This window comes from Aegilops tauschii, chromosome 2, assembly GCF_002575655.3.
Source record: "Aegilops tauschii subsp. strangulata cultivar AL8/78 chromosome 2, Aet v6.0, whole genome shotgun sequence".
Lineage (NCBI taxonomy): Eukaryota > Viridiplantae > Streptophyta > Magnoliopsida > Poales > Poaceae > Aegilops > Aegilops tauschii.
In genome coordinates this window covers 619,689,409-619,761,497 of record NC_053036.3, presented here as the reverse complement: position 1 = coordinate 619,761,497, position 72,089 = coordinate 619,689,409, and the positions used below count along the sequence as shown (strand labels likewise).

Genomic DNA, 72,089 nt, shown 5'->3' with positions numbered 1-72,089 from the left:
CTTGAGATTCTCGCGAATAATGCGGACTTGTTCTTCGGCATCTTGGATAATATCCGGACCGAAGAGTGGACGTTCCCCAGTTTCTGACCAGTTCAGAGGGGTTCGGCACTTTCGTCCATATAACACTTCGAAGGGGGCCATCTTCAGACTAGCTTGATAGCTATTATTATAAGAGAACTCAGCATACAGGAGAGATTCCTCCCATTTCTTGCCGAAGGAAATAACGCAAGCTCGAAGCATGTCTTCGAGAACTTGATTGACGCGTTCAACTTGTCCTTGCGATTGAGGATGAAACGCAGTACTGAATGACAGATGAGTTCCCATAGCTTCTTGGAAACTTGCCCAGAATCTTGAAGTGAATAAGCTGCCACGGTCTGAGCTGATAACCAATGAATACCGTGGAGTGAAACAATCCTGGACATATAGAGCGTTGCCAACTGGCTAGCAGTGATCGTTTCTTTGACTGCCAGAAAATGTGCAACTTTGGAAAGCCGGTCAATGACGACAAGAATAGCATCATTACCTTTCTGTGATTTGGGAAATCCAGTGACGAAGTCCATCTCAACATGGTCCCATTTCCATTCAGGAATAGAGATAGGTTGCAGAGTTCCAGCAGGCCTTTGATGTTCTGCTTTGATACGACGGCAAACGTCACACTCAGCAACATAACGAGCAATGTCTTGCTTCATATTAGACCACCAGAATCTCTGACGGATGTCTTGGTACATCTTTGTACTACCAGGATGGATACATAGAGGCGTATCATGAGCTTCTTTCATAACTTCCTGTGTCATATCCAGGTTTTTCTCTGTACATGGTACCACTAGGCGGCCCTTGAAGTATAGGGTGCCATCTTCAGCAATGGTGAAGAATGAGGGCTTTCCTTCTGCGAGGTAGCGCTTAATCTTGTGGGCTTCAGAGTCATACTTCTGTAGCCTTTTGATGCTGTCCTCGAGATCGGGTTTAGCAACTAGGGTATTAAGGGAACCCTGGGTAACAACGTGGAGGTTCACCTTGCCAAACTCCTTAGGAGGGGGAGCGAGTGCACCCGGAGGAACAATATGGAGGTTCAGCTTCCTGAATTCTTCAACAAGCGAGGGCTGAACTTTGTGAACCTGGAGGTGGTTGCAGTAAGACTTGCGGCTCAAGGCATCAGCCATTACATTAGCCTTGCCTGGCGTATAGGAAATACCCAAGTCAAAGTCTGCAACAAGCTCCATCCATCTCTGTTGACGGAGGTTCAGATCTGGCTGAGTAAACAGATACTTCAGACTTTGGTGGTCAGTGAAGATCTCGCATCGATTACCGAGAAGGTAATGTTGCCACTGCTTCAGCGCATGAATGACAGCAGCAAGTTCGAGGTCATGAACTGGGTAGTTCTCTTCGTGAGGGCGCAATTGTCGAGAGGCATAAGCAATCACTTTGCGGTCTTGCATTAGGACACAGCCTAATCCTTGACGGGAAGCGTCGCAGTAAATGACGAAGTCCTTCTTAGTATCAGGTGGAGCTAGAACTGGAGCAGAAGTCAACTTGTCTTTGAGTGCCTGGAAACTTTCCTGACATTTGTCTGTCCATTGGAACTTGACACCCTTGTGCAACAGGTTAGTCAGAGGCCTGGCGATCTTAGAGAAGTTCTCGACGAATCGGCGGCAATAGCTGGCGAGACCGAGAAAACTTCTGACTTGCTTAACGTTCTTGGGAGGAGTCCAATCAAGAATAGCCTGAACTCGCTCGGGGTTGACGGCAATACCATCCTTAGAGAGGACATGCCCAAGATAGGTTACTTCCGGTAGCTAGAATTCACATTTGGAGAACTTGGCATATAGTTGATGTTCTCGTAGCTTTTCCAGCACAAGTCGAAGATGTTCAGCATGTTCTTCTTCGTTTTTGGAAAATACCAGGATATCATCCAGATAAACCACGACGAACTTGTCGAGGTAATCCATGAATATATAGTTCATCAGACGAGAGAAGGTGGCTGGAGCATTGGTTAAACCGAAAGACATGACGGTGTACTCGTATGAACCATAGCGAGTCACGAAGGCGGTCTTTGGGATATCCTCTTCGCGAACATGGATCTGGTGGTAGCCCAACCTCAAGTCAAGCTTAGAGAACACTGACGAACCCGCCAGTTGATCATACAGATCATTGATCCGAGGAAGAGGGTATTTATTCTGAATGGTAGCTTGGTTTATAGGACGGTAGTCTTGAACTAACCGGTTTGTCCCATCCTTCTTCTTGACAAAGAGAGAAGGTGCTCCCCAAGGAGAGCAACTTGGGCGAATGAATCCTTTGCAAAGAGATTTGTCGATTTCCTCCTTAAGCTCAAGGAGTTCATGCGGCGGCATTTTGTAGGGTCGCTTGGCTATAGGAGTGGTGCCTGGTTTCAAGTCGATGATGAATTCGACAGCTCTAGCAGGGGGAATCCCTGGAAGTTCTTCAGGAAACACGTCGAGGAATTCACGCACGACGGGAATGTTTTCAATGCCCTCGAGTGGTGCAGCGTTCAATGCATTCAATGCATAGAGCCTTGCCTCGGCATTTTGCACCAGATTAGCTTGGTAAGCAACTATTTCATCTGAAGGGTGTAGCAGATGAACGGTTTTAGTGGCACAAACTATAGAAGCAGTATGCGCCTTCAACCAATCCATACCCAAAATGAGGTCGATGTTAGACGACTTCAGGATAATGGGAGAGGCATAGAATTCCAGCCCTTCGATTTCCACGGGGACATCGATGCCAACCAAGGAGGTTTGACACTGTCCCACGGGGGTTTTGACCAGTACCGAAGTGTTCATCTCCTCACATTTAACGTCGTGCTTGTATGCAAAATCTTCTGACATGAATGAATGCGATGCACCTGTATCAAATAAAACGGATGCTGGTACTGAATTTACGAGGAGTGTACCCATCACAGTAGCGGGCTGGTCTTGAGCTTCGTTGAGATCAACGTGGTTGGCATGAGCACGACCATAAGACTTAGCATTGTTGTTGCGGGGCTGGTTGTTACCAAGGCCAGTTGCTGGAAGGGCCAGTTGATTCTGGTTCTGGTTGCATTCTCTAGCACGGTGTCCTGGTTGACCACACCTGAAGCATAAGCCATTATTCGGAGTGGGAACAGGAGCTTGGGCTGGTGGAGCTGGAAGTCTTGACTGCCTAGATGGTGGTGGAGGCAGACGAGGTGCAGCATAGGTCTGCCTTGGGGCAGATGCATTTGGACGGTACATGCTGTTCGGGATCCATATCTTACGCTTCTGTGAGGGCGGGCCCGAAGATGAGCCCGTGTCACGGTTGCGCCTGTGAGAGCTCTGGTATTCCTGCAGACCAGTTTCGACATTGATGGCCTTGTTCACCAAGGTGGCGAAATCAGCAAAGTCATGCACTAGAAGTGCGAGCTTGATGTCAGCTTGAAGGCCATCACGGAACTTCTCCTGTCTGCGTGCATCAGTCGCAATGTCTTCTTCAGCATAGCGGGACAAGTCCAGAAACTCCCGCTGATAAGCTTCGACGGTTTTGTTGCCTTGGGTGAGGTTGCAGAACTCACGCTTCTTCCGGTCCATGACTCCTTGAGGAATGAAGCGGGCACGGAAAGCTGCTTGGAAGTCTGGCCATGTGATGATTGTTCCAGCTGGCAGAGTACGCCTGTGGCTGTCCCACCATTGAGCTACGGGTCCCTTCAAGAAGAAGGAAGCAAAGGTGACATAGTTGGCAGGGGCTACATCAGCAGACTCCATCTCATAGGTGATGTCACGGAGCCAGTCATCAGCATCCAGAGGCTGAGTTGAGCTGCGGTAGATTGTTGGGTTGAGGCATATGAAATCTTGAAGAGTCACTTGGGCTGGTTGCTGGTTCATATTGGGGCGAGGAAACTGAGCCATCATATTTTCCATGAACTGGCGGTTCAGTTCAAACTGTTGGATCATACCAGCCATGTACTCAGGTGGTGGTGGGGCATCGCCACCACGGCCACGACCACCTGGTCTAACCATCCTGCTAATATATAACAGGGGTAGTTCAGCATTGAGATATTTACAATGACAAGAATCATTCATGATGAAACATGCATAATGAAAGGAGCACGATAGCTACTACATAGTAGTCGGCATAACTTACAAAAGGGGGTCATGCATAGAGTTCAGTACATAGAGTTCAGTACATAGACTAAAACATCATAGGCGGCACACAGGCTCGCGGCGAATGCATCTAACACTACAAGCAAGCCTACATCAGTCCCAAGAGGTACTGTGGAGGTAATCGTAGCCCGACAGCTGGTAGTGAGGCAACGGATAGCCCTCCACGTCAGCAGACTGGGGGCCGCGGATACTCAGGTGTAGAGCCCGACGCTCAGGTGGCAGAAGAGGACCAAGTGCGGGAGAGTAGCCTCCCACCTCTGGCCAACCGACACCGTGGGGCATCACGGTCCTGGCTGGGTAGATCGCAGTACGCGGTACCTGTCCAGATCGGACAAAGGGGTGCAGCAGCGTCAGAGCACGGTAAAGGTGCTGACGGGTGGTGTACATCTCGTGGCGAAGAGCTCGGTTAGCTCGATCCAGCCCATCAGCATGCAGAACCAGGTGCTGATGGTAGAAGGGCTCTCGGGTGACAGTGGAGTAGGCAGCAGTATAGTATTCCTCCGCACCAACATCAGATGCGATAGCAATGTGCCTGAAAGGGGAGGTGTCCAACTCCTGATACTCTCCACGAAGACGTGTCAGAGCAGCATAGGCAGCATCGTGGACAGCCATATCGATGGTCACACCAACACCATGTGCGGTGTGCAGCACAGTAGTGGAGTCGTACTCCCGAGAGTAGAGGTGGACGATGGCACGGTACTGCTCCTGGTTAAAATCCTGGTACTCCTCGTAGACGGTGTACTCAGGGTGCCAGCGATAACCCAGATAGGTCATCATCTCAGCTAGCACCGCAGGTGATCCCGAGGCACCAATGGCCGTCGTGTGGCGAACGACCTGCCTCGTGGATTCCATCTGAAAGCAAAGACGTTTCAAAGGAGTCAAATGACAGTGTGTGAATTGTTCAATATACTATTCTAAGAAACAACTATGGCTTATCCAACTTTGGGGTGAACGCGGTCACGGGATCCTAGTGTTAAAGTTAGTAAATTCGTTTAACCCGAGTAGAAGAGAGTTCAGAGTCCCAGAGTAAAGGTCGAGGAGTAAAAGATCCTACTACCACCCAATGGCGACGTGGGCCCGTAAGACACACAGCCATGTTAGTAAAAGTTTTGTAACGTCTACACTCGACTTCGGCCAAGGAGTGTGGAAAGGGGGATTCCTACAGGCAGTCGGCTCTGATACCAACTTGTGACGCCCCCGATTTGACCGTACACTAATCATGCACGCAAATGTGTACGATCAAGATCAGGGACTCACGGGAAGATATCACAACACAACTCTAAAACATAAATAAGTCATACAAGCATCATAATACAAGCCAGGGGCCTCGAGGGCTCGAATACAAGTGCTCGATCACAGACGAGTCAGCGGAAGCAACAATATCTGAGTACAGACATAAGTTAAACAAGTTTGCCTTAAGAAGGCTAGCACAAACTGGGATACAGATCGAACGAGGCGGAGGCCTCCTGCCTGGGATCCTCCTAACTACTCCTGGTCGTCGTCAGCGGGCTGCACGTAGTAGTAGGCACCTCCAGTGTCGTAGGTGTCGTTGTCGATGACGGCGTCTGGCTCCTGGGCTCCAACATCTGGTTGCGACAACCAGATAGAAAGGAAAGGGGGAAAAGAGGGAGAGAAGCAACCGTGAGTACTCATCCAAAGTACTCGCAAGCAAGGAGCTACACTACATATGCATGGGTATATGTGTAAAGGGGCATATCAGTGGAATGAATTGCAGAATGCCAGAATAAGAGGGGGATAGCTAGTCCTGTCGAAGACTACGCTTCTGGACATCTCCATCTTGCAGCATGTAGAAGAGGGTAGATTGAAGTCCTCCAAGTAACATCGCATAGCATAATCCTACCCGGCGATCCCCTCCTCGTCGCCCTGTTAGAGAGCGATCACCGGGTTGTATCTGGCACTTGGAAGGGTGTATTTTATTCAGTATCCAGTTCTAGTTGTCATAAGGTCAAGGTACAACTCCGGGTCGTCCTTTTACCGAGGGACACGGCTATTCGAATAGATAAACTTCCCTGCAGGGGTGCACCACATAACCCAACACGCTCGATCCCATTTGGCCGGACACACTTTTCTGGGTCATGCCCGGCCTCGGAAGATCAACACGTCGCAGCCCCACCTAAGCACAACAGAGAGGTCAGCACGCCGGTCTAACCCTATGCGCGCAAGGGTCTGGGCCCATCGCCCTATGCACACCTGCACGTTGCGTACGCGGCCGGAAGCAGACCTAGCCTAGTGGCGTTCCAGTCCAATCCGGCGCGCGCCACTCAGTCGCTGACATCACAAAGGCTTCGGCTGATACCACGACGCCGGGATACCCATAACTACTCCCGCGTAGATGGCTAGTGCGTATAGACCAAATGGCCAGACTCAGATCAAATACCAAGATCTCGTTAAGCGTGTTAAGTATCCGCGAACGCCGACCAGGGCCAGGCCCACCTCTTACCTAGGCGGTCTCAACCTGCCCTGTCGCTCCGCCACAAAGATCCACTTGCGGGTACTCCTACGAGCCGACCCAACTTTAGTCATCACATGTGTCATGTATATAATATATAAGTATATACCCGTGATCACCGCCCAGGTGATCACGGCCCGATAGTGTAGCACAGCAGACGGACAAGAATGTAGGGCCACTGATGGAAATCTAGCATCCTATACTAAGCATGTAGGATTGCAGGTAAAGGTATCAACAGTAGTAGCAAGGATAGGCTATGCATCAGGATAGGATATCGAAAAGCAGTAACATGCTACACTACTCTAATGCAAGCAGTATAGAGAAGAGTAGGCGATATCTGGTGATCAAGGGGGGGGGGCTTGCCTGGTTGCTCTGGCAAGTAGGAGGGGTCGTCAACTCCATAGTCGAACTGGGCAGCAGCAGTGTCGGTCTCGTAGTCTACCGGAGAGAAGAGGGGGAAGAAACAGTAAATACAATGCAAACATAAGCATGACGATGCGTGACATGACAATGAACGGTGCTAGGTGTGTCCTAACGCGACAGTAGGTGGTACCGGTGAAGGGGGGGGAACATCCGGGAGGTATTCCCGATGTTTCGCATTTTCGGACAGACGGACCGGAGGGGGAAAGTTGCTAGTTCGATAGGTTAGGGAGGTGTGGTGGACGAACGGACTGCGTATTCGGATTCGTCTCGTCGTTCTGAGCAACTTTCATATAGAAAACATTTTCATCCGAGTTACGGTTTAAAAGATATGAATTTTCAAAGTTTATTTGAATTTCTGGAATTATTTATATTAAGCAAAAATGAAATATGACGTCAGCATGAGGCAATGCTGACGTCAGCAGGTCAACAGGTCGGCTGACCAGTCAAACCAGATAGGTGGGTCCAGTGGGACCCACATGTCAGCCTTTGTTAGTTTAATACTTATTTAAACTAATCTAACAGTCTAATTAGAGGGGTTGGGCCCCATATGTCAGTGAGTGATTAGTTAAACTAATTATTTTTATTTATAAAACATTTTTCTTTTTCTTTTTTTTCTTTTTTTTTTAATTTTGCGGCGGGGCCCGCATGTCAGTGGCTGGGCCTGCCCAGTCAGCACGTTGACTGGGTTGACCCAGTCAACGGGGCCCACGAGGCCCACTGGCAGTGGCACTGGGGGTGGCCCCAGGCCAGCCACTTCGGCGGCCGGCGCCGGAGCGGCTCCGGCGAGCCAAACGCGGCGGCGCGGCTCGGGAGGGACGCGGGTTTCACGTACAGGGGGTTTGCGGGGTCGTGGCTGGGCGCGTTCGACGCGGCTCGGCGTCGCGCGTCCAACGGTGGTGGCCGGAGGGGCTGGAACGGGCGGGGGCGAGTGCTACGAGCTCGCCGGCGGCGAGGTGCTACGGGCTGGGGTGGGTGCGGCGTTAGAGCGCGCGAGCGGCCGAACTAACTAGCTAGGCGGGTGCGGCACAACGCGGTCGAGCTAGCGGGCCTACGCCCGTGACCATTTGGTCACCGGAGACCCGCCGGCGGCGAGCTCCGCGGCGCGGCGTTCGGGCGCGCGTGGGGAAGCAGCTAGGGAACGGGGGCGAGCTAACGGAGAGGGGGACGAGAAGCGGGAGCTCACAGCGGAGCCGTAGGGAGTGGCAGTGAGCTCGGGGAGGGCGCGGGGTAGCCGGAATCGGCGACGAACGCCGGCGACCCGAAGGTTGAAGACGAGCCCGTGGAGGGCGGTGCAGAGGCGCTCGGCTCGTTCCCGATGGCGTAGTCGACGTAGTCGACGGCGGGGAGCCGTTCGGGCACGTCGTCGGGGCAATCGGGGCACGGTGGCCGCGAGTACGACGGTGAACGGCGGCGAGCACGCGCGGGCAGTGGGGATCGAAGGGGAGAGGGAGGTGGATCTGACGGGGGGGAGGCGCAGAGGCCGAGAGGGAGCGGGGGGTGAGTGGGAGAGAGGCCCGAGGAGGCGGGGGGTGCTGGCGCCCTTATCCTCCCCGTCGCCAGCGAGGGGGTGCGGCGGGGACGGCCCCTATTCCGACCCCGGTCGGGGGAACGGGGAAGGGGACGCGGGGGAGAGGTGGGCTGGGCCGGGGGGGTCGGGGGTGGCGGCCCAGTTTGGGCCACGGGTCCATGGGGGGGGGGAGGGCCTTCTCTTTTTTTCTTTCTTTTTGTCTGTTCTGTTTTCTGTTGTATTTTCTTTTTATTTATTTACTTTCTTTTCTGTTTTACTTTATTTAAAAGTATTTAGGTATTTTATAAAAATGTGTTTTCTCCACCATAATTACCAGTGTAATATTTGGCACCCACCGAACATTTTTGTTCAATTTTTTTTTGAAAACTTTTATTTTCCACTTTAATTTTTAAATTGGAGTTTGAATTAGGAGTTTGAAAAGAAATGTGTTTCAAATGTGATCAAGCCCTATTTAGCAACATGATTAGCTTAATCACAGAGAGTTACTGTAGCATGATCCTCAGGGTGTTACAGTGATGGACAAGACGCATTCGTTAGCTTAGCACTATGATCGTTTAGTTTATTGCTATTGCTTTCTTCATGACTTATACATGTCCCTATGACTATGAGATTATGCAACTCCCGAATACCGGAGGAACACTTAGTGCGCTATCAAATGTCATAACGTAACATGGTGATTATAAAGATGCTCTGCAGGTGTCTCCTATGGTGTTTGTTGAGTTGGCATAGATCAAGATTAGGATTTGTCACTCCGTGTTTCGGAGAGGTATTTCTGGGCCCTCTCGTTAATGCACATCACTATATGCCTTGCAAGCAATGTGACTAATGAGTTAGTTGTGGGATGATGCATTACGGAACGAGTAAAGAGACTTGCTGGTAACGAGATTGAACTAGGTATGAGATACCGACGATCGAATCTCGGGCAAGTAACATACCGATGACAAAGGGAACAACGTATGCTGTTATGCGGTTTGACCGATAAAGATCTTCGTAGAATATGTAGGAGCCAATATGAGCATTCAGGTTCCGCTATTGGTTATTCACCGGAGATGTGTCTCGGTCATGTCTACATAGTTCTCGAACCCGTAGGGTCCGCACGCTTAATGTTCGATGACGATTTGTATTATGAGTTATGTGATTTAATGACCGAAGTTTGTTCGGAGTCCTGGATGAGATCACGGACATGACGAGGAGTCTCGAAATGGTCGAGAGGTGAAAATCGATATATTGGAAGGCTATATTCGGACATCGGAAAGATTCCGAGTGATTCGGGTATTTTTCGGAGTACCGGAGAGTTACGGGAATTCGTGGGGGGGAAGTAGTGGGCCTTAATGGGCCATAGGGTAAAGGAGAGAAGGGGCTCAAGGGTTGGCCGCCCCCCCAATGACAGGTCCGAATTGGACTAGGGAGGGGGCGGCGCCCCTCTCTTTCCTTCTCCCTCTCCTACTGCTTCCCTCTCTCCCCTCCTGGAAAAGGAAGGGGACTCCAACTAGGATTGGGAATCCTTGTTGGACTCCCCCTATAGGCGCGCCCCTCCTAGGCCGGCCTCCTCCTCCTCCCTCCTTTATATACGTGGCCAAGGGGGCACCCCAGAGGACAACAGACAATCTCTTAGCCGTGTGCGGTGCCCGCCTCCACAGTTACACACCTCGGTCATATTGTCGTAGTGCTTAGGCGAAGCCCTGCGCCGGTAACTTCATCATCACCGTCACCACGCCGTTGTGCAGACGAAACTCTCCCTCGGCCTCAGATGGATCTAGAGTTCATGGAGGTGTCGTGCGTTCGGTACTTGATCGGTTGGATCGCGAAGACGTTCGACTACATCAACCACGTTACTTAACGCTTCCGCTTTCGGTCTACGAGGGTACATGAACACACTCTCCCCGCTCGTTGCTATGCTTCTCCTAGATAGATCTTGCGTGAACGTAGGAATTTTTTTGAAATTACGGCGTTCCCCAAGACTGAAGGAAATATGCCCTAGAGGCAATAATAAAGTTGTTATTTATATTTCCTTATATCATGATAAATGTTTATTATTCATGCTAGAATTGTATTAACCGGAAACTTAGTACACGTGTGAATACATAGACAAACAGAGTGTCACTAGTATGCCTCTACTTGACTAGCTCGTTGATCAAAGATGGTTAAGTTTCCTAGCCATTGACATGAGTTGTCATTTGATGAACGGGATCACATCATTAGAGAATGATGTGATTGACATGACCCATCCGTTAGCTTGGCACTATGGTCGTTTAGTTTGTTGCTATTGCTTTCTTCATAACTTATACATGTTCCTATGACTATGAGATTATGCAACTCCCGAATACCGGAGGAACACTTAGTGTGCTATCAAACATCACAACGTAACTGGGTGATTATAAAGATGCTCTACAGGTGTTTCCAATGGTGTTTGTTTGGTTGGCATAGATCACGATTAGGATTTGTCACTCCGTGTTTCGGAGAGAAGTATCTCTGGGCCCTCTCGGTAATGCACATCACTATAAGCCTTGCAAGCAATGTGACTAATGAGTTAGTTGCGGGATGATGCATTACGGAACGAGTAAAGAGACTTGCCGGTAACGAGATTGAACTACGTATTGAGATACCGACGATCGAATCTCGGGCAAGTAACATACCGATGACAAAGGGAACAACATATGTTGTTATGCGGTTTGACCGATAAAGATCTTCGTAGAATATGTAGGAACCAATATGAGCATCCAAGTTCCGCTATTGGTTATTGACTGGAGATGAGTCTCGGTCATGTCTACATAGTTCTCGAACCCGTAGGGTCCGCACGCTTAACGTTCGATGACGATCGGTATTATGAGTTTATGTGTTTTAATGTACCGAAGGTTGTTCGGAGTCCCGGATGTGATCACGGACATGACGAGGAGTCTTGAAATGGTCGAGACATAAAGATTGATATATTGGAAGGCTATGTTTGGACACCGGAAAGGTTTCGAGTGGTTCGAGCATTTTTCCGGAGTACCGGGAGGTTACCGGAACCCCCCGGGGAGTTTATTGGCCTTAATAGGCCATGGTGGAAGAGAGGAGGAGGCGGCCAAGGTGGGGGCGGCCCCCCAAGCCCAATCCAAATTGGGAAGGGGGCCGGCCCCCCTTTCCTTCTCTCCCTCTCCCTCTTCCTTCTTCTCCTACTCCAACTAGGGAAGGAAGGAAACCTACTCCTACTAGGAGTAGGAATCCCCCCCTTGGGCGTGCCATAGAGAGGGCCGGCCCTCCCCTCCTCCACTCCTTTATATACGGAGGAGGGGGGCACCCGATAGACACACAAGTTGATTGTTTAGCCGTGTGCGGTGCCCCCCTCCACAGATTTCCACCTCGGTCATATCGTTGTAGTGCTTAGGCGAAGCCCTGCGTCGGTAACTTCATCATCACCGTCATCACGCCGTCGTGCTGACGAAACTCTCCCTCGACCTCAGCTGGATCTAGAGTTCGTGGGACATCACCGAGCTGAACGTGTGCAGATCGCGAAGGTGCCATATCTTCGGTGCTAGGATCGGGCGGATCATGAAGACGTACGACTACATCAACCGCGTTGTCATAACGCTTCCGCTTTCGGTCTACGAGGGTACGTAGACAACACTCTCCCCTGATGTTGCTATGCATCACCTAGATAGATCTTGCGTGTTCATAGGATTTTTTTTTGAAATTACTGCATTCCCCAACAGTGGTATCAGAGACAGGTCTATGTGTAGATGTTATATGCACGAGTAGAACACAAAGAGTTGTGGGCGGTAATAGTCATACTGCTTACCAGCATGTCATACTTTGATTCGGCGGTATTGTTGGATGAAGCGGCCCAGACCGACATTACGCGTACGCTTACGCGAGACTGGTTCTACCGACGTGCTTCGCACACAGGTGGCTAGTGGGTGTCTGTTTATCCAACTTTAGTTGAATCAAGTGTGGCTACGCCCGGTCCTTGTTGAAGGTTAAAACAACACACTTGATGAAAAATCGTTGTGGTTTTTGATGCGTAGGTAAGAACGGTTCTTGCTAAGCCTGTAGCAGCCACATAAACTTGCAACAACAAAGTAGAGGACGTCTAACTTCTTTTTGCAGGGCATGTTGTGATGTGATATGGTCAAGACATGATGCTATATTTTATTGTATGAGATGATCATGTTTTCTAACAAAGTTATCGGCAACTGGCAGGAGCCATATGGTTGTCGCTTTAGTGTATTAAATGCAATCGCCATGTAATTGCTTTACTTTATCACTAAGCGGTAGCGATAGTCATAGAAGCAATAGTTGGCTAGACGACAACGATGCTAAGATGGAGATCAAGGTGTCGCGCCGGTGATGATGGTGATCATGACGGTGCCAAAGGCACAAGATGATGATGGCCATATCGTATCACTTATATTGATTGCATGTGATGTTTATCCTTTATGCATCTTATTTTGCTTAGTTCGGCGGTAGCATTATAAGATGATCTCTCACTAAATTTCAAGGTATAAGTGTTCTCCCTGAGTATGCACCATTACGACAGTTCGTCGTGCCGAGACACCACGTGATGATCGGGTGTGATAAGCTCTACATTCACATACAATGGGTGCAAGCCAGTTTTGCACACGCAGAATATTCGGGTTAAACTTGACGAGCCTAACATATGCAGATATGGCCTCGGAACACTGAGACCGAAAGGTCGAGCGTGAATCATATAGTAGATATGATCAACATAGTGATGTTCACCATTGAAAACTACTCCATCTCACGTGATGATCAGACATGGTTTGGTTGATATGGATCACGTGATCACTTAGATGATTAGAGGGATGTCTATCTAAGTGGGAGTTCTTAAGTAATATGATTAATTGAACTTTAATTTATGATGAACTTAGTACCTGATAGTATTTTGCATGTCTATGTTGTTGTAGATAAATGGCCCGTGCTACTGTTCCGTTGAATTTTAATGCGTTCCTAGAGAAAGCTAAGTTGAAAGATGATGGTAGAAACTACACGGACTGGGTCCGTAACTTGAGGATTATCCTCATTGCTGCACAGAAGAATTACGTCCTGGAAGCACTGCTGGGTGCTAGGCCTGCTGCAGATGCTACTGATGACGTTAAGAACGTTTGGCAGAGCAAAGCTGATGACTACTCGATAGTTCAGTGTGCCATGCTTTATGGCTTAGAACCGGGACTTCAACGACGTTTTGAACGTCATGGAGCATATGAGATGTTCCAGGAGTTGAAGTTAATATTTCAAGCAAATGCCCGGATTGAGAGATATGAAGTCTCCAATAAGTTCTATAGCTGCAAGATGGAGGACAATAGTTCTGTCAGTGAACATATACTTAGAATGTCTGGGTACCACAACCACTTGACTCAACTGGGAGTTAATCTTCCTGATGATAGTGTCATTGACAGAGTTCTTCAATCACTGTCACCAAGCTACAAAAGCTTCGTGATGAACTATAATATGCAAGGGATGAATAAGACAATTCTCGAGCTCTTCGCGATGCTAAAAGCTGCGGAGGTAGAAATCAAGAAGGAGCATCAAGTGTTAATGGTCAACAAGACCACCAGTTTCAAGAAGAAGGGCAAAGGGAAGAAGGGGAACTTCAAGAAGAATGGCAAGCAAGTTGCTGCTCAACTGAAGAAACCCAAGTCTGGACCTAAGCCTGAGACTGAGTGCTTCTACTGCAAAGAGACAGGTCACTGGAAGCGGAACTGCCCCAAGTATTTGGCGGATAAGAAGGATGGCAAAGTGAAAGGTATATTTGATATACATGTTATTGATGTGTACTTAACTAATGCTCGCAGTAGTGCCTGGGTATTTGATACTGGTTCTGTTGCTCATATTTGCAACTTGAAACAGGGGCTACGGATTAAGCAAAGATTGGCTAAGGACGAGGTGACGATGCGCGTGCGAAATGGTTCCAAAGTCGATGTGATCGTGGTTGGCACGCTACCTCTACATCTACCTTCGGGATTAGTTTTAGACCTGAATAATTGTTATTTGGTGCCAGCGTTGAGCATGAACATTATATCTGGATCTTGTTTGATGCGAGACGATTATTCATTTAAATCAGAGAATAATGGTTGTTCTATTTATATGAGTAATATCTTTTATGGTCATGCACCCTTGATGAGTGGTCTATTTTTGTTGAATCTCGATAGTAGTGATACACATATTCATAGTATTGAAGCGAAAAGATATAAGTTCAATAATGATAGTGCAACTTATTTGTGGCACTGCTGTTTAGGTCATATTGGTGTAAAGCGCATGAAGAAACTCCATGCTGATGGTCTTTTGGAATCACTTGATTATGAATCACTTGATACTTGCGAACCATGCCTCATGGGCAAGATGACTAAGACTCCATTCTCCGGAACTATGGAGCGAGCAACAGACTTGTTGGAAATAATACATACTGATGTATGCGGTCCAATGAGTGTTGATTCTCACGGCGGGTTTCGTTATTTTCTAACGTTCACAGATGATTTCAGAAAATATGGGTATATCTACTTAATGAAACATAAGTCTGAAACATTTGAAAAGGTCAAAGAATTTCAAAGTGAAGTGGAAAATCATCGTAACAAGAAAATAAAGTTTCTACGATCTGACCGTGGAGGAGAATATTTGAATTACGAGTTTGGTCTTCATTTGTAACAATGTGGAATAGTTTCACAACTCACGCCACCTGGAACACCACAGCGTAATGGTGTGTCCGAACGTCCTAACCACACTTTATTAGATATGGTGCGATCTATGATGTCTCTTATTGATTTACCGCTATCGTTTTGGGGTTATGCTTTAGAGACGGCTGCAATCACGTTAAATAGGGCACCATCTAAATCCGTTGAGACGACACCTTATGAAATGTGGTTTGGCAAGAAACCCAAGTTGTCATTTCTGAAAGTTTGGGGCTGCGATGCTTATGTGAAAAAGCTTCAACCTGATAAGCTCGAACCCAAATCAGAGAAATGTGTCTTCATAGGATACCCAAAGGAGACTGTTGGGTACACCTTCTGTTACAGATCCGAAGGCAAGATATTCGTTGCTAAGAATGGATCCTGTCTAGAGAAGGAGTTTCGCTCGAAAGAAGTGAGTGGGAGGAAAGTAGAACTTGATGAGGTAATTGTACCTGCTCCTGAATCGGAAAGTAGTTCATCACAGAAATCAGTTCCAGTGATTCCTACACCAATTAGTGAGGAAGCTAATGGTAGTGATCATGAAACTTCAGATCAAGTTACTGCTGAACCTCGTAGGTCTACCAGAGTAAGATCCACACCAGAGTGGTACGGTAATCCTGTTCTGGACGTCATGTTACTAGACCATGACGAACCTACGAACTATGAGGAAGCGATGATGAGCCCAGATTACGCGAAATGGCTTGAGGCCATGAAATCTGAGATGGGATCCATGTTCGAGGACAAAGTGTGGACTTTGGTTGACTTGCCCGATGATCGGCAAGCCATCGAGAATAAATGGATCTTCAAGAAGAAGACTGACGCTGACGGTAATGTTACTGGCTACAAAGCTCGACTTGTTGCGAAAGGTTTTTGACAAGTTCAAGAAGTTGACTACGATGAGACTTTCTCACCCGTAGCGATGCTTAAGTCTGTCCGAATCATGTTAGCAATTACCGCATTTTATAATTATGAAATTTGGCAAATGGATGTCAAAACTGCATTCCTGAATGGATTTCTGGAAGAAGAGTTGTATATGATGCAACCAGAAGGTTTTGTTGATCCAAAGGATGCTAACAATGTGTGCAAGCTCCAACGATCCATCTATGGACTGGTGCAAGCATCTCGGAGTTGGAATAAACGTTTTGATAGTGTGATCAAAGCATATGGTTTTATACAGACTTTTGGAGAAGCCTGTATTTACAAGAAAGTGAGTGGGAGGTCTGTAGCATTTCTAATATTATATGTGGATGACATATTGTTGATTGGAAATGATATAGAATTTCTGGATAGCATAAAAGGATACCTGAATAAAAGTTTTTCAATGAAGGACCTCGGTGAAGCTGCTTATATATTGGGCATCAAAAGCACATACCTTGATAAGATTTTGAAGAAGTTCAAAATGTACGAGTCGAAGAAAGGTTTCTTGCCTATGTTACAAGGTGTGAAGTTGAGTGAGACTCAATGCCCAACCACTGCAGAAGATAGTGAGAAAATGAAAGTCATTCCCTATGCTTCAGCTATAGGTTCTATCATGTATGCAATGTTGTGTACCAGACCTGATGTGTGCCTTGCTATAATTATTGTAGGGAGGTACCAAAGTAATCCAGGAGTGGATCACTGGACAGCGGTCAAGAACATCCTGAAATACCTGAAAAGGACTAAGGATATGTTTCTCGTTTATGGAGGTGACAAAGAGCTCGTCGTAAATGGTTACGTCGATGCAAGCTTTGACACTGATCCGGATGACTCTAAGTCACAAACCGGATATGTGTTTATATTGAACGGTGAAGCTGTTAGAGCAACTCTAGCAGACCCCGCAAAACGCTGGCCCGCAAAACGCGTTTGCAGTTCACGCAAAACCGCTTTTGTGGGCCGGCCAGGGCTAGCACAGATGCAGACCCCCCAAATGGACCCGTAAAAAAGTATATTCACGGAATATGCTTTTTTATGGGTCGGCTATGCGGGTTTTGCTGGGCAACAGCGCAACGACCCGCAAACAGAAAAACTGCAAATCTGAAATTTGTCATAGGGTTTAACAAACAAGTTCAAATTTAAATGACATAAACATTTTGCGCGCGAATAAAAGCGAAGTTCATTACACAAAAGAGGGCATGCAAAGGTATGCGCCCATGTCCGGCATCATCTTGGGGGTCGATCTTCACTCGGCGCCATGGAGTCCATCTTGAAGTTCATTGGCGCCACCATAGCCACCTCCGTCGCTTGTTCCAACTCCCGCACCGAAATCATCCACATTGCCACCGTATGGAGCAGAAAAAACATCACCGAAACTGGCAGACGGACCGGCCGAGGCGACCATTCTCCTCTTCAAGATCTCTCTCCTTGCCATATCATGCCATGCTTTGGTGACGTCGTCCATGTCATTGCGGTTCATTGACATGATCTTGTTCTCTTCGGCGAGCAACAATGACAGTGATTTGTTTTCAGAGGCGCGTACTTTTCTCTCCTCAATGGCAGCTCTGCGCAGCCCCACTTCCTTGAGCATTTGCCATTTTTCTTGCTTCTATTTTGCCTTCTTTTCGGCCAACTCTTTCTTGATCTCCAACGACTTCAACAACATTAACTCGTTTGATTGCACCATGGCATCAATCTTCTCCCTCAAGCTTGATGCTTCTTGCTCTCTCTTTATCTTCTCTCTAGTCTTCTTGTCGCCATCGGGCTTGTTCAAATTTCTTGGGCCATCATCATCCTCATCTTCATCCATGTTTGTAAGTGAGCCTCTCTTTGGTGGGGACTCTTTTGAAGGAAATATGCCCTAGAGGCAATAATAAAGTTATTATTTATTTCCTTATATCATGATAAATGTTTATTATTCATGCTAGAATTGTATTAACCGGAAACATAATACATGTGTGAATACATAGACAAACAGAGTGTCACTAGTATGCCTCTACTTGACTAGCTCGTTGATCAAAGATGGTTATGTTTCCTAGCCATAAACATGAGTTGTTATTTGATTAACGGGCTCACATCATTAGGAGAATGATGTGATTGACTTGACCCATTCCGTTAGCTTAGCACTCGATCGTTTAGTATGTTGCTATTACTTTATTCATGACTTATACATGTTCCTATGACTATGAGATTATGCAACTCCCGTTTACCGGAGGAACACTTTGTGTGCTACCAAACGTCACAACGTAACTGGGTGATCATAAAGGTGCTCTACAGGTGTCTCCAAAGCTACTTGTTGGGTTGGCGTATTTCGAGATTAGGATTTGTCACTCCGATTGTCGGAGAGGTATCTGTGAGCCCACTCAGTAATACACAACACTATAAGCCTTGCAAGCATTGTGACTAATGAGTTAGTTGCGGGACGATGTATTACGGAACGAGTAAAGAGACTTGCCGGTAACGAGATTGAACTAGGTATCGAGATACCGACGATCGAATCTCGGGCAAGTGACATACCGATGACAAAGGGAACAACGTATGTTGTTATGCGGTCTGACCGATAAAGATCTTCATAGAATATGTAGGAACCAATATGAGCATCCAGGTTTCGCTATTGGTTATTGACCGGAGAGGTGTCTCGGTCATGTCTACATAGTTCTCGAACCCGTACGGTCTGCCCGCTTAACGTTACGATGACAGTTATATTATGAGTTTATATGTTTTGATGTACCGAAGGTTGTTCGGAGTCCTGGATGTGACCACGGAGATGACGAGGAGTCTCGAAATGGTAGAGACATAAAGATTGATATATTGGAAGCCTATGTTTGGACATCGGAAGTGTTCCGGATGAAATCGGGATTTTTCCGGAGTACCGGGAGGTTACCGGAACCCCCTGGTAACTTAATGGGCCTTAGTAGGCCTAGGTGGAAGAGAGGAGAGGAGGCCAGGGCAGGGCCGCGCGCCCCTCCCCCCCCCCAATCCGAATAGGACAAGGAGAGGGGGTCGGCGCCCGCCCTTCCTTCCTCCCCTCCACCTTTCCCCCCTTTCTCTCCTAGTCCAACATGGAAAAGGGGGGGAGTCCTACTCCCGGTAGGAGTAGGACTCCTCCTGGCGCGCCTCTCCCTTAGGCCGGCCGAACCCCCCCCCCCCTTGCTCCTTTATATACGGGGCAGGGGGGCACCTCTAGACACACAATTGATCAACGATCTTTTAGCCGTGTGCGGTGCCCCCCTCCACCATATTACACCTCGATAATATCGTAGCGGTGCTTAGGCGAAGCCCTGCGTTGGTAGAACATCATCATCGTCACCACGCCGTCGTGCTGACGAAACTCTCCCTCAACACTCGGCTGGATCGGAGTTCGAGGGACGTCATCGAGCTGAACGTGTGCTAAACTCGGAGGTGCCGTGCGTTCGGTACTTGATCGGTCGGATCGTGAAGACGTACGACTACATCAACCGCGTTGTGTTAACGATTCCGCTTTCGGTCTACGAGGGTACGTGGACAACACTCTCCCCTCTCGTTGCTATGCATCACCATGATCTTGCGTGTGCGTAGGAATTTTTTTGAAATTACTACGTTCCCCAACAGTGGTATTAGAGCCAGGTTTTATGCGTTGATGTTATATGCACGAGTAGAACACAAGTGAGTTGTGGGCGATATAAGTCATACTGCTTACCAGCATGTCATATTTTGGTTCAGCGGTATTGTGAGATGAAGCGGCCCGAACCGACATTACGCGTACGCTTACGCGAGACTGGTTTCACCGTTGCGAGCACTCGTTGCTTAAAGGTGACTGGCGGGTGTCTGTCTCTCTCACTTTAGTTGAACCGAGTGTGGCTACGCCCGGTCCTTGCGAAGGTTAAACAACACCAACTTGACAAACTATCGTTGTGGTTTTGATGCGTAGGTAAGAACGGTTCTTGCTAAGCCCGTAGCAGCCACGTAAAACTTGCAACAACAAAGTAGAGGACGTCTAACTTGTTTTTGCAGGGCATGTTGTGATGTGATATGGTCAAGACATGATGCTATATTTTATTGTATGAGATGATCATGTTTTGTAACCAAGTTATTGGCAACTGGCAGGAGCCATATGGTTGTCGCTTTATTGTATGCAATGCAATCGCCATGTAATTGTTTTACTTATCACTAAGCGGTAGCAATAGTCGTAAAAGCAATAGTTGGCGAGACGACAACGGTGCTACGATGGAGATCAAGGTGTCGCGCCGGTGACGATGGTGATCATGACGGTGCTTCAGAGATGGAGATCACAAGCACAAGATGATGATGGCCATATGATATCACTTATATTGATTGCATGTGATGTTTATCTTTTATGCATCTTATCTTGCTTTGATTGACGGTAGCATTATAAGATGATCTCTCACTAAAATTTCAAGATAAAAGTGGTCTCCCTGAGTATGCACCGTTGCGAAAGTTCTTCGTGCTGAGACACCACGTGATGATCGGGTGTGATAGGCTCTACGTTCAAATACAACGGGTGCAAAACAGTTGCACCCGCGGAATACTCAGGTTAAACTTGACGAGCCTAGCATATGCAGATATGGCCTCGGAACACTAAGACCGAAAGGTCGAGCGTGAATCATATAGTAGATATGATCAACATAGTGATGTTCACCATTGAAAACTACTCCATTTCACGTGATGATCGGTTATGGTTTAGTTGATTTGGATCACGTAATCACTTAGATGATTAGAGAGATGTCTATCTAAGTGGGAGTTCTTAAGTAATATGATTAATAGAACTTAAATTTATCATGAACTTAGTACCTGATAGTATCTTGCTTGTCTATGTTAATTGTAGATAGATGGCCCGTGCTGTTGTTCCGTTGAATTTTAATGCGTTCCTTGAGAAAGCAAAGTTGAAAGATGATGGTAGCAATTACACGGACTGGGTCCGTAACTTGAGGATTATCCTCATTGTTGCACAGAAGAATTACGTCCTGGAAGCACCGCTGGGTGCCAGGCCTGCTGCAAGAGCAACACCAGAAGTTATGAACGTCTGGCAGAGCAAAGCTGATGACTACTCGATAGTTCAGTGTGCCATGCTTTACGGCTTAGAACCGGGTCTTCAACGACGTTTTGAACGTCATGGAGCATATGAGATGTTCCAGGAGTTGAAGTTAATATTTCAAGCAAATGCCCGGATTGAGAGATATGAAGTCTCCAATAAGTTCTACAGCTGCAAGATGGAAGAGAATAGTTCTGTCAGTGAGCATATACTCAAAATGTCTGGGTATAATAATCACTTGATTCAACTGGGAGTTAATCTTCCGGATGATAGCGTCACTGACAGAATTCTTCTATCACTGCCACCAAGCTACAAGAGCTTCGTGATGAACTATAACATGCAAGGGATGAATAAGACAATTCCCGAGCTCTTCGCAATGCTAAAGGCAGCGGAGGTAGAAATCAAAAAGGAGCATCAAGTGTTGATGGTCAATAAGACCAATAGTTTCAAGAAAAAGGGCAAAGGGAAGAAGAAGGGGAACTTCAACAAGAACAGCAAGCAAGTTGTTGTTCAGGAGAAGAAACCCAAGTCTGGACCTAAGCCTGAGACTGAGTGCTTCTACTGCAAGCAGACTGGTCACTGGAAGCGGAACTGCCCCAAGTATTTGGCGGATAAGAAAGATGGCAAGGTGAACAAAGGTATATGTGATATACATGTTATTGATGTGTACCTTACTAATGCTCGCAGTAGCACCTGGGTATTTGATACTGGTTCTGTTGCTAATATTTGCAACTCGAAACAGGGCTACGGATTAAGCGAAGATTGGCTAAGGACGAGGTGACGATACGCGTGGGAAATGGTTCCAAAGTCGATGTGATCGCCGTCGGCACGCTACCTCTACATCTACCTTCGGGATTAGTATTAGACCTAAATAATTGTTATTTGGTGCCAGCGTTGAGCATGAACATTATATCTGGATCTTGTTTGATGCGAGACGGCTATTCATTTAAATCAGAGAATAATGGTTGTTCTATTTATATGAGTAATATCTTTTATGGTCATGCACCCTTGAAGAGTGGTCTATTTTTAATGAATCTCGGTAGTAGTGACACACATATTCATAATGTCGAAGCCAAAAGATGCAGAGTTGATAATGATAGTGCAACTTATTTGTGGCACTGCCGTTTAGGTCATATCGGTGTAAAGCGCATGAAGAAACTCCATAACGATGGACTTTTGGAATCACTTGGTACTTGCGAACCGTGTCTCATGGGCAAGATGACTAAAACACCGTTCTCCGGTACTATGGAGAGAGCAACTAATTTGTTGGAAATCATACATACAGATGTATGTGGTCCGATGAATATTGAGGCTCGTGGCGGATATCGTTATTTACTCACCTTCACAGATGATTTGAGCAGATATGGGTATATCTACTTAATGAAACATAAGTCTGAAACATTTGAAAAGTTCAAAGAATTTCAGAGCGAAGTTGAAAATCATCGTAACAAGAAAATAAAGTTTCTACGATCAGATCGTGGAGGAGAATATTTGAGTTACGAGTTTGGCCTACATTTGAAACAATGCGGAATAGTTTCGCAACTCACGCCACCCGGAACACCACAACGTAATGGTGTGTCCGAACGTCGTAATCGTACTTTACTAGATATGATGCGATCTATGATGTCTCTTACCGATTTACCGCTATCGTTTTGGGGTTATGCTTTAGAGACGACTGCATTCACTCTAAATAGGGCACCATCAAAATCCGTTGAAACGACACCTTATGAACTATGGTTTGGCAAGAAACCAAAGTTGTCGTATCTTAAAGTTTGGGGTTGCGATGCTTATGTGAAGAAACTTCAACCTGATAAGCTCGAACCTAAATCGGAGAAATGTGTCTTCATAGGATACCCAAAGGAGACTGTTGGGTACACCTTCTATCACAGATCCGAAGGCAAGACATTCGTTGCTAAGAATGGATCCTTTCTAGAGAAGGAGTTTCTCTCGAAAGAAGTGAGTGGGAGGAAAGTAGAAATTGATGAGGTAATTGTACCTGCTCCCTTATTGGAAAGAAGATCATCACAGAAATCAGTTTCTGCGACACCTACACCAATTAGTGAGGAAGTTAATGATAATGATCATGAAACTTCAGATCAAGTTATTACTGAACCTCGTAGGTCAACCAGATTAAGATCCGCACCAGAGTGGTACGGTAATCCTGTTCTGGAGGTTATGTTACTAGACCATGACGAACCTACAAACTATGAAGAAGCGATGGTGAGCCTAGATTCCGCAAAATGGCTTGAGGCCATGAAATCCGAGATGGGATCCATGTATGAGAACAAAGTATGGACTTTGGTTGACTTGCCCGATGATCGGCAAGCCATTGAAAATAAATGGATCTTCAAGAAGAAGACTGACGCTGACGGTAATATTACTGTCTATAAAGCTCGACTTGTTGCGAAAGGTTTTCGACAAGTTCAAGGGATTGACTACGATGAGACCTTCTCACCCGTAGCGATGCTTAAGTCTGTCCGAATCATGTTAGCAATTGCCGCATTTTATGATTATGAAATTTGGCAAATGGATGTCAAAACTGCATTCCTGAATGGATTTCTGGAAGAAGAGTTGTATACGATGCAACCGGAAGGTTTTGTCTATCCAAAGAGAGCTAACAAAGTGTGCAAGCTCCAGCGATCCATTTATGGACTGGTGCAAGCCTCTCGGAGTTGGAATAAACGCTTTGATAGTGTGATCAAAGCATTTGGTTTTATACAGACTTTTGGGGAAGCCTGTATTTACAAGAAAGTGAGTGGGAGCTCAGTAGCATTTCTGATATTATATGTGGATGACATATTTCTAATTGGAAATGATATAGAATTTCTGGATAGCATAAAGGGATACTTGAATAAGAGTTTTTCAATGAAAAACCTCGGTGAAGCTGCATATATATTAGGCATCAAGATCTATAGAGATAGATCAAGACGCTTAATTGGACTTTCACAAAGCACATACCTTGACAAAGTTTTGAAGAAGTTCAAAATGGATCAAGCAAAGAAAGGGTTCTTGCCTGTACTACAAGGTGTGAGATTGAGTAAGACTCAATGCCCGACCACTGCAGAAGATAGAGAGAAGATGAAAGATGTTCCCTATGCTTCAGCCATAGGCTCTATCATGTATGCAATGTTGTGTACCAGACCTGATGTGTGCCTTGCTATAAGTTTAGCAGGGAGGTACCAAAGTAATCCAGGAGTGGATCACTGGACAGCGGTCAAGAACATCCTGAAATACCTGAAAAGGACTAAGGATATGTTTCTCGTTTATGGAGGCGACAAAGAGCTCATCGTAAATGGTTACGTTGATGCAAGCTTTGACACTGATCCGGACGATTCTAAATCGCAAACCGGATACGTGTTTACATTGAACGGTGGAGCTGTCAGTTGGTGCAGTTCTAAGCAAAGTGTCATGGCGGGATCTACGTGTGAAGCGGACTGCTTCGGAAGCAGCAAATGAAGGAGTCTGGATGAAGGAGTTCATATCCGATCTAGGTGTCATACCTGGTGCATCGGGACCAATAAAAATCTTTTGTGACAATACTGGTGCAATTGCCTTAGCAAAGGAATCCAGATTTCACAAGAGAACCAAGCACATCAAAAGACGCTTCAATTCCATCCGGGATTTAGTCCAGGTGGGAGACATAGAAATTTGCAAGATACATACGGATCTGAATGTTGCAGACCCATTGACTAAGCCTCTTCCACGAGCAAAACATGATCAGCACCAAGACTCCATGGGTGTAAGAATCATTACTGTGTAATCTAGATTATTGACTCTAGTGCAAGTGGGAGACTGAAGGAAATATGCCCTAGAGGCAATAATAAAGTTATTATTTATTTCCTTATATCATGATAAATGTTTATTATTCATGCTAGAATTGTATTAACCGGAAACATAATACATGTGTGAATACATAGACAAACAGAGTGTCCCTAGTATGCCTCTACTTGACTAGCTCGTTGATCAAAGATGGTCATGTTTCCTAGCCATAGACATGAGTTGTTATTTGATTAACGGGATCACATCATTAGGAGAATGATGTGATTGACTTGACCCATTCCGTTAGCTTAGCACTCGATCGTTTAGTATGTTGCTATTGCTTTCTTCATGACTTATACATGTTCCTATGACTATGAGATTATGCAACTCCCGTTTACCGGAGGAACACTTTGTGTGCTACCAAACGTCACAACGTAACTGGGTGATTATAAAGGTGCTCTACAGGTGTCTCCAAAGGTACTTGTTGGGTTGGCGTATTTCGAGATTAGGATTTGGCACTCCGATTGTCGGAGAGGTATCTCTGGGCCCACTCAGTAATACACATCACTATAAGCCTTGCAAGCATTGTGACTAATGAGTTAGTTGCGGGATGATGTATTACGGAACGAGTAAAGAGACTTGCCGGTAACGAGATTGAACAAGGTATCGAGATACCGACGATCGAATCTCGGGCAAGTAACATACCGATGATAAAGGGAACGACGTATGTTGTTATGCGGTCTGACCGATAAAGATCTTCGTAGAATATGTAGGAACCAATATGAGCATCCAGGTGCTGCTATTGGTTATTGACAGGAGAGGTGTCTCGGTCATGTCTACATAGTTCTCGAACCCGCAGGGTTCGCACGCTTAACGTTACGATGACAGTTATATTATGAGTTTATATGTTTTGATGTACCGAAGGTTGTTCGGAGTCCCGGATGTGATCACGGACATGACGAGGAGTCTCGAAATGGTCGAGACATAAAGATTGATATATTGGAAGCCTATGTTTGGACATCGGAAGTGTTCCGGGTGAAATCGGGATTTTTCTGGAGTACCGGGAGGTTACCGGAACCCCCGGTAACTTAATGGGCCTTAGTAGGCCTAGGTGGAAGAGAGGAGAGGAGGCCAGGGCAGGGCCGCGCGCCCCTCCCCCCCAATCCGAATAGGACAAGGAGAGGGGGGCGGTGCCCCCCCTTCCTTCCTCCCCTCCACCTTTTCCCCCTTTCTCTCCTAGTCCAACATGGAAAAGGGGGGGAGTCCTACTCCCGGTAGGAGTAGGACTCCTCCTGGCGCACCTCTCCCTTAGGCCGGCCGAACCCCCCTTGCTCCTTTATATACGGGGGCAGGGGGGCACCTCTAGACACACAATTGATCAACGATCTTTTAGCCGTGTGCGGTGCCCCCCTCCACCATATTACACCTCGATAATATCGTAGCGGTGCTTAGGCGAAGCCCTGCGTCGGTAGAACATCATCATCGTCACCACGCCGTCGTGCTGACGAAACTCTCCCTCAACACTCGGCTGGATCGGAGTTCGAGGGACGTCATCGAGCTGAACGTGTGCTAAACTCGGAGGTGCCGTGCGTTCGGTACTTGATCGGTCGGATCGTGAAGACGTACGACTACATCAACCGCGTTGTGTTATTGCTTCCGCTTTCGGTCTACGAGGGTACGTGGACAACACTCTCCTTTTTTTGAAATTACTACGTTCCCCAACATCTTTGTCTATCAACTTCCACTTGTCGCACTTTTGGAGCAACTCCCAACAATGCTCTAATTTGAAGAATCTTCCTTCTGAAGCTTCCATGTCCTTGTATCTATGTTGAGCAATCTTGTCCTACACAATGCGAACAAGGTGATGCAATCATTTTTCATGATATATTGTGATGATGCACAACTTGAACAAAGGCAAAGCAAACTCACATAGTCGGACTCCACGGTACCACTTGGAGGTGCATTGCGTACTTGCTCCAAGCAAGCTGCCCAACGGCTGCACATAGGCTTGATGTTCTCCCAACGACCTTGAAGCGACCGAAATGTGCGTGGAGTCTTGTGGGGGTAGTTTTTCATAATGCGGAAGTATTGATCTTCGATCCTTTGCCAATATCTCTTGGCAGTTTGATTAGTACCCGTGCATCAAGAGACACTGCACTCCATGCTTTGATCTTCCAAGATGGTGTAGTTCTTCGATCTTTGGCTTTTCCCAGCTTTTGCTTGTGAATTCTCAAACGCTTCCGCTTCGATCTCCGCCAAGTCGTCCGCACAACCATGATGGTCCACGCCGCCCTCCGTTTCATTGTAGTCGAAAGGTTCGAAAGGGGCTTGATCAATGTCAACCGCGTTGGTGTCCAACAAGTTCACGAGCTCGGTTGTTGCATTGTTCGAACCACCGCTATACCGAACGATAACAAGTCACGAGCTATCGAAAACCAATGGCGAAAATGAAAAAGAATCACCAAAGTCCGAAGAGATATACCTTCCGGCCATTTCGTTGAACACCTCGCTCGCGGTGGGAGCGGCACCGTTGAACGGCATCGCCGGAGCACCTCCTTGTGGGGGGATGGAGTGAGAGGTTGAAGAAGATTTTTTCCTTGAAGTCGGAACCTTCTTCCGCTTTGCGCCCGCAGCCTTGCCGGCCTTCTCCTCCGCCGGCCAGGATCGCACAGCGGCATTGGCGCCCGGAGAGCGAGCCATCGCGGCGGGGGCAGCCGGATTCCCGCCCTGCACAAGCACGTTGCCCTGCCGCTTGCGGGAAGGTGTGGCATGTGCTTGGGCGACTCCGGCGGGGCCTACATGGCCGACGACGAGATCCGCCCGAGGGGAAGGGTCGTGCGCGACCTCGACGGTGACGGGGGGCAGCCTGGGGTCGTCCACGGCGGCGAGGGATGGCCGGGGAGGAGCGGTCGGAGCTTTCGGAGGGGGGCAATGGTGGTGGAGGGTGCGGGGAGCGGGAAAGGGGGCGCGGAAATGTCCCTCTCGCCAAATCTCGCGCCGGATGGGGGTTGAGCTCGGGTCGGCCTCCCAGCCCGTGAAGATAGAGGTTGGGGGAGAAGATTTGCCGCGCCCCGCAAAATTTTTTGCGGGCCGGGGCGTTTTCCGGGGTCTGCTCGTGTAGATTTTTTGGCCCTGACCCGCAATTTGGCGGTTATTTTGCGGGTCGAGGCGTTTTGCGGGGTCTGCTAGAGTTGCTCTTAATTGGTGCAGTTCTAAGCAGAGCGTCGTGGTGGGGTCTATGTGTGAAGCGGTATACATAGCTGCTTCGGAAGCAGCAATGAAGGAGTCTGGATGAAGGAGTTCATATCCGATCTAGGTGTCATACCTAGTGAATCGGGTCCAATGAAAATCTTTTGTGACAATACTGGAGCAATTGCCTTGGCGAAGGAATCCAGATTTCACAAGAGAATCAAGCACATCAAGAGATGCTTCAATTCCATCCGTCATCAAGTGTCGGAAGGGGGCATAGAGATTTGCAAGATACATACGGATCTGAATGTTGCAGACTCGTTGACTAAGCCTCTGTCACGAGCAAAACATGATCAGCACCAAGACTCCATGGGTGTTAGAATCATTACAATGTAATCGAGATTATTGACTCTAGTGCAAGTGGGAGACTGAAGGAAATATGCCCTAGAGGCAATAATAAAGTTGTTATTTATATTTCCTTATATCATGATAAATGTTTATTGTTCATGCTAGAATTATATTAACAAGAAACTTAGTACATGTGTGAATACATAGACAAACAGAGTGACTAGTATGCCTCTACTTGACTAGCTCGTTGATCAAAGATGGTTAAGTTTCCTAGCCATTGACATGAGTTGTCATTTGATGAATGGGGTCACATCATTAGAGAATGATGTGATTGACATGACCCATCCGTTAGCTTAGCACTATAGTCATTTAGTTTGTTGCTATTGCTTTCTTCATAACTTATACATGTTCCTATGACTATGAGATTATGCAACTCCCGAATGCCGGAGGAACACTTAGTGTGCTATCAAACGTCACAACGTAACTGGGTGATTATAAAGATGCTCTACAGGTGTTTCCGATGGTGTTTGTTGGGTTGGCATAGATCGAGATTATAATTTGTCACTCCGTGTTTCGGAGAGGAATCTCTGGCCCTCTCGGTAATGCACATTACTATAAGCCTTGCAAGCAATGTGACTAATGAGTTAGTTGCGGGATGATGCATTATGGAACGAGTAAAGAGACTTGCCGGTAATGAGATTGAACTAGGTATTGAGATACCGACGATCGAATCTCGGGCAAGTAACATACCGATGACAAAGGGAACAACATATGTTGTTATGCGGTTTGACCGATAAAGGTCTTCGTAGAATATGTAGGAACCGATATGAGCATCCAGGTTCCGCTATTGGTTATTGACTGGAGATGAGTCTCGGTCATGTCTACATAGTTCTCGAACCCGTAGTGTCCGCACGCTTAATGTTCGATGACGATCAGTATTACGAGTTTATGTGTTTTGATGTACCGAAGGTTGTTCGGAGTCCCGGATGTGATCAAGGACATGACGAGGAGTCTCAAAATGGTCGAGACATAAAGATTGATATATTGGAAGGCTATGTTTGGACACCGGAAAGGTTCCGAGTGGTTCGGGCATTTTTCCGGAGTACTGGGAGATTACCGAAACCCCCCGGTGAGTTAATGGGCCTTAATGGGCCATGGTGGAATAGAGGAGGAGGCAGCCAAGTTGGGGGCGCCCCCAAGCCCAATCCGAATTGGGAAGGGGGCCGGCCCCCCTTTCCTTCTCTCCCTCTCCCTCTTCCTTCTTCTCCTACTTCAACTAGGGAAGGGGGGAAACCTACTCCTACTTGGAGTAGGACTCCCCCCTTGGGCGCGCCATAGAGAGGGCCGGCCCTCCCCTCCTCCACTCCTTTATATACGGGGGAGGGGGCACCCCATAGACACACAAGTTGATTGTTTAGCCGTGTGCGGTGCCCTCCTCCACAGATTTCCACCTCGGTCATATCATTGTAGTGCTTAGGCGAAGCCCTGCGTCGGTAACTTCATCATCACCGTCATCACGCCGTCGTGCTGACGAAACTCTCCTTCGACCTCAGCTAGATCTAGAGTTTGTGGGACGTCACCGAGCTGAATGTGTGCAGATCGCGGAGGTGCCGTATCTTCGGTGCTAGGATCGGTCGGATCGTGAAGACGTATGACTACATCAACCGCGTTGTCATAATGCTTGCGCTTTCGGTCTACGAGGGTCCGTAGAAAACACTCTCCCTTCTCGTTGCTATGCATCACCTAGATAGATCTTGCGTGTTCGTAGGAATTTTTTTGAAATTACTGTGTTCCCCTACAGTGTTAGTGTCAAACATAGACCTAGCTAGCTCGACGCTTCTACGGTTTGGGGTGGCCTCGACAACGCTTCTAGGGTTTGGTCGGGCGAGAGGGGGTTGATTGACGTCCCCCTCATGTTGAAGAGTTACTGGAGTTCTCTCATGAATGTCCGACGTCCGGACCGCCTCTCCCATGAATGTCAAACAAGAGATTTAACAAAATGGTGCCATTCTGGATGTGCATAAAATGGTCCCTATTTTTTCTGATCTCATCTACTCATCTATACGTCACGTTTGTCAGTGTCAAAGGATTCAAGAAAACCAGGGCTTCATCATTAGGTGAAAGTAATAGGCGCATGATGGTACGAAGCTCTCCAAAGTTATTTTGGAACGGAGTCCCACATAGGATAATTCGCTTTTTGTTATGAAGTTCAGCGAGAGCCTTCCGAATATCGCTATTTGGAAGGCATTTGCTGAACTTCGTAGCAAAAATCGGATTATCCTATCCGGGACTCCGTTCCAAAATAACTTTGGAGAGCTTCGTACCATCATGCCCCGGTTACTTCCGGCTAATGATGAAGCCATGGATTTCTTCAATACTTTGACACAAGGCAACCTGACATATAGAACGTTACATAGATGAGATAAGAAAAAAAATGGATCAACTTGTGCACATACATAATGGGGGCATTCTTGATAAATCTCTTATAAATCTTTATCCCCCTCGTGTCGAAGTTATCGGGGAGGGGGTATATCGACCCCCCCTCATGTCGAAGTTATCGGGGAGGGGGTATATCGACAACGACGACATACATATATGGGAAAAAATGTTATCGGGGAAGGAAAAGGAGAAGAAAAAGGAATAGAGGAGAAGAAGAAAAAATAGAATAATAAAAATAGAATAATATATTATTCTATTTTTTCTTCTTCTCCTCTATTCCTTCTTCTTCTCCTCTTTTTTTTTCTTCTTTTTCATCTTCTTATTTATTTCTCCTCTTCTTCCTCTCCTCTTCTTCTCCTTCTTCCTCTTCTTATTTTTTTCCTTTTTCTTCTCCTTCTTTTTCTTCTTTTTCCTTTTACCTTCTTCCTAAATAAAACTGTTCTAAAAATGTAACTTCTGCATATATAAAAGTTTTTCTTCTTCTTCCTCCTTCCTTCTTCCTAGCTAGATATATAAAACTTTTCTACAAATTTAACTTTTGCAGATATAAAACTTTTTCTTCTTCTTCCTTCTTCCTTCTCTTCCTTCTTCCTAAATATATAAAACTTTTCTAAAAATGAAACTAACCTAAAATGCACAGAACATACATAGATAAAACTTATCTAAAAATCCAACTTTTTCATGTAAAACTTATCTATACACAGAGAACGTACATACATATATACATTTTATAAAAATGCAAAAAAAAATCATCATATATATGAACAAAAAATCTGAAAAAAAGGACATATAATCATATATACACACATACATATAATCTGAAAAAAAACATCATATATATTAAAAAAACAGAGAGGAAGGCCGGCCGGACCGAACATGGCGGCGGCGTGTGGTCGGGGCAGGCCGTGGTTGGGGCAGGCCGGGAGCGTGGGACGGCGTCGGGGCAGGGGCATGGGCCGGGGCGCCGCGTCGGGGCAGGGGTGCATAGGCCGGGGCGGCGCGTCGGGGCAGGGCACGGGCCGAGGAGGCGCGTTGGGGAAGGGGACAAGGGCGCGGGGCGACGGCGGCGAGGAGCGGGCGAAGACGGCGACCGCGACGGCGAGCACGGGCAGCCTAGCGGCGTCGATGAGCTCGGCGTTGTCGGGGCGGGGCAAATGGTCGATGAAACTGAAAAATTTACAAGTCCTTCTTATATACAAAGAGCATTGGTCCCGGTTTGTGGTACAAACCGGGACGAAAGCCCACCTTTGATCCCGGTTCGTGCCACCAACCGGGACCAAAGGTCTCTTTTCAGCAGCCCAAAGGGTGGGAAGCAGAGGCCTTTGGCCCCGGTTGGTAACACCAACCGGGACTAAAGGGGGCATTGGTCCCGGTTGGTGCCACGAACCGGAACCAAATGTGAGCATTGGTGCCGGTTCATGGCACCAACCGGGACCAAAGGCCTGCACCTGCCAAAGCCGCGGTGCGGTTGGATGTTTAGTCCCACCTAGCTAGCTGAGGAGCGGCCGCACCTGTTTATAAGCGCTGCCCCGCCTTCTCTCTCGAACTCAGTAGATGGCATTTTTTTCTTCTGTTTTTTGTTTTCTTTTTTGCTTTTTTTACTTTATCTTTTTTGCAGTTTTCCAGAGATTCTTTTTGCTGTTAGGTCACAAAAATTATAGACTTTGTGTTAGTGCCATTAATTTTCAAATTTGAATAGTTTAAATTTGAATTCTTTTAAATTTGTGTGAATCACTAGTTTGTGCATAACTTTACTATAAAAATAGATTTTTGACTGATTCTTTTTCCTACTATATAATATTATTGTGTTTTTATCATTATATTAAATTTGGTAATTTTTAGGTTATTTTAATTGTCTGTTTTAATCAAAAACAGATTTTGTTATTTTAGTTTGCTATTAAAGTTTCTAGCAAAAAATTTCTTTATGAATTTTTTTTGCCATTAATGTTTTGAACAGAAAATACTTTGATAATTTTAGTTGCATAAATTTTATATAACTTTAGTTTGGAAAATACTAGAGGTTTATAAAAGCTTTTTAGTTGATTCCCTTCTGCTATTGGAGTTTTATAAAGGCTTTTTAGCTGATTCTTTTGCTATTGAAGAATATTATAGTTTTGTTTTAGTTGATTATACCCAGCGCTAAATGACCCTGAAATTGAAAAGCACTACAAATGAACTCTGAAAAGGTTGGCATGGTATCATCATTTCACCCACATAGCATGTGTTACAAAGTAGAGATGGTTACGGCAAAAACTGGATACACTTCGTGTACAAAACGGACAATCTCTTTCGAACTATCAGGGTTTCAAACAAAAACTCATCTGTTACAAAGGGATTTATTTTTTTTGAAATTATTTGAACTCCAGACTTTTTGTGTGTTCAAAATACACGATTCAAAGCCACATCATCAATTTTCAACCCTTTCTGACTTCATTTGTTATTTTTCATGCATTTATTGATTTTTTTTGAGCTATATGACCCTGAAATTGAAAAGCACTACAAATGTACTCTGAAAAGGTTGAGTTGGCATGGTATCATCATTTCACCCACATAGCATGTGATAAAAAGTTGAGAGGGTTACGGCAAAAACTGGATGCACTTCGTGTACAAAACGGACAATCTCTTTCGAGGTATCAGGGTTTCATACGGAAACTCGTCTGTTACAAAGGGATTTCATTTTTTTGAACTTATTAGAACTCTAGACTTTTTGTGTGTTCGAAATGCGCCACTCAAGGCCACATCATTAATTTTCAACCCTTTCTAACTTCATTTGTTATTTTTCATGCATTTACTGTTTTTTGAGCTATATGACCCTGAAATTGAAAAGCACTACAAATGAACTTTGAAAAGGTTGAAAGTTGGCATGGTATCATCATTTCACCCACATAACATGTGCTTAAAAGTTGAGAGCGTTACAGTAAATACTGGTTGCACTTCGTGTACAAAACGGACAATCTCTTTTGAAGTATCAGGGTTTCATACGGAAACTCGTCTGTTACAAAGGGATTTCATTTCTTCACATGTAACTGTAGTGATATTCTAGATCAAAGGCATCATCATAATAGTTGTGGAGAGAAAGTCTTCACTTTTTCTTTGCTTATGTCCTTTGCTTTATTGCGCTATAACCATGGATATTCTTCATCGCTTAACAGGGTGTTTGGGTCATCCTTGACTTTGAACGGAGGAATTTCATGAAACTTTTCATAATCTTTAGACATGACTGTGTTGCCCTCCAATCCCACGATGTCTCTTTTTCCTGATAGAAGTATGTGGCGCTTTGGCTCATCGTATGATGTATTCGCTTTCTTATCTTTTCTTTTTCTCGGTTTGGTAGACATGTCCTTCACATAGAAAACCTGCGCCACATCATTGGCTAGGACGAATGGTTCGTCTGTGTACCCAAGATTGTTCAGATCCACTGTTGTCATTCCGTACGGTGGGTCTACCTGTACGACGCCTCCTGACAGATTGAACCATTTGCACTGAAACAAAGGGACCTTAAAATCATGTCTGTAGTCAAGATGTAACCATAATATGTGTCCTTTCCATTCTTGGTTGCTGCATCAAAGCGGACACCGCTGTTTTGGTTGGTGCTCTTTTGATCTTGGGCGATCGTGTAAAATGTATTCTCATTTATCTCGTATCCTTTGTAAGTCAATACAGTTGAAGATGGTCCCCTGGACAACGAGTACAGCTCATCAGAAACAGTGGTGTCACTTCTGTGACGTGTTTCCAACCAACTGCCGCAAGTCCTGATGTGTTCACATCTAATCCAGTCGTCACACTGCTCCGGGTGTTTGGAGTGCACAATGTTCTTGTGTTCATCGACATACGCGGTCACCAAGGTAGAATTTTGTAGAACTGTGTGGTGTGCTTAAGACCAAGAATGCATGTCCCTACATATTATAGAATCCCCTCCTAGCGTGCTTGTCGGGGTAATTGACCACGGGTACCCCGAAGACGACAAGACAATATTTCAAGACATCGGGGCTAGCAAAGCCCCTTAGTCCGACTGCTCAGGCCGCCCAGGCGGCCCCCTGTCCGACTGCCCGAACCGACTCGCCACTCAGCCTGCTCCCCGTCCGGCTGCTCCTGCCAGCCGGCTGCCGACTGCGCCAACGGCCGGCTGCCCGAAGTCAACCGCCGACACCGATGAGACGGCCGTACCCGGCACTGTGCACGCATCACCTTGAGCCATCATGTACAGTGTCCCTTGTCCCTGGGCATTATTTATGAAGTGACCCAGGAGACAAGCATGACACCCCCACCATGCCACTAGCTAGCTAGCTACCAAGCCTACCTAGCTTACATCCTAAGCTAGCTCCCACTATATAAAGCTAGCCATCCATCCATCCACACTCATGCTCTCACGCATGGAGAGCTCACACTCACGCATGCATACATGCTCACAGGCACAAACCCATTCGGCCACTAGAGCTTGCATGCTCATCCGGCTACCCTCATGCATATACGAAACCATATGCTTGTGGCACTGCTTTCGACATAGCTCCAAGAGCAACTCTGTACCAGATATACCACATATATACTCAGATATGCATGCAGGAGTAGGGGTATTATCTCTCTGGAGAGCCTTGAACCAGGATAAACTAGCGCGTGCTACTCGCATACCCGTCCCCGGATATTCTGGCCGCGGTCTTTCCCTCACACTAAGCCACCCTCTGGCATCTGTCGCCTCACAACCACCCCGTGAGAATACCACGACAGTTGGCGCCCACCATGGGGCAAGCTGCTGCTGGAATCACAGTCCGGGCGGGACCATCTTCGTCATCTCCGCCGCGGCGTCGTGCCGTCTCTCCGGTAGCGCTCGGGGGCTCGACATCACCACGGCCCCGGAGAGCCCGCGAGGGGCTGCGCGTCCTCGCTGCAGACCTCTTCGTCACCACCGGTGCGACGCCGGTGATCTGTCCGCGCGCGCCGCGCCACCTCGTTTCGGTCATCCGTGTCCATCCACGCGTCGTTCGCGTCTGCTCCCCTCCGCGTTGCGCCTTGCTTCCGGCCGGAATGCGCGTTCGCTCCTTCATATATCATCTAGACAAACTAGCTAGAGCAAGTCAAACAATGGTCAAACTATAGCCATACATTGCCCATACACTTCTCAGATGCAGGTCGGACACAACCTGTACACTTCCCAGATGGTGCACTAAGCTCGCATTCGCTGTTCTACGCGGGCGCGTACGTGCGTCCGTCCCCGGTCTCCCCTGCGGCTCAGCTCGGCTGTGCGGCCTCTGCGTCCGCTCGCCGCCGTCATACAAGCCTGTGAGCGACCCCTGCTCGGGCACCGCTGCTGCCTCCGCCTGCTGCTGCCGCCGTTTCCTCCACCGCTGGCTCGCGTCGTCCCCGCACTCCCCCGCGCCGCGCGAGCTGTGTCGCCCCCGCGCGCGCTGGCGCTGGTCCTGCCTGCCTCATGCTCGGTCGCATAGCTCTGCACCTGCTACACGCACGTCGCCTCCTACGGATCTCGTCCGTGGCCGCCCCAACCTACACGCGCGTCGCCACCTGCTCCACCCTGCGTGAGTCGCTCGCCCAACGTCACGCCCCTGCACTGCTCCGCCCCGTGGCCGTTGGCTTCCCAATGGCTGGCTCCGCCCCACGCCCGCCGGCTTCGCCCTGCTGGCCCGCCTCCGTGCCCCTGGCCACCTGCAAAGCTTTCGCCACCTCGCGCCCCACGCGTCAAGCTGCCGGCTCCGCGCGACTCGGCTCCCCTGTGGCCGTCCAACCGCTCCCGCGCCGGGTGCTCCACCCCTCGCGCGTCGGCCCCACCGTTCGCTGCCTCCGACTGGCCGCTAGCCGGGTCCGCCTCCGGCCGACAGCCGCTCCAGGCCGGCTGCCCGCGACCTGGCTCCCTCATGCCGCCCCCCGCCTGGCCAGGTCCGGCCTCCTCTACCATCCGGCCTCCAGCACGCTCGCTGGCCGAGTCGCCGCCCCGCGCGCTGGCTTGCCCGCTCGCCTCCGCGTGTTGGCCTAGCCGCCTCGCGCTGCTTCGCCCCTGGCCGGCTCCGCCTCGCAGGGCCGCCTGGCCCCCACACCCGGATGCCGACTCCCGGCCTCCCGCAAGCCGGACCAGCGCCGCTGCTCTGTCTGCGCCCGCGCCGGCTACTGTTGCGTCCGCATCCCGGCCGCCCTGCCGGTCCTCTGCGTCCCCGCCGCCAGCTGGGCACGCCAGCTGGCCCTCTGCGCCCAGGCCGCCGGCTTGCCCCACCCGTCGGCTCGCAGCCGGCTGCTCATGTGGCCGGGATCCAAAGAAGAAGAAGAAGAAGAAAGATGGACCGGCTACCCCAGTGGCCGGCTCGAAAGAAGTGGGCGGATGCCCAGCCGGCTGACTGAAAAAAATAAGATTCTTGCTGGTGGAGAAATGTCAGGCCTGGTGCCCATCCGGCTGACCAAAAAAAGGAAAATAAGGGGGGAGATAAATGCGAGCCGGCTACTCGTTTCCAGACAGCCGGCTGCCCAGGCGGATGAAAGACAAGGAGAGAAAAAAGCATCAACTTCAACAAAGAAAACAAAGTAGTCGCCGGGAGATCCGGCCCGACTGCTCAGCGGTCGGCCTGAATCTCGGGGGCTACACCGAGCGGGTGCGCTGACGCGCCCCCGAGAAGGAAGAAGACAAAGTAGTTAGCGGGAGATCCGACCCGACTGCTCAGCAGTCAGTCCGAATCTCGGGGGCTACACTCAGCGGGTGCGCTGACGCGCCCCCGCGAGAAAGAAGACAAAGTAGTTGCTGAGAGATCCGGCCCGACTACTGAGGGCTACACCCAGTGGGTGCGCTGGCGCGCCCCCACGGAAGATTGCAAGAAACAAAAACAAGAGACAAGAGAAAAGTTTTGTCCGGCTGCTAGTAGCCGGTAGAAGAGAAGAAAGAAGAAAAAGGGCATTGCCAGACGCCTCGCTGCCTGGCCGGCTGTGCCATGCCGGCTCGGCCGCGTCCCGCTCACCCCCTGACCGGTCAAGCCCGACTGGCTGGACCGTCCTCGAGCACCCTGAGGCTCGAGGGCTACACGCAGCGGGTGCGCCGGCACGCTCCGCGAGTGCCGAGCCGCGCCGGCTGTCTTCGGCAAACTCCGCCTCGCCTACACGAAAATCAATGTGAGCTCCTCATCCGCATATTTTTGCACCATGAAAGTACGGATAACCTCGAGCGATGCTCGGGGGGCTATCTCCACATTTTATTAAAGTTGCATCATTGTTTGCCCCGGTGCCAGCCAGAGTTGGCCCGGAGGCTGGCCGCTTGGCCTGAGACGTTAGTTTCCGCAGACGGCTTAGTAGCGTGCGCGGTACCAAAGGCCCACTCTTAGTCACAGACCGCAGAGCGGCTGTTCGGCTAGCAAGAGTGAACGTTGGTGGCCACCCACGCGAAAAACGTCCGGGAAGAAAAATGGTTCGGGCGACCTGGCCGTTTCCTTTACGAGTATCTGCTCGGTCGAATCTGCTCCCAGAGTCTGAGTACAGTACACTCCACTTCGCGGCCCACTCTCAGCCACAGACCGCAGAGCGGCTGTCCGGCAAGCAAGAGCACAAGCCAAAAACCGGAGGGAACACGAAAAAGATTAAGGGGGCTCGGACGAAACCGAGTCGGCACCCTCCACATAAAACTTGCAATGCTAAAAGCAAACATTTGATAAATCTGCGTGGACTAACTTTGTCATTTGCATGATCATTTCCGTGGGGAACCCCCCCTCCTCGCTCGGAGGCTCGGAGGCTACACCCAGCGAGTGCGCTTCCGCGACCCCGCCGGAAGCAAGCCGCGCCGAGTGCGGTCCGCGGCCGGCCGTCATCGACATCTTCTACATCAACACCCGCTAAAAAACCTCCGCCCAACTTCGCCAAGTTGCCCGGAGGCTCGGGGGCTACTGTCGGGGTAATTGACCACGGGTACCCCGAAGACGGCAAGACGATATTTCAAAACATCGGGGCTAGCAAAGCCCCTCAGTCCGACTACTCAGGCCGCCCAGGCGGCCCCCTGTCCGACTGCCCGAACCGACTCGCCACCCGGCCTGCTCCCCGTCCGGCTGCTCCTGCCAGCCAGCTGCCGACTGCGCCAACGACTAGCTGCCAGAAGTCAACCGTCGACACCGACGAGACGGCCGTACCCGGCACTATGCATGCATCACCTCAAGCCATCATGTACAGTGTCCCTTGTCCCTGGGCACTATTTATGAAGCGACCCAGGAGACAAGCATGACACCCCCACCATTCTACTAGCTAGCTAGCTACCATGCCAACCTAGCTTACGTCCTAAGCTAGCTCCCACTATATAAAGCTAGCCATCCATCCATCCACACTCATGCTCTCACGCATGGAGAGCTCACACTCACGCATGCATACATGCTCACAGGCACAAACCCATTCGGCCACTAGAGCTTGCATGCTCATCCGGCTACCCTCATGCATATACGAAACCAGATGCCTGTGGCACTGCTTTCGGACACAGCTCCAGGAGCAACTCTGTACCAGATATACCACATATATACTCAGATATGCAGGAGTAGGGGTATTATCTCTCCGGAGAGCCCCGAACCAGGGTAAACTAGCGCGTGCTACTCGCATACCCGTCCCCGGATATTCCGGCCGCGGTCTTGCCCTCACACAAAGCCACCCTGTGGCATCTGTCGCCTCGCAACCACCCCGTGAGAATACCACAACAGTGCCTTTTCCAGTCAGTCTCCCCTCATACCGCGATTGAGGGAGACCAATCTTCTTAAGGCCAGGAATTAAGTCAACACAAAACCCAAGGACATCCTCTGTTTGATGGCCCATGGAGATGCTTCCTTCTGGCCTTGCGCGGTTACGGACATATTTCTTTAGGACTCCCATGAACCTCTCAAAGGGGAACATATTGTGTAGAAATACGGGGCCCAGAATGACAATCTCGTCAACTAGATGAACTAGGACGTGCTTCATGATATTGAAGAAGGATGGTGGGCACACCAGCTCGAAACTGACAAGACATTGCACCACATCACTCCTTAGCCTTGGTAGGATTTCTGGATCAATCACCTTCTAAGAGATTGCATTGAGGAATACACATAGCTTCACAATGGCTAATCAAACGTTTTCCGGTAGAAGCCCCCTCAATGCACCGGAAGCAGTTGCGTCATAATCACCTGGCAGTGATGAGACTTTAGGTTATGAAACTTTTTCTTGACCATAGTTATTATTTCCTTTATATTTGACGAGAAGCCAGACAGGACCTTCATACTGAGCAGGCATTCAAAGAAGATTTCCTTCTCTTCTTTGGTAAGAGCGTAGCTGGCAGGACCTTCATACTGCTTTGGAGGCATGCCATCTTTTTCGTGCAAACGTTGCAGGTCCTCCCGTGCTCCGGTGTATCTTTTGTCTTCCCATACACGCCCAAGAAGCCTAGCAGATTCACGCAAAGGTTCTTCGTTACGTGCATCACGTCGATTGAAGAGCGGACCTCTAGGTCTTTCCAGTAGGGTAGGTCCCAAAATATAGATTTCTTCTTCCACATGGGTGCGCGTCCCTCAGCGTCATTCAGAACAGATAGTCCGCCAGGACCCTTTTCAAAGATTACCTATAAATCATTGACCATAGCAAGTACGTGATCACCGGTACGCATGGCGGGCTTCTTCCGGTGATCTGCCTCGCCTTTGAAATGCTTTCCTTTCTTTCGACATTGATGGTTGGTCGCAAGAAATCGACGACGCCCCAGGTACACATTCTTCCTGCATTTGTCCAGGTATATACTTTCAGTGTCATCTAAACAGTGCGTGCATGTGTGGTATCCCTTGTTTATCCGTCCTGAAAGGTTACTGAGAGAAGGCCAATCATTGATGGTTACAAAGAGCAACGCATGCAGGTCAAATTCCTCCTGTTTGTGCTCATCCCACACACGTACACATTTTCCATTCCACAACTGTAAAAGTTCTTCAACTAATGGCCTTAGGTACACATCAATGCCGTTGCCGGGTTGCTTAGGGCCTTGGATGAGAACTGGCATCATAATGAACTTCCGCTTCATGCACATCGAATGAGGAAGGTTATAGATACATAGAGTCACGGGCCAGGTGTTGTGATTGCTACTCTGCTCCCCAAAAGGATTAATGCCATCCGCGCTTAAACCAAACCATATGTTCCTTGCGTCACCTGCAAACTCCTTCCAGTACGTTCTCTCGATTTTCCTCCACTGCGACCCGTCAGCGGGTGCTCTCAACTTCCCGTCTTTCTTACGGTCCTCTCTGTGCCATCGCATCAACTTCGCATGCTCTTTGTTTCTGAACAGACGTTTCAACCGTGGTATTATAGGAGCATACCACATCACCTTGGCAGGAACCCTCTTCCTGGGGCGCTCGCCGTCAACATCACCAGGGTCATCTCGTCTGATCTTATACCGCAATGCACCACATACCGGGCATGCGTTCAAATCCTCGTACACACCACGGTAGATGATGCAGTCATTAGGGCATGCATGTATCTTCTGCACCTTCAATCCTATAGGGCATACGACCTTCTTTGCTGCGTACATACTGTCGGGCAATTCGTTATCCTTTGGAAGCTTCTTCTTCAATATTTTCAGTAGCTTCTCAAATCCTTTGTCAGGCACACCATTCTCTGCCATCCACTGCAGCAATTCCAGTACGGTACCGAGCTCTGTGTTGCCATCTTTGCAATTTGGGTACAACCCTTTTTTGTGATCCTCTAACATGCGATCGAACTTCAGCTTCTCCTTTTGACTTTCCCATTGCGTCCTTGCATCGACAATGACCCGGCGGAGATCATCATCATCGGGCACTGGTTCCTCTTGATCTTCAGCAGCTTCTCAAATCCTTTGTCAGGCACACCATTCTCTGCCTTCCACTGCAGCAATTCTAGTATGGTACCGAGCTCTGTGTTGCCATCTTTGCAATTTGGGTACAACCCTTTTTTGATCCTCTAACATGCGATTGAATTTCAGCTTCTCCTTGTCACTTTTGCACTATCTCTTTGCATCAACAATGACACGGCGAAGATCATCATCAGGCACATCGCCTGGTTTCTCTTGATCTTCAGCTTCCCCCGTTGCAGCATCACCGTATTCAGGGGGCACATAGTTGTCATCACCGTCTTCTTCTTCGTTGTCTTCCATCATAACCCCTATTTCTCCGTGCTTGGTCCAAACATTATAGTGTGACATGAAACCCTTATAAAGCAGGTGGGTGTGAAGGATTTTTCGGTCAGAGTAAGACTTCGTATTCCCACATATAGGGCATGGACAACACATAAAACCATTCTGCTTGTTTGCCTCAGCCGCTTCGAGAAAATTATGCACGCCCTTAATGTACTCGGAGGTGTGTAAGTCATCGTACATCCATTGTCGGTTCATCTGCGTGCATTATATATAATTAAGTGTGTCAAAACTGTTACAGAACATCATGAATGGATAAGTGACCAAATTAATAGAAGTTCATCATCACATTAAAACCAAAATACATACATAGTTCTCCAGAGCATCTAATTAAACCATACATTGAAACTATGTAAAACATTTCAATGCAACAACAAATGCGATCATAATCGCAACCAACGTAACAATTGATCCAACAACATAATGATAGCAAGCCTCGGTATGAATGACATATTTTCTAATCTTTCTAATCTTCAAGCACATTGCATCCATCTTGATCTTGTGATCATCGACGACATCCGCAACATGCAACTTCAATATCATCTTCTCCTCCTCAATTTCTTTTAATTTTTCCTTCAAGTAATTTTTTTCTTCTTCAACTAAATTTAACCTCTCGATAATAGGGTCGGTTGGAATTTCCGGTTCACATACCTCCTAGATAAAAAAAATCTATGTTACGTTGGTCGGCATAATTGTCATAAACAATAAATAAACCAAATAGTTATAAAATATAATATATACCACATCCGAATCATAGACAGGACGAGGGCCGACGGGGGCGGATACGAAAACCATCGCACTATATAATAACAAACAAAAATAAAAGTAAGAAAATTATACAAGTATCTATCTAAATCATACAAGTAAGAATATTTTTTTTTAGAAAGAAGATAAGAGCAAGAGGCTCACCACGGTGGTGCCGGCGACGAGATCGGTGCGGGCGATCAACGGCGGTGAAGACGGGGACGGGACGTGACGGACCGCTAAACGTAGACAAATCTTGAGGAAAATGAAGCTTGGAGGTCGAGCTTGTAGAGGAGAAAGCTTAAGTAGTGTGGCTCGGGCATTTCATCGAACACCTCATGTGCATAGGAGGTGGGCTAGAGCACGACAAAGCCCTCCCCTCGCCGACCAGAAAAAACAGAGCAGTGGAGTGCTCTGCTCGCGGGCGAGGGGGTATATATAGGCACCTCATTGATCCCGGTTCGTGCCTGGAACCGAGACTAAAAGCCCCCTTTGGTCCCGGTTCCAGCCACGAACCAGGACCAATAGTTGTGGGCCAGGAGCGAGGCCCATTGGTCCTGGTTCGTGTCTGTAACCGGGCCCCCTTTGGTCCCGGTTCCAGCCACGAACCAGGACCAATAGTTGTGGGCCAGGAGCGAGGCCCATTGGTCCTGGTTTGGTTCGTGTCTGTAACCTGGACCAAAGGGTCCAGACGAACCAGGACCAATGTCCCACGAGGCCCGGCCGGCCCCATGGGCTCACGAACCGGGACCTATGCCCCCATGGGTCCCGGCTCGTGACTGAACCGGGACTAATGGGCCTGGACCAAATCCCTGTTTTCTATTAGTATACTTAATTATTATTTTTGATTAGTTTAACTGAATTGTCGCCTTCGTCACGACAATCATGTTTGCTATGTAGTGAAACACGGGGAGTGTGAGGACTGTGCATGCATCAAGTGTAAATGAGATGGGTGACACCCAATGCCGGAGCATCAAAGAAAAGTTGGGCAGCACGGACTAAAGAAGAGCATTTTTTTCTAATTCTGAATCATAACAACATATTACATGATTATGACTCTATCTATCTCTGAGCTATCAAACCCATTAAGGCGCAAGGGAAGGGCGGCCAACAAGCTATGTCATGTGGCGCATGCTGGTTGGCGACGGGGAGAATTTTTTAAATTTTTTGGAAGATGGAACTGAGACTTTTTTCTTTTTATCTTTGAGAAGAGTTTTTCTAGATTTTTTCTTTTTTAGATGAAGGTGAGGTTGTTTTTCCTTTTTTTTTCCTTTAAGATAGGCAAACACACGGACAACTTGCTTTGAAGCGTCCCGCAATAGCAGGCCCCAACCAATAGTTAGTTATTGCACGAACCATCTTCAGAATCTCCATCCGGAAAAACATAACTGTTAAGGAAGCAATGGACAACAACCGGTGGCTTTTGGACCTGTAGCCCCACATCTCGATGATATTGCTCTGGCTCCTGGATATCAAGACGACCTCTCTTGGCACTTCTCATAGGATGGTAACTTATTCGTTAGTGGTCGTGTGTCTATAGGTTCGATCCTTTCGATCGACGCTTCCCTTCATCGGCAACGGTTGTTATTCTGGTGTGTTGATTTTATAGGGTCTTAACAAGACGACTTCCCGACTGTCTACTGCAATAAGGTTTGCCTGGCTCCGTTGAGGGAAGGGCGATGACGGCGGCACATTGGCTCACTACAGTGCTTATAGTCGTCGATAGGTGGTCTATGGACCTGAATGTACTTTTTACTTTTGGTGTTGTTTACGCTACCTTAACAGTTGATGATTAGATTGAAAAAAAAATCCGCAAAAAGTATAGAGAGAGAGAATTTTTTTTGCATAGAAAATTCATATGTTTACCTCCGCAATAGATTAAAATGAGGCTAAAAACGACATGTTTAGAAGATCAGACAGATTGTAGTGTCTTAAAACGCCATGTTTTTTCACACTCTTGTTGCGTGGAAAATTGGTTGACTGTGATGGCCATGAAAGGGCATTTACCTAGTGAAATAAAAAGGGTGCTGCTGTCTTTCATAAAAAAAAGAGACGATTCCTTCCCCAAACGGGTCCTGCTATGCAGGCGCTGACCTGCGACACCCCCCCCCCCCCCCCCTTCCCTACGTACAGCCACCCCACTCAGGTCGAAGTCATGGTCTAAATTTGACTCGAATTTTAAAGAAGGCCACTAAATCTAGTTATGCGTGGTTAAATAATATCTTATCATTCTTTAATTGATTGAGAGAATTTGTGTCTCGCCCCTGGATAACCATATGGCCAACATATATAGTTTGCCATGTAAGGAGGAGGATTCAAACTATCTCACAAATAAATAAATAAATAAAATCAAAACAAAGCCAAGATTTTTTTTTTTGCGAAAAAAAAGCCTAGATTGACAAAGAATTGTTCCAAATCCAGTATAGTTGGTCTGGCATTACATTGTCACATCGATATCACATAAGATAAAATTGAAAAAAAAATTAAGTATTGCGTTGACATTGCGGCTTATAGATAAGCACATCCGATGAGGCTTGCTTTGATCGAATACTGTAATGAGTCTAGGTGGAATTAATTAGCCACTTGCTGGAGCTTATATTTCTAAAATGTATGATCGCCCTGTCCTTCTGTCATATTAATGATTGAAATTTGAATAATGCTAACCCAGGCCTAGATGGGTTTGAACTGGCGTTCTTTAATTCCAATTGGACTCTGGTTAAGGATGACCTTTTCAATCTTCACACGGATTTCCACGCTTGTTCTGCCCATCTTCGCCGTATCAACAAAGCCTACATTGTGATTCTCCCTAAGAAAATAGGCGCTAATCACCCTGAAAACTACAGGCCTGTCTCCCTTCAGAATTGCGTGGTAAAAATTGCGTCCAAATGCCTGGCCAAACAGAGCTCATTGTCTCATGTCAGATCTAATTCACCATGGTCAAACTGGTTTCATCAGGGGCGAGGCATCGCTGAGAATTTCCTTCTTGGTGCGGATTTAGTTGAAACTTGTTTCAAAAGAAAATCTCCTTCCATTTTTCTTTAATCTAGATTTCCATAAGGATTTCGACTCCGTCTCCTAGGACGCCTTTGCCGCTGTTATGTGCGCTAAAGGTTTTCCTTCTAAGGGCATCTCAAAAGAAGACCCTCAAAGCTCAGGTATATTCCGGATTGTGATGTCCGGACCATTTGTATCAACTTTTGTCATTCAATGGGGACTCCCATCGGTCCACGAAATGGTCCGGACGTCCGTTTTAAAGCAAATCTGAGATAAACGTGGGGAGCTATACCGGAGTCCACCAAACAAATTTCGAATTTTCATTTAGCTTGCTAACAAGGACCGTGTCTACACCAACGAACAAAGACTTTGGACATCTGTCGCTACTTCAGATGCATGCCCTTTCCACGTGCAACCGAGAGCATCGCTCACCCGCTGCTCTGCTACAATCATCTACTGCCTCTTTGGGATGGCCTAAGCAGTATCTTCGAGGTAAGGCCGGCCAACCTAGGGGAAATGTCACTTGGAGCACTTCCAAATAAGTCGCTCCACTGTGATCATTGTTATCCTGTGGAATACTTGGAAGCGTTGCAACACAAAGGTGTTCAGAAATGGAACTCTTGGAGTCCACCACATTGCTAACGCAGCAGCGGACGATCTGATGCTCTGGTCTCACCTATGCAAAAATGCTGATAAACATCCCTGTTGCGTGATTGGGGAGCCTCGTTGTCTCATCTTACTGCGAGATTATTGCCGCCATGTAATTTTACTTTCCTTCTCCTTTTCCCACTTACTGTAACTCTATGCTACTCCCTGTACTTGTTTTAGTTTCAGTAATAATATAAGGTTCAGGCCGGCGTAAGACCGCGGTTGACGTGTAAAAAATAAATATCTGCCAGGTTAACCGTACGTAAGGTGGACTAGTCTACAATAATTTATCTTCTGTTATTTGGAAGAAGAAGAAGAAAAGGCATCCCGTTCCCGGTTCAAGCAGTCCATGTACATCACTAGCATGTCCCTGCTTTGTGCAAGAAGAGCGCAAAGAAACTTCTCCGTCATGAGGCCAACTCGCCAGCTCGTCCTGCTGCTCTTCTTGGCATGCATTTTGCTCCTTTCCGCCCAAACCGCCGGTTCTGACAAGCTCGAGATAGGCCAAAACCTCACCGACGGCGACACGCTCGTCTCAGCCGGCGGCTCGTTCACCCTGGGGTTCTTCTCCCCCGGGGCGTCCACCAAGAGGTACCTGGGCATATGGTTCTCGGTGTCCAACGACACCGTTTACTGGGTAGCCAACCGCGCCGACCCTCTGGGCGACATGTCCGGCATGTTGGTGTTCAACGGCGGCGGCACACTCCTCCTGCTGGACGGCTCCCGCCGGACTGTCTGGTCATCAGATTTCTCCGGCGGCGCTTCTGCCGCGGCGGCCCAGCTTCTTGAGTCCGGCAATCTGGTCGTGCGCAACGGCAGCAGTGTCACCTACCTGTGGTAGTCGTTCGATCACCCGTCGGACTCCTTGCTGTCCGGCATGAAGCTCGGCAGGAACTTCTGGAGAGGAGCCGAGTGGCAGCTCACGTCGTGGCGCTCGGCCGACGATCCGTCTCCAGGAGACTACCGCCGCACGCTGGAATCTAGCGGACTGCCGGAGATCGTCACGTGGTACGGCGGCGTGAAGACGTACCGCACGGGCCCCTGGAACGGGGTCTACTTCAACGGCGTCCCGGAGGCGTTGACGTACCAGGACAGGTACCCGCTGCATGTGACGGGCCTCACGGCCAGGCCGATGGAGATAACCTACGGGTACACCGCCGTGCCAGGCGCTCCGCTGACCCGCGTCGTGGTGAACCACACCGGCGTGGCGGGGCGGCTGGTGTGGGACGCGAGCACCCAGGCGTGGGTCTCCTTCTTCAGCAAGGGGGCGAGGGACAGCACCTGCGATGCCTACGGCAAGTGCGGGGCGTTCGGCCTCTGCGACCCCGAGGCGGCGTCGTCGTCGTTCTGCGGCTGCGTGCCGGGGTTCAGCCCCGTGTCGCCGGCGGCGTGGCAGATGAAGCTATATGCGGGCGGGTGCCAGGTGTGAGGCTTCCCGACACGCAAAATGCGACGGTGGACCTTGATGTGGCTACGTTGGAGGAGTGCCGAGGGACAGGTGCCTCGCCGACTGCTCGTGCTTGTCCTACGCCGCGGCCGACATCCGAGGCGGTGGCAATCGTAGCGGCTGCGTCATGTGGGCGGATGCCATCGTTGATCTTCGACTCATTGTCAGCGAGCAGAGTCTCTACTTGAGGTTGTCCGAATCAGAATTTGGTATGTGCATCCATTCTCGTACTCTTATCCATTTTTTCGACAGAGCATGGCCATTTTTTGTCTTGAAAGAATTGACTAGATTTGCTTTGGCTGCCATAGATGTAGCAGATGGCCGTAAGAGGTTTCCTATTGTACCGGTTGTTGTGGCACCTCTAGCTTCTGCAGCAGCTATTCTTCTGGTCGTTTTTGTGATTTGGTGGAGATGGAGGAGCAGAATCTTAGGTAAATTGTATACCTCCCTTTTGCTCTTATTTTGCATGAGAAAAAAGGGGAAATGCATGGTAAATAGGAGTACGATGCTGAAGTTCGTGCTCATTACAAGCTAGCCTAATATTTACTTTTTTCCAGATAATGAGACCCAATATTTGTTATGTAAGACAGTTTCAAACTTGATGATAAACTAATCATCCATTTGAAAAGGACTTAATAATCGTCATTATCTTGTTTCAGGCGCTATTCCTCAAAATCTATCTATGGGAGCCATCCCTTCAGTTAATCTAGCTACTATAAAACATGTCACCAGAAATTTCTCCGAAAGTAACATCATTGGTCAAGGTGGATTTGGCGTTGTTTATAAGGTTAGCCCTCCGCTCCTCATTCTAGACATCGCGACATGCATCATGCCAACTGGACATTTTAAGTGTGAGTTCATAAAATTGGTCTTGAATTTCTTGTGAGGTAGGTGACTCACTTCATAAATAATTTCTCTAATTTGCTGATTCACCAGGGCCAGCTCACTGGCGGAAGAATGATTGCTGTTAAGCGGCTTAAACAGTCGGCTCTCACCAGAAAAGGAAAGAAAGATTTCGCTAGAGAAGTTGAAGTGATGGCCGGGCTCCGGCACAACAATCTCGTTCGTCTCCTCGCATACTGCAATGAAGGAAAAGAGAGGATACTAGTTTACAAATACATGGAGAACAAGAGCTTGAACGTCTACATATTTGGTACTCGCTGCTCGCTGAAACTAAACAATTTTCTTTCCAATTGTGTTATGGACATTCAACTATCTCATGAAATATTCCTGCGTTCAAAACACATCATGCACTCCTACTTCACTTTTGTTTGAAATTCCTTTGCTTTAATTCTAGTTGTTGTTGTACACTTGTACTAGAGTAGACTACGAGATGCTGTTAGCGAACGTGTGTTTATGTATTCTGTACGTGCCTAGATTTTAGCCTAGCATTGAGTGTGTCAGTTGAGCCGTGTATATAAACTGTGTAACCCCACATGATCAATACAAGGAAGGTTGCACGTCCTCTCTCTTTCCTTACTCGCTCTGGCTCCAATATGGTATCAGCCTAATCTGAGATCCACCTAATCCGCTGCCCCTCTCCCTCCCAAACCGACGCCATGAGCACCTCCTCCTCAGTCTCCTCCACCGGCGGGTCTTCCTCCGACGAGCCATTCGACCTGCCGGTCGCCACCCAAACTCTTCCTACCACCCAGATTCAGTCTCTACGCATCCGTGACCACGTTCTCGTCACTCTTGATTATGAGAAAGAGAACTACGGTCTCTGGCGCCGCCAATTTCTGGCCGCCCTCGCCAAGTTCGGCCTTACGGATCACGTGGACGGCTCGCCGGCGCAGGCTACCTCGGACTGGGTCCTCAATGATTTCGCTGTTCTCTCGTGGTACAACGCCACCGTGACGCCCTCGACATTGGAGATCGTCGAGGAGCGCAAGAACTCGGCCTACTCTCTCTGGCGCTCGCTTCGCTCCCTCTTCCGCAGCAACCGCGACGCCCGCATCACCTATCTCCTTGACGAATTTCACAGCTTCATCCAGGGTGATCTCTCCGTCGTCGACTACACATCCCGGCTCAAGCAGATGGCCGACACCCTTCGGGACCTCGGTCACCGCATCATGGACCGCGAACTCGTCCACAACGTCCTTCGCGGCCTCGACGAGCGCCTACAGCACGCCGTCCCCCACATGACCAGGGGTCGACGGCCCACCTTCATCAAGCTCCGCTCCTTCCTTCAGCTGGAGGAGCAGCGCCTTGCCCGGCAGGCGCGCGTCCAGGCCCGCACGGCTCTTCTCGCCCAGGCCAGCGCCTACTACGCGGCGCGCCCTCCATCGCCTGCACCTGCTCCGGCCGCCTTCAACAACGTCCTGCTCGGCCCCAACCTTCACGCCGCCGGCAGCTCGGGCGGCTCTTCCGGGTCTCGCGGCCGCCCCAAGAAGCGCAAGCCCAACCCCTCGTCAGGGTCCGGCGGCTCCTCTTCCGGCGGGGCCAATCCCGCTGGTCTCCCGCAAGGTTCGCACGCCCCCACAACTGTCGCCGACACCTTCCAAGGAATCCTTGGTGCGCGCCCACCAGCCCCGGCCACGGCCCAAGCGCACCAAGCCACGACCATGGCGACGTCCTCGCCGCAGTGGGACCAGGCGGCTCTGATCGCAGCGCTCAACCAGATGGCTCTGCATCCGCCTTCTCGGCCACCCCGGAGCTGTCGTCCTTGCCAAAGCTTCTAGTTATTTCGATTTTAGCTGCAATAAAACTGCGACGACCCATTGCCATGCTTGTCGTCTCCGCAAACACACTAGACTTCCTTTTAGTTCTTCTTCCTCTCATACATCTTTTCCCTTTGAACTTTGTCATTGTGATTTATGGACAAGTCCACTCTTAAGTGTATCTGGAAATCAATATTATTTAGTCATTCTTGATGATTTTACCCATTACGTTTGGACTTTTCCCATACGTCATAAATCCGAAGTTCATGGCCTACTCGTTCGCTTCTACGCATATGTCAAAACCCAATTCTCTCGCTCTATTCTCGCCCTTCAGACCGACAATGGACGAGAATTCGACAACCTCGCAAATCGATCACTCCTTGCCTTCCACGGCACTCTCTTTCGCCTCACATGTCCTTACACTTCCCAACAAAACGGGAAGGCCGAACGGATCCTCTGCACCCTCAACGATGGCGTTCACACTCTACTTCTCCATGCCTCCATGCCTCCCCGTTGGAGGGCCGAAGCTCTCAACACGTCTACCTATCTCATTAACCGGCGACCGTGCAAACCGAACCTTCTCACCACTCCGTATGAGCTTCTTTTCGGGACAACTCCAAATTTTTGTCACCTCCGCGTTTTTGGGTGCCTCTGTTATCCTAACTTACTAGCCACTACACCCAACAAACTCTCCCCACGCTCAGCTGCCTGCATTTTTCTTGGCTACCCAGACGAGCGAAAAGGATACCGTTGTTATGATCCGATCAGCCGTCGCATCCTATTCTCCAGGCACGTCACGTTTGTAGAGTCCGTTTTTCCCTTCAAGACGTTATCTCCATCTCCCCCAGATTCGCTCAGGCCACCCAACTCCTCTCCCATAGATTACGTGGAGTCTGATCCACCTCCCATCGATCACGTAACAACTGCATGGGAACCGCCCCACTCGCCCCCTCCTGGATCGCCACCTGGAACCACCATGCAGCCCAACCAACCACAATTTACTCCCCCTCCCACGTCCCCGCACGGGCCACAAAATTCGTTCGCGCCGCTCTCAACGATCCAAACTGGCGCTCCGCGATGCAGTCTGAATAGGACGCCCTCATGGCCAACTCCACGTGGACTCTCGTCCCACGCCCCCGTGCACTAATATTGTCTCCGGCAAGTGGGTTTTCAGGCGCAAAACAAATGCCGATGGCTCTCTGGCCCGATACAAAGCTCGTTGGGTCGTCCGTGGATTCGCTCAACGCCCGGGCGTCGATTTCGGGGAGACCTTCTCTCCGGTGGTCAAGCCGACGACGATTCGTACCGTGCTCTCCTTGGCATGCTCACGTGGCTGGCCCGTGCACCAGCTCGACGTGAAGAATGATTTTCTTCACGGCGTCCTCGACGAGCAGGTCTACTGTCATCAACCCGCCGGCTTCGTCGACGACACTCGCCGCGATCGTGTGTGCCGCCTCTCCAAGTCCCTGTACGGCCTCAAGCAGGCCCCGAGGGCTTGGTTTCATCGCTTCGCCACCTTCGCGGCCACCATCGGGTTCACCGCCTCACGCTCGGACGCATCGTTGTTCATCCTCCGACGGGGCGGCGACGCCGCCTATCTTCTATTGTACGTCGACGACATTGTGCTCGCCGCCTCCTCTACGGGCTTGCTTCGCACCATCGTCGATCAGCTCCAGCGCGAGTTCGCCATGACGGACATGGGCGCACTCCACTACTTCCTCGGCATACGCGTGGAGCGTACCTCGCGTGGGTTCTTCCTCAACCACACCCGGTACGCCGAGGAGCTTCTCCAACGCGCTGGCATGTCCCAGTGCCATCCGGCGTCTACTCCGGTCGACACATCGCCCAAGGTGGCCGCCGACGCTGGCCGTCCAGTGGACGATCCCTCGGAGTATCGCAGCCTTGCGGGTGGGTTGCAATATCTCACTATGACACGCCCTGATCTGGCGTACGCGGTCCAGCAAGCGTGTTTACACATGCATGATCCCCGGGATAGTCATCTCGCCATCATCAAGCGCATCTTGCGCTATGTTCGCGGCACCTCCACACATGGTCTTCTTCTTCCGGTGTCCAAGTCGGCGGAGATCATCGCCTACTCTGACGCGGACTGGGCCGGTTGCCCGGACACTCGCCGTTCCACCTCTGGGTACTGCGTCTACCTCGGTGACACACTTGTTAGCTGGTCCTCCAAGCGGCAAGCCATCGTCTCTCGGTCCAGCGCGGAAGCCGAGTATCGCGCCGTCGCAAATGCTATCGCCGACTGTGTCTGGCTCCGGCAACTCCTCGGCGAGCTCGGCTGCTCTCCCCCGAAGGCAACCATCGTTTTCTGTGACAACATATTAGCCGTGTACATGTCCACCAATCCCGTGCATCATCGGAGGACAAAACACATTGAGCTTAACATTCATTTTGTCAGAGAGAAGGTGGCCCTCGGCGATTTTCGCATTGTACATGTTCCTACAGCTCAACAACTAGCAGATATCATGACCAAGGGTTTGCCGACATCCGTCTTCCAGGCTTTCCGGTCCAGTCTTTGTGTCCTGCCAAGCAGCGACGACACGACTGCGGCGGGGTGTTAGCGAACGTGTGTTTATGTATTCTGTACGTGCCTAGATTTTAGCCTAGCGTTGAGTGTGTCAGTTGAGCCGTGTATATAAACTGTGTAACCCCACATGATCAATACAAGGAAGGGTGCACGCCCTCTCTCTTTCCTTACTCGCTCTGGCTCCAATAAATGCAAGTATATTCAGGAACGCATATCAATTTATTTCGTACTAACAGGCACACCTAGCCTTCGTACTTCATTGAACTGGGCAAAGAGACTTCAAATAATCCATGGTATCGCGCATGGTATCTCGTACCTTCACGGTGGATCAGGCGAGAGTGTAATCCACAGGGATCTCAAACCAGGCAATGTTCTTCTAGACGATGAATGGAAGGCTAAGATAGCAGACTTCGGCACTGCCAAGCTATTCGCCATTGATCAAACAGGGCCTGATCAGACAGTCGTTGTTTCACCGTAAGTAAATTTATCTTTTCTAGAACAAATAGGAGGGAGATGAGAACCCCATATATATCACATTGTTGACTTTCATGAAGGGGATATGCAGCGCCAGAGTATGAGAGGCAAGGAGAGATGACGCTAAAATGTGATGTCTATAGCTTTGGAGTTATCCTCTTGGAGACACTAAGTGGGCAAAGGAATGGCAGCATGCAGAGGCTACTTTTGAACGTAAGCGCGGTCTTGTTTGCGGTTTCTTAACCATGTTGTCGTGAATTTATTTATATCATATTGTTACAAATTGCCACACAAAAGTAGAAAAAATTTGTTCGCTATACAAATGCTTCTAAGATAAAGTTATAATTCCATGAACTTTTAGTTGACCTAAATGAGCATGAATGCCTTGGAAATTTACATTCTAAGTCAATGCATCCAAATCCGATACTGGCTGACATAATTAACCATTTTCATTTTGAGATGAACTATGAACATTATATAAGATTCCATAATTTTTCAAAATAAAGTAAGGAAATCTCTTTTTTGCAGGCTTGGGGTCTCTGGGAACAAAACAAGACTATAGAACTTCTCGACACAGCAATATCATTGCCACTTTCTGAGTCTGAGCCTGAGCTCTTGTCTGAGCTGAAAAGGAATTAGGGCGCTATGCATCCAGATTGGACTTCTTTCTGTCCAGGATATTCCCAGCGACAGGCCAACCATGTCTACAATTGTGGCCATGCTAACAAGCACTGCTTCGCTGATTAATCGGCCGGGAAGGCCGACCATGGATAACACGGCTATGCATTCATCCCATGAGCTTGAATCCAACCTCTCGAGCCCGAGTACAGATGATCTGACATAAATTGCCTCTGTGGTTGAGTCGGATATTAACAGTTGTTGCCTAATGATTTCTCTGTTCAAGTTACAGGTGTGAATTGTCTTTATTCCATGGTCTTTTTTGTATGGGTGGTACCTCTCCATAGAGCCCTAATTCCTTTTCTTTTACTTTGTGTTACGCTTTTAGTTTTCCTAATTCTGAGTTGATTATCTCTTCAAATTTTACCTTCTCACTTTTCTGCTGAAAAAAATTGTAAATTTTTATTCTAAAACTGAAGTATAAGAGCAGTGCAACTTATCAACATGTACTGCAATCGATCTTAGTATGTTGATTACATATGAACGAGCCCCCTGACATGAATGGTTGGATGTTGATCAAGAAGGTTCAAAACGGTGACATGCTTTTTAAAACAAAATCAAACAATTTATGCAATGACAATTCCCACTTTTTTCGGAGAGATGGCTTGTGTTATTTTGTCATGATACTTCTATAGACTAGGAGCAACTCTAGTAGAGTCGTCATATTGGCGAAACGGCATGATAACTGCCAATATGTCGATTTGTGCCAAAATGACTTTCTAGCAGAGTTAGTCATATGCCTTCGGATTGCCATAGTTTATGGAGCTCGCTGCATAAACGACCTTCTAGCCTCCATATTTGAGGCTATGGAGGTCTAGTATGGAGCTCATTCTAAAGCACAACGGCCAGCATGGGATGAAAATTTCAGCTTCTTCCTTCTCGTACGACGGCCATGTTTTGAAGTTGCGTGGCCTCCCACACGCCACTAGCGGGCAACCACCAACCATTAATGCGGTCGCATTTCTCACTGGGAAACCGTGGTCGTATTCATGGGAGGCCAAATGAAGAATCTTTGGTTGTGGAGAAAATACAACTCTTGTACTGTGAGGGCGATATGAAAACCCTGAGACTGCCACTGTCAAAGGCCATTGTTCTTCCTGGATACTACTACTACTACTACTGCTACTACTGCTACTACTGCTACTGCTGCTGCTACTGCTGCTGCTACTACTACTACTGCTGCTGCTGCTGCTGCTACTACTACTACTACTACTACATCTGTTTATTTAGAGCCTAATCCTAAATTTCGTAGTCCCTCCATTCCAATGAACAAGTCATGCACGCATACTAAATTCAAGTTTAACCATAAATTAGACAGATAATATATATATTCTGTGACTTAAAAATTATATATAACACTAAAAGCTTCTTTTAAATATAAATCCATCACTATTGGAAAATTAGCTTTGCCGAGAGTCAAGTCACAGGAGCTTGGAAAAAAACACGTAAACCCAGTACAACTCTCGGCAACATGTCGGACTCGGCACAGGCATGCCATTGCAGAGAGACATGTAAAGAGAACTCGACAAACAAAATAAAATCGGATTATATGATCCATGTCGCGTTCTAGACCAAACAAACCCCGCAATGTTCGTGCCCTGTGGCGGTAGCGGCAGTTCTCGTCTGCCCTTTCACGGCAGGGCGCTTTTTCTGAATTCCCGCATTATTAGCCGTTTATTTTTTCTTTTCACCACGTGGACAACTTTATCAATTTCTCTCAGGAAGGCACTCAGAAAAAAGTTCCTATATATAGCTACAAACTGCTCCCGAGAGCCGTCGCCCCACCCACACCTTCATGTTGTGTAGCCGCGTCTCCTCCGACCGTCTCCCATAGCTGCCCTGCTCCTCTCCGTCGGCGCTAGCTCGTCCCACGACGGCGCACTCCGGCTAAATCCCTGCGCGCGGCACAGACGACCTCCTCCCCACTGGGTATGATTATCTTAATTCTGTCATAAAACCATCACAGATGTGCATGGGTGATAGAAAATGTGACCTCATATGACAAATGCGTATTGTCATAAATGTGTCTTAATTTTGTAGTGTTCTTTCATGGGCTACATGGGTCGTCTCTGATTAATTTTCTTAATCTTGTCTGAATGTCAAGTACTAACATGCTTCAGGATTTCTTCCTAAAAATTATAGAAGCAATCCACTTTTCAACAATGAAAACCCATTCTTAACCATCATAAATTGAACGCCTGTGATGGCCAATTATATTGTGGCGAGGATGACAATTTTCTTTAGCAAGGACGAAAAATTCTACCAAAAAACTGAGCATGATAGTCATCCTTGCTACAATATAATTTGCCATCCTGGGAATTCGATTTGCCGTTGTAAAAGAATTTGATGTTCAATTTATATTGGGATCCTTTCTTATAAATGACTTTCTACTAGGCATGCCAACGGCTTGTATGTTTTGCCGCGTGTGTCATTACTTGGAGATTCATTCCGCATTTTCTAGTTTTGACAAAGATTCTCTTGTTCTAGAGGATTAATCGGCCTTTCTCTTGTGGCAAAGTGTATTGTAATGTTTCGTTATCTGCCATCAAAATAAGAGTGCACACCTTAGATTTTAATCTAGTTTCATCGGTTTTGCAACATGGGTCGTGTTGCAGATTTTCTTTACAACATATATCATGTTGTAGGAATTTCTTTGCAACATAGGTTGTGTTGCTAGATCTAGCCACTACGCGATCTAACTCTTGCTCGGTTTGTAACAAGGGATAGTTGCTGATAAATGTGAGCACCAGGACTTGAATTCTGGTGGGCTGGGATACCACAGTCCCTCTAATCACACCAGAACGTTGTTGGCATTCTTTCTCTTATTTTTCTCTTGTTGTTCTTTTGGGCGTGATTGTGCTGTTTGCCCAGCAATGATCGAACAGTTGTATCGGGTGGTTGCTATATTAATATAGCGGGGCGAAAGCATATTTTGAGGAATCATCCAACCATAAGTTGATTCGCGATACGAAGAGTTGTTGGTCATATGATTAAGATCCCATCCAATTAAAGGTGGCGGACGCTCATCGTTCGGTTGAAAGGAATTTCTCATCTAACATTCCGTAATGTTTTATCTTATATATCAGCATAACCCGTATGAATGAATCTCCAATATGTTCAACCGTGGATCAAGCATCAATTAATGCACGCACGCTAAAAACTACTCTACGTCAAAGCGCGCTTGATCCTCACTGGGAGCCCGCCGCTGATGGACGCCGTGAGCCCCGGCACAAACGTCGGCGCCCAGCCACTACGGCCATTCTCTCCGACCACCTCCACGTCGAACGCCCTCACCACGGCCACGCTGACCGCCTTCATCTCAATGACGGCGAGCTCCTTGCCGAGGCACACGCGGAGGCCGGCCTGGAACACCGGGTACTTGTACAGGCTCGCCGGCGCGAACGAACCGCCGGGTCCGGTGAGCCACCGGTCGGGGCGGAACTTCTCGTAGTCGGCTCCCCAGATGCTGGGCATGCGTCCCATGGCGTACGGGTGGTACATCACGCGTGACTCGGCCTCCACGTAGGTGCCGTCTGGGAGCACGTCCGCGGCGGCGCAGAACTTGGAGTCGAACTGCACCGGCGGGAACAGCCGCATGTTCTCGAACAGCACCGCGTGGGTATACTGCAGGCTCATCAGGTGCTCGTAGGTGGACGGCTTGTCGCCGCCGGCCTCCGGGCGAATGGCGGCCGCGACCTCAGGGTTCTTGACTTCTTGTGCAGGTGGATGAAGAGCGTGGTAAGCGCGGAGGCGACCGTATCCCGGCCGGCGAGGAGGAAGCTGACGACGATGTCGCGGAGATACTTGTCGTCCATGGCGACGTCCGAGGCCATGAAGCGGGACAGGAGGTCGTGGGTGTTGTCGAAACCCAGAGTCCGCCGCTGCAGAATCATGGCTGACGAGAGGTCGTCGACGAGCTTGATGGCCTTCTTAAGCTCCCTTTCGGACCCAATGTTGAGCATCCGCTTCGTCTTCCACACCAACGGCGAGGCCGCCGCGCCCCGCATGGCGCAGAGCCGCGAGGCGGTGTCGAACGCGTTGGCTAGGTCCGACATGGGCATGTCGAGGTCGAGGCAGCCCGGGTCGAGCCCGAAGGAGATCTTGCAGACGGTGTCGAAGGCAAACCGCCGGAACACGTCCTGGAGGTCGACCACCTTGCCCTTGTCGGCGGCGTCGGCCAGGACCGGCAGGAGGCGCGTCTCCACCTCCTGGGCGACGATCTTGTAGGCGTAGGAGCGCACGGAAACGCTGCCGAGCTGGAGGCTGGCCATCTTGCGCTGGTGGCGCTAGGCCTCGCCGTCAATGTTGAAGATGCCGCCGCCAAGGAGGTCGCCGAGGAGCGCGGCGAAGCGCTTGCCCTTGGGGAAGTTGTCGAAGCGGGTCTTGAGCATGTACTCGACGTTGGCCGGGTTGGCGGTGACGGTGCAGCCGAGGACGTGGACCTGGACGGTGCCCGTCGGCGACTCGCGGAGCAGGTGCGCGTACCAGTCGGCAAGGTTGGTGAAGTCCTTGGCCCACGACCCCGTGAGGTAAGCTCGGCACACGTGACAGCCGCACCAGCACTAGTGGAAAAAGGGCCTATTGTCCCGGTTGGTAAGGTCCTTTTGTTCCGGGACTAAAAGGTCGTTACTAATGCCCCAACCTTTTAGTCCCGGTTCTTACACGAACCGGGACAAATGGGCCTCCACGTGGCCGGTGCGGCGAGCCCAGGCAGGAGGGCCTTTGGTCCCGGTTGGTGGCACTAACGGGACCAATAGGCATCCACGCGTCAGCATTTCAGGGGCTGGGATTTTTGTTTTTCTTTAAAGGGAGGGGGGGCTTTGGGGGTTTTGAGGGGTTAATTTAGGTGTTTCATATATTGTGTTAGCTAGCTAATTAATAGAGAGAAGTGTCATCTCTTATCTCCGTGCTTGGTCGACGCTACGTACTATATACGTATGGAGAGGACTAGACACGCTTAAAAGGGTCATCTGCTAGGAGTTCATCCCGCTTCCGAAACATCTAATTTGAAGAAGGGGGTCAATACATATATATATGAATAAATGAACCAACACAAATGATGGTAAATAAAATAAAATTGTGAATATTATTGCTTACGCACTTCATATTGTTTTTCAGTGTAGCCCCGCTCACAGGTCGTGTAGCGGATGGACTCGCGAACATAGTATCCACAGTAATTATTCCCGGGTTCTTGCCACAACCACTTTACAAGAAATAGAGGTCAATCAAACTGATAAGCAAGCATGCTAAATGGTATTGATGAAACTAGCGCTTGAATCACTAGGAGATGCGCGGAACATGCTACTATAGTACTTACTTTCGGGTGTTTAAATTGCAGCTTCTTCGGCAGTCCCGGAGCTTTTTTGGTGAATTTTCTACAAACCCTGCCAGACAAAGAAAACAATTACTTGATATCAGGAAATGAACAAAGTTGCTGATATGGTGGATAATGATCGATTTAACTTACTTCTCGAGCATTTGAGTCATGTCCGCATAGTCCTGGGGATCTTTTCGTCTCGAGTCTAAGACGGTTACTACTCCCTGCTCAAGCTTAATCTCTAGGAAAATATAGTGGAAGCTGCGCACGCATGCATAAGTCATCAATTACATTACTATAACCTGGACTAATAAGGGAAACCGAATATGCACAAGACAGTAACACTCACTTGAAGTTGTAAGGAAAGAGTATTATATCTTTGTTTTCATTTATTACCAACGATCGTAGCAAGTTGGCCTAGGTATTTTCCGCATGATATTTAACCTCAGTTGCATCTATGAGATTTGTGTTAATGATTTTCCGCATGATATTTTCACCGATTTGTCTTTTCTTCAATTCGGCGATCTTCAATCTGCATAATATAGTGAGGATAATTATAAATACATGCAATGAAAGAGCTGACCTATATAGAGAGACTTAATGACAGAAGCAGTACTACTTACAGACAGTAGCAAATGATTGTTGATTTATCGAGGGCGCGATCTTCAATCTGCATAATATAGTGAGGATAATTATAAATACATGCAATGAAAGAGCTGACCTATATAGAGAGACTTAATGACAGAAGCAGTACTACTTACAGACAGTAGCAAATGATTGTTGATTTATCGAGGGCCTTTTGATAGAAAAACTGGAATAACTCCTCAAATGGAACATTCAACAGTTCAATTCCAATGAGGTCATGCTCCGGTTTAACTCTCAGCGTCAAAGTATTCGCCCCCCTCCCCCCCAGACTCTCTGCAGGTTTTCATGTACCAATCATGTAATCTTCACATCATCGTTGTTAGAGATCTTTCGTCTTTGACGAGAGGCTTCCCGTAATGGTATTTGTGTTCGTCCACCTCCAAGATATCATAATGTACATCGTCGGGCAGGTAATCTCCAAGATTGCTATAACCGGGTACCATCCTCGGAACATTAGCGATGATGTCGCTAGACACCTTGAGCGGGGGGCACGATTGGTTCGCTTGTTCACGGAGCTGGGCAATTTTTTTCCCAGCTCGTCGTTCTTTTAACCTTTGATCACTAACAGTACTTTCCGACCGCTCCGCTTCGGCAAATGTCTTTGCAATAGTGCGTTCATAGTTGCCTTTCGGCGGAGACTTTGGTGGTTTTGTCAGGGCAGCCAGAGTGCGCTTCGCTTTCACCGGATCTACCTTCTCCTCCGGAGGTGGATGTTTGTTTGCGTTCATCCCTTCAAAGAAGTTCGTCACTTCGGCTCGCACGATCTTCGTGGTTTCCTCCTCGGTCCTCTCGTATGGTAACTTCTCTGGAGTCTTCAGAGAAGGACCGAATCTGTATTGCCTCCCGCCTCTGGCTGTACTGCTAGACGCCGGCAGAGCAGACGGAGCGGCTACGGTTGTCTTCTTTCCTTGCTTACGAGGCGGAGGAGAAGGACTACGATGCGCCGGAGCAGCCGGAGTGGCGGCGGGTCTCTTCCGCCCTTGCTGACGAGGCGGAGAAGGAGGAGGCTGGCTGCCGTGGGGCGCTGGCGCAGGCGGAGAAGGAGGCGGAGTGCCGCCACGCGCCGGAGAAGGAGGCTGAGTGCCCTGATCACTCGCCGGAGGAGGAGGCGGAGTGCCGCCACGCGCCGGAGAAGGAGGCTGAGTGCCCTGATCACTCGCCGGAGGAGGAGGCGGAGGAGGAGGCGGAGTGCCCTTACTCGCCGGAGGCGTCCAGTTCGGAAGGTTGATGAGCTCCTTCCGCCATAGGCATGGAGTCTTCAGAGCAGAACCCAGCCGAGTCTCCCATTCACCGGTAGGGTGGTCAAGCCGGAGGTCCTCAAATCCCTCCGTTATTTCATCCACCATCACCCTAACATATTCTTCTGGAATCGGCCGGCAGTGATAGGTTGCACCGGGTTCAGGAGGTAAAACAGAGCCAACAGCCGCCTTGACTTTAAAGTTCTGCCATTGCGTCATAAGGTGGCAATGTTGAGACTCCGTGATGGCATCCACGGGGTAGCTAGCAGGAGCCGTCAAGACATGCTCCGGCTGAAGCAGCTCGGTGGAAGCCATGTTGCTTCTCCGCTGAGATGGCGGGGTAGCTTCGGGGGTAGTTTCGGCATGTCGATTGCCATCTCGTTCCCTAGTGCTTGAACCCTTTCGTGCAGCTTATGAATTTGGGTCTGCTCCACTTTTTTCCTCCTCTCCTGGCTTTTGTAACCGCCTTCGTCCGGAAAACCAGCCTTTCACGGAACGGGGCCTGGCGTGCCTCGTGTCCGTCCAGGGTGCTCAGGATTTCCGAGGGCCATTGTGAGCTCGTCGTTCTCTCTGTCTAGAATGAACGTCCCTTCCTGCGCTGCATCGATATACTGCTGAAGCCTCTTGACTGGTATTCTCAAAAGCTCGTCCGTCCAAACGCACCTCCCTGATACAGGGTCCAATTTTCCGCCAGCCCCGAAGAACCAAGTCCGGCAACGGTCTGGCCAGTTCATTGTCTGTGGTTCGATCCCTTTATCAAGTAGATCATTCTCAGCCTTGGCCCTCTTAGGCCGGGCTTTGAGGTAGCCACCTGACCCCGTCTGATGGTGAAGCTTCTTCTTCGCAGCATTCTTCTTGTTTGTCGCTGACATCTTCTTACTCTTTTCCGATGTCTTGTGGGCCACAAATGCGGGCCAGTGATCTCTGATCTTCTCATACCGGCCGATGAATTCTGGTGTCTCTTCTTTGTCGACAAACGTTTTCAGCTCATTCTTCCACCTCCTGAATAGGTCTGCCATCTTCTTAAGAGCATGATACTTGATTAATTGCTCTTTAACTGGCTTATCCGGATCCTCCTCTGGCGGTAGGGTGAAATTTGCCTTCAGCTCAGTCCAAAGATCATCTTTCTGCATATCATTGACATAAGACACCTCAGGGTCTTCCTTCTTTGGCTTATACCATTGGTGGATGTTGATCGGGATCTTGTCCCTAACTAGAACCCCGCACTGAGCAGCAAATGCATCCTTCGTCCGGATGGGTTCAATCGGTTGGCCGTCGCGCGCGATTGCTGTGATCTCAAACCTTTCATCCGAGCGCAACTTTCTCTTCGGGCCTCGTCTCTTTACCGAAGTTGTGCTCGATCCAGAGGGCTAGAAAAAACAAGAAAGACGAGAGTTAATTAATATGTGTACATACCAAAACAATGAATGCATCAATTAGCTAGTCAGCACAGGCTTAACTAATATATTTACCTGGCCGGACTCTGTTCGGTCACCGGAGCCGTCACCACGGGCTCCTTCTTGCACCAGCATTGGGTCACCGGAGCCATCATAATCATGTCTTTCCTCCTCCACTCGTCGATCACCGTAGCCTTCTTCTTCATCCTGTTCGTCCAGACCATCATTGTCGTTAAGATATGACAAGATATCACTTCCGGCTAAGATTATGTCCCCCAACACCTCTTCTGCTTGCTCGTCTCGTCCGTGCTCCATTGTTTCTGCAAATATTACAACATGGCAATTATTACACAAACATGACAGCAGGTGGATATATTAGTGCAAACGTAGAACTAGCTTATTCCGGGTTTGGGGTGGCCTCGGCGGGAGGGGGTAGGAGACCGAAATCGTTTTTTTCTAGGGTTTGGGTGTCCTCGAGAGTTTTGGTCGAGCGAGAGGGCCGGGGGGTGCTCCCGTGGTATAAGTTATCACGGTCGAGAGGGGGTATAAATATCGACCGTCCATCATGTCGAAGTTATCTGGGAGGGAGGTATATATATCGACAACGACGACATACATACATGGGAAAATAATGTTATCGGGGAGGGGGTATATCGACAACGACATACCCGATAAAAAATAAGAAGACGAAGAAGAAATAAAAAGAGGAGCAGAAGAAAGGAATAGAGGAGAAGATCGAAGAAGAAAAGAAGAAAAAAAGAGGAGAAGAAGAAAGGAATAGAGGAGAAGAAGAAAAAATAGATATTCCTCTATTCCTTTCTTCTTCTCCTCTTCTTTTTCTTCTTTTTTCCTCTTCTTATTTATTTCTACTCTTCTTCCTCTCCTCTTCTTCTCCTTTCTTCCTCTTCTTATTTTCGTTTTTCCTCTCCTTCTTTTTCTTCTTCTTCCTTTCCTAGCTAGATATATAAAACTTTTCTAAAAATGTAACTTTTGCATATATAAAACTTTTTCATGGATCATCATTTCTCATATATATCCATCTATAGCCACATACATATATAAATGGAAAAAATGCTATGAACAAAAATACATATATACTTGGTAAAAATTCTATGCACATCGTTTCTCATATATATCAATGCATACATCCATGGATCATCATTGCTCATATATCCATAATCATATATAAAAACTTTCTGTATATGAACAAAAAACTTTCTATGAACAAAAAAACATTTTTGACATATTTAGCACATTCTAAATTTTCCTAACTCTTTTACAACCACAAAAATTACTCCAACTTCATGAGAGTACCCACACTCCATTTCACCAAAAACCTTCTGATCCATAGTTCAAAATTTTCAAATTTCATTCAAATGATTTGAACCAGATTCAAATTCCTTGCTGAAAACCTATTCAAATTCCTTTGTAAAAATATAACTTTTGCATATATGTATTTTTAAAACATCATTACAGTTGAAAAAATACATACATACATACAAAAAAATGTAAAAAAATACATACATACATACATAAAAAATACATATATCTAAAAAATACATCGGGGCAGGAGCGGCGCGCGGCGAAGACGTCGGGCGAGGGAGCCGCGACGGCGAGGGCGCGGGCGACAGCGACGACGGGCGTGGGCGACGGCGACGGGCGAGGGCGCGGCGACGCCGAGGGCGCGGGGCAGGGGCGCCGCGCGTCGGGGCAGGGACGGCGCGCGGCGACGGCGAGGGCGCAGGCGACGGCGACGACGGGCGCGGGCGACGGCGACGGCGGGGCGGCAGGAGGCGTCGGGGCAGCCTGGCGGTGTCGATGTCGTCAAGGGGTCTTCAGGGGCAACTGCGAGATGAAGATGAAAATTTTTACAAGTGTTGGTTATATACCCAGAGCTTTGGTCCCGGTTTGTGGCACCAACCGGGACCAATGCCCCCCTTTAGTCCCGGTTGGTGCCACCAACCGGGACCAAAGGTCTCTTTTCAGCTACCCAAAGGGCGGGAAGCGGCGGCCTTTGGTCTCGGTTGGTGGCACCAATCAGGACTAAAGGGGGGGCATTGGTTCCGGTTGGTGACACGAACCGGGACCAAAGGTGTGCATTGGTCCCGGTTCGTGGCACCAACCGAGACCAATGTCCTGCGCCTGCCAAAGCCGCGGTGCGATGGGATGTTTAGTCCCACCTCGCTAGCCGAGGAGCGGCAGGACCTGTTTATAAGCCCTGCCCCCGCCATCTCCATTGAACTCCTCTGAACTGCAGGCCTTTGGGCCTAATCTTGCACTGCTATGCCTGTGGGCCTGCTGGGCCTTCTACGGGCCTGAATCCTGGCCCATTGATGGGTTTCTAGTCGTATTCAGGCCGTGGTGGCCCACTAGGTGGCATTTTTTATTTTTTTCCCAGTTTTTTTGTTTTCTTCTTTGCTTGATTTATTTTATTTTGTTTCTACTTACAATAAAATACTTATTTATTTTATTTTATTTTGTTTCTAATTACTTATTTATTTTACTTTATGATAATTCTTTTTGCTATTAAAGTTTCTATCAAAAAAAGTTCTTTATGAAAATTCTTTTTGCTTTTAATGATTTTGAACAGAAAATACTTCGATAATTTTAGTTGCATCAATTTTATATGATTTTAGTTTCAATAATACTAGAGGTTTCTTATAATGTTTTGAACAGAAAATACTTTGTTAATTTTAGTTTCATAAATTTTATTAAAGTTTATTTTATTTTGTTTCTACTTATATATTTTAATAAAGTTTATATTATTTTGTTTCTAATTACTTATTTATTTTATTTGTTATTTTTCATGCATTTACTAATTTTTTTGAGCTATAAGACCCTAAAATTGAAAAGCATTTCAAATGAACTCTGAAAAGGTTGAAAGTTGGCATGGTATCATCATTTCATCCACATAGCATGTGCAAGAAAGTTGAGAGGGTTACGGCAAAAACTAGATGCACTTCGTGTACAAAACGGACAATGGTATCATACTCGTCTGTTACAAAGTTGGCTTGGTATCACCATAATAGTTGCGGGAGAAAGTCTTCACTTTTTCTTCGCTTGTGGCATTTTCTTATTGCGCCGTAACCATGGATAATCTTCATCGTTTATCAGGATACTTGGGTCAGCCTTGACTTTGAAGGGAGGAATTTCATGAAACTTTTCATAATCTTCAGACATGTATGTCTTGCCCTCCACTCCCACAATGTCCCTTTTTTCCCGAAAGAACTATGTGGCGCTTTGGCTCATCGTATGATGTATTCGCTTCCTTATCTTTTCTTTTTCTCGGTCTGGTAGACATGTCCTTCACATAGATAACCTATGCCACATCATTGGCTAGGACGAACAGTTCGTCAGTGTACACAAGATTGTTCAGATCCACTGTTGTCATTTCATACCGTGGGTCTACCTGTACCCCGCCTCCTGACAGATTGACCCATTTGCACTTAAACAAAGGGACCTTAAAATCATGTCCGTAGTCAAGTTCCCATATGTCCATTATGTAACCATAATATGTGTCCTTTCCCCTCTCGGTTGCTGCATCAAAGCGGACACCGCTGTTTTGGTTGGTGCTTTTTTGATCTTGGGAGATCGTGTAAAATGTATTCCCATTTATCTCGTATCCTTTGTAAGTCAATACAGTCGAAGATGGTCCCCTGGACAACAAGTACAACTCATCACAAACAGTGGTGTCACCTCTGAGATGTGTTTCCAACCAACTGCTGAAAGTCCTGATGTGTTCACATGTAATCCAGTCGTCACACTGCTTCGGGTGTTTGGAGCGCAGACTGTTCTTGTGTTCATCGACATACGGGGTCATCAAGGTAGAGTTCTGTAGAACTGTGTAGTGTGCTTGAGACCAAGAATGCCCGTCCCTGCATATTATTGAGTCCGCTCCTAGCGTGCCTTTGCCAGACAGTCTCCCCTCATACCGCGATTTAGGGAGACCTATCTTCTTAAGGCCAGGAATGAAGTCAACACAAAACCCAATGACATCCTCTGTTTGATGGCCCATGGAGATGCTTCCTTCTAGCCTAGCGCGGTTACGGACATATTTCTTTAGGACTCCCATGAACCTCTCAAAGGGGAACATATTGTGTAGAAATACGGGCCCCAGAATGACAATCTCGTCGACTAGATGAACTAGGACGTGCGTCATGATATTGAAGAAGGATGGTGGGAGCACCAGCTCAAAACTGACAAGACATTGTGCCACATCACTCCTTAGCCTTGGTATGATTTCTGGATCGATCACCTTCTGAGAGATTGCATTGAGGAATGCACATAGCTTCACAATGGCTAATCGGACATTTTCCGGTAGAAGCCCCCTCAATGCAACCGGAACCAGTTGCGTCATAATCATGTGGCAGTCATGAGACTTTAGGTTCTGGAACTTTTTCTCTGGCATATTTATTATTCCCTTTATATTCGACGAGAAGCCAGTCGGGACCTTCATACTGAGCAGGCATTCAAAGAAGATTTCTTTCACTTTTTTCGTAAGAGCGTAGCTGGCAGGACCTTCATACTGCTTCGGAGGCATGCCATCTTTTTCGTGCAAACGTTGCAGGTCCTCCCGTGCCTCAGGTGTATCTTTTGTCTTCCCATACACGCCCAAGAAGCCTAGCAGGTTCACGCAAAGGTTCTTCGTCACGTGCATCACGTCGATTGAAGAGCGGACCTCTAGGTCTTTCCAGTAGGGTAGGTCCCAAAATATAGATTTCTTCTTCCATATGGGTGCGTGTCCCTCAGCGTCATTCGGAACAGCTAGTCCGCCGAGACCCTTTCCAAAGATTACGTGTAAATCATTGGCCATAGCAAGTACGTAATCACCGGTACGCATGGCGGGCTTCTTCCGGTGATCTGCCTCGCCTTTGAAATGATTGTCTTTCTTTCGACATTGATGGTTCGTCGGAAGAAATCGACGATGGCCCAGGTACACATTCTTCCTGCATTTGTCCAGGTATATACTTTCATTGTCATCTAAACAGTGCGTGCATGCATGGTATCCCTTGTTTGTCTGTCCTGAAAGGTTACTGAGAGCGGGCCAATCGTTGATGGTTACAAACAGCAACGTGTGCAGGTTAAATTCCTCCTGTTTGTGCTCATCCCACGTACGTACACCGTTTCCATTTCACAGCTGTAAAAGTTCTTCAACTAATGGCCTTAGGTACACATCAATGTCGTTGCCGGGTTGCTTAGGGCCTTGGATGAGAACTAGCATCATAATGAACTTCCGCTTCATGCACATCCAAGGAGGAAGGTTATACATACATAGAGTCACGGGCCAGGTGCTGTGATTGCTGCTCTGCTTCCCGAAAGGATTAATGCCATCCGCGCCTAAACCAAACCATATGTTCCTTGGGTCAGCTGCAAACTCAGCCCAGTACTTTCTCTCGATTTTTCTCCACTGCGACCCGTCAGCGGGTGCTCTCAACTTCCCATCTTTCTTACGGTCCTCACTGTGCCATCGCATCAACTTGGCATGCTCTTCGTTTCTGAACAGACGTTTCAACCGTGGTATTATAGGAGCATACCACATCACCTTCGCAGGAACCCTCTTCCTGGGGGGCTCGCCGTCAACATCACCAGGGTCATCTCGTCTGATCTTATATCGCAATGCACCGCATACCGGGCATGCGTTCAGATCCTTGTACGCACCGCGGTGTAGAGGATGCAGTCATTAGGGCATGCATGTATCTTCTGCACCTCCAATCCTAGAGGGCATACGACCTTCTTTGCTGCGTATGTACTGTCGGGCAATTCGTTATCCTTTGGAAGCTTCTTCTTCAATATTTTCAATAGCTTATCAAATCCTTTGTCAGGCACAGCATTCTCTGCCTTGCACTGTAGCAATTTCAGTACGGTACCGAGCTTTGTGTTGCCATCTTCGCAATTGGGGTACAACCCTTTTTTGTGATCCTCTAACATGCCATCGAACTTCAGCTTCTCCTTTTGACTTTCGCATTGCGTCCTTGCATCGACAATGACCCGGCGGAGATCATCATCATCGGGCACTGGTTCCTCTTGATCTTCAGCAGCTTCCCCCGTTGCAGCATCATTGGGCACATCGTCTGGTTCCCTTGATCTTCAGCAGCTTCCGCCGTTGCAGCATCACCGTATTCAGGGGGCACATAGTTGTCATCGTCCTCTTCTTCTTCGCCGTCTTCCATCATAACCCCTATTTCTCCGTGCCTCGTCCAAACATTATAGTGTGGCATGAAACCCTTGTAAAGCAGGTGGGTGTGAAGGATTTTCCGGTCAGAGTAAGACTTCGTATTCCCACATGTAGGGCATGGACAACACATAAAACCATTCTGCTTGTTTGCCTCAGCCACTTCGAGAAAATCATGCACGCCCTTAATGTACTCGGAGGTGTGTCTGTCACCGTACATCCATTGCCGGTTCTTCTGCGTGCATTATATATAATTAAGTGTGTCAAAAACCATTACAGAACATCATGAATAGATAATTAAGTGACCAAATTAATAGAAGTTCATCATCACATCAAAACCAAAGTACATACATAGTTCTCATCTAACAACATATAGCTCTCCAGAGCATCTAATTAATTAAACCATACATCAAAACTATGTAAAACATTTCAATGCGAAAACAAATGCGATCATAATCGCAACCAAGGTAACAATTGATCCAACGGCATAATGATACCAAGCCTCGGTATGAATGACATATTTTCTAATCTTTCTAATCTTCAAGCGCATTGCATCCATCTTGATCTTGTGATCATCGACGACATCCGCAACATGCAACTCCAATATCATCTTCTCCTCCTCAATTTTTTTTATTTTTTCCTTCAAGTAATTGTCTTCTTCAACTAAATTTAACCTCTCGACAATAGGGTCAGTTGGAATTTCCGGTTCAACCACCTCCTAGATAAATAAAATCTATGTCACGTTGGTCGGCATAATTGTCATAAACAATAAATGAACCAAATAGTTATAAAAAGATAATATATACCACATCCGAATCATAGACAGGACGAGGGCCTACGGGGGCGGATACCAAAACCATCGCACTATGTAATAAGAAGGAATAATAAAAGTAACAAAATTAAACAAGTATCTATCTGAAGTAAGATTTTTTTTTCTTTCAGAAAGAAGATAAGAACAAGAGGCTCACCACGGTGGTGCTGGCGACGAGATCGGCGCGGGCGATCGACGGCGGTGAAGACGGGGACGGGACGTGACGGACCGCTAAACCTAGACAAATGTCGGGGAAAATGGAGCTCGGGGGTCGAGTTTCGAGAGGAGAAAGATTAACTAGTGTGGCTCGGACATTTCATCGAACACCTCATGTGCATAGGAGGTGAGCTAGAGCACCCAAATGCCCTCCCCTCGACGGCCAGAAAAAATAGAGCACTGTGGAGTGCTCTGCTGCGGCGATGGGGTACATATAGGCAGCTCATTTGTCCCGATTCATGGCTAGAACCGGTACTAAATCCGGGCCTTCTGTCCCGGTTCATGCCAAGAACCGGGACCAATGGTTGTGGGCCAGGAGCGAGGCCCATTAGTCTCGGTTTGTGCCTCGAACCGGGATAAATGGTTCCATACGAACCGGGACCAATGCCCACGAGGCCCTGGCCGGCCCCCTGTGCTCACGAACCGGAACGAATGCCCCCATGGGTCCCGGTTCGTGACTGAACCGGGACTAATGGGCTTGCCATGCCCGAATGAAAGCCCTGTTTTCTACTAGTGCAGGGGTTGGGCCACCGGTGGACGAGCAGGAGCACCGCGGCGAGCGCCACCGAGAAGATGGACATGCTGAAGAAGGCTAGCCCCGCGCACCGCGCCCCCCATGACAGCTCCACGGCATCATCCATTGCTCTTGGATGAGTTGCTCACGAGTCACGAGTAAAGGCGACGATGTAAGAGAGTCAAGCAGGCTGCCTCTGTCTATATACTCCCTGCCATGGAGTTGGGCACATGAAGCATGATGAACGGGGAAGAAGAAGCACATGGAGTATGTGCGCCAATGCTTTTCTTTTTGCGGGGAATGCTTTGAACATACCGGTGTCTTAATGACAGTTGGGCCCGTTCCTTTTTTCGAATTAAGGAGCTAAACTTTTTTTTGAGCATAATTAAGGAGCTAAACTTGATCTGACGGTCGCCCGAAAAAGAATTGCAGTCTTGCTTTCACGTGGTGAAATTATACGTCTACTACCCCTTGCTATGTAGTGTCTCCTTTGAACCATAGTAGATTAGCAGTTGATCTCCATTTTTCGGAAGTACTTTAGACTTTGTCGAAAGTACCATTCTGAGCTCGAGCTCAAATGAGCTTGACTGAACAGTAAAAATAAAAAAGTAGGAAAATTAAAAAATTCTGAATTTTTTTGGTGAACTTTCACAAATATTTGAAGTGTTTGCAAATTTTCATCATGAGGCCACATACGTGAAATACGTGGTAAAAACAAGAAACAAGAAACAGCGTGTTTGGTTCGGGGGAATTCGAGATGGGGAATGGGAGTTGAGGGGTGAGGAGATTAAAAGTCCACTGTTTGATTAGAGGGAATGGGAGTTTAAGTAGGAAGGGGAATGGGAGTTGAGGAAGCCAATTCCCACCTATTTCTTCCCAGGGGCTACCCTGTTAATTCGTGAGCAGAGTTTTATCCCACGCTAATTTCCATCATATACCAAATAAGGGAATGGGAGAAAAAATCTACTTCCCATAACTAATCCCTTCATAAACACCCTTGTGCAAACTCCCATTCCCCTGCCTAAGTGTTTACCAAACAAGCTGTAAGTAGCACTTGTGAGCATTGATTTTGTTTTCTTGGGACAAACTGGAAAGGCAAGGCCCGACATGAAACAGCTTGATTTCCTTTTCTTGCGCTGTGGTCATGGCCGGGCATCCGTCCCATGATATAATGGTTACATATCGCTGCCGGTGCGGCTGGCCACACGTCAATTCCATTGGGTGAGCAAAGGTCAACTCCACATCGGTCGTCTCCCCCGACGGACACCCCACCCAAGGCCAGGCCTGGCACGTCACATCGTCTCGTCGTCGTCGTAGACCCTGTTGCCGCCACACACAACACAGCGCCGCTGATATAATTAGCAGCGACATGCACCCGTACATAACTCCGTCGTGGATCCATGGCAACCGCTCACGCTCAAGCTCTCTCCGTTCTGACCTAACGCGCACGTGCACGGAGTTCCATCGTGGATCCGTGGGATACATCCGCCGAGGATCGTGACATGCCGCTCAAGTGCGATGCATTCGATCCTTAATAAGAAGTGCGAT

The 72,089-nt window shown here is 48.1% G+C and overlaps 2 pseudogenes; one reads left to right on the top strand and one right to left on the bottom strand.

Annotated features, from left to right (window-relative positions):
* Positions 1-46,836: 46,836 nt before the first annotated feature.
* Positions 46,837-54,397, top strand: LOC109763913 (G-type lectin S-receptor-like serine/threonine-protein kinase At4g27290; annotated as a pseudogene).
* A 2,934-nt stretch (positions 54,398-57,331) lies between these two features.
* Positions 57,332-70,689, bottom strand: LOC109763901 (cytochrome P450 94C1-like; annotated as a pseudogene).
* Between the last annotated feature and the right edge of the window lie 1,400 nt (positions 70,690-72,089).